General features: G+C 54.3%; 1 protein-coding gene across 4 annotated transcripts; it reads right to left on the reverse strand.

Moving 5' to 3' along the window:
• Positions 1-34,832: 34,832 nt before the first annotated feature.
• Positions 34,833-54,795, reverse strand: EPHB3 (EPH receptor B3). Of its 4 annotated transcripts, XM_045903225.3 has the most exons (16): positions 54,215-54,794; positions 45,784-45,848; positions 43,942-44,614; positions 41,526-41,681; positions 40,416-40,766; positions 40,122-40,246; positions 39,781-39,940; positions 39,583-39,691; positions 39,173-39,225; positions 37,948-38,070; positions 37,567-37,814; positions 36,855-37,070; positions 36,594-36,743; positions 36,308-36,501; positions 35,832-35,987; positions 34,833-35,726 (listed from the first exon to the last, which is right to left on the reverse strand). In XM_045903225.3, exons 1-16 carry the CDS (start codon positions 54,333-54,335, stop codon positions 35,618-35,620), a joined length of 3,009 nt encoding a protein of 1,002 aa, XP_045759181.1. In that variant the 5' UTR covers positions 54,336-54,794; the 3' UTR covers positions 34,833-35,617. The 4 variants fall into 4 exon arrangements, with proteins under 4 accessions (XP_045759181.1, XP_064440283.1, XP_064440304.1 ...); XM_064584213.1 differs by having other exon boundaries at positions 36,594-37,070; positions 54,215-54,795; XM_064584234.1 differs by lacking the exons at positions 39,173-39,225; positions 39,583-39,691.
• Between the last annotated feature and the right edge of the window lie 15,307 nt (positions 54,796-70,102).

Genomic DNA, 70,102 nt, shown 5'->3' on the forward strand with positions numbered 1-70,102 from the left:
AAGAAGATTTAGACAAACATAAGAGAACAGAGCATTCCAGAATCAGAGCTAAGACGGCCAATCAGGTGAAACCATCTGGCTGGATGGTCAGTGAGTGTGAACAGAGAAAGGCACATGTTAATGACTAAAGGCTTGGCTAGGCTGGGTGGCATCTCCAGGCTGGAGCAAGGCTGGGAGGCCAGAAGGTCATGGACCTAGTATCTTCTAGACCCATCTAGTTCCCCACAGTGTCCTAAGGTTAAGCTTCGCTTTCCACATGCAGCCCTCACCACCAGTTGCCATGGCACCAAAACACACGGAGAAGCTGTGGGAAGTCAGCTGGGAGGGGCAGGAAGGGGCTGCTCTCCTCACGCCTTCTGCCTGTCGCCCCACTCCAGACATCATTGTGGACACATGCAGCACCTGCGCGTGAGCTGTGTTTCCTTCGGTGAGTGCCTCAGCCTCTCTGAACTTGGGCTGTATAGCTTCCAGGTATGCACAAATTCTCCTGGTCGTGGGGTGGTCCGTTTTGCTCCCAGCGGAAACCATTAACACCTTCCCACACTGAGGAAGAGAGAAGAGGAACGGCCCAGCACATGCCAGGTGCTTTCTGTAGACGTTGCCAGGTTGAGTTTTAGGGGTTTAAAAAAACCAGAGCACGTTAGTGCAGGTCCTCTAAGAAGCCAGGCCCTGAGGTGGGATTAGGTATATGCAAGAGATTTATTTGTGGAAATATCTATAAAAGAAAAAGAGAAGCATGGAACTGTCAAACCGTGCCATGGGTCTGATGTCTGTGAGGGAGAGAGGGAAGGACGGACGGTCAGATGGACAGTCTCAGGCTGCAGCACGGTTCTAAGGAGGATTCAGCCAAGCCAACAGGAGTCCTCGAGCTAGTCGTCCCTGGAGGAGGCCTGCATCTCTCAGGAATGGGCCCATCTTTAGTGCCCCTGCTGTGCTCAGCGATGGTGGGCGGGAGGTGGCCCATGGGAAGCGTGGCTTCCACCCAAGGCACAGCAGCTGGGGCCCTTGGTCAATTAAACTCCCTGCAGCAGAAGACCTGAGTGGGGCACTTTCATGGCTGCCCCCCAAAGCAACGTGGCACTACGCCCTTCTAGATTCTGACACGATTTAAGCCCAGGAGAGGCTGGGTGTCAAGGCAGAAAGACGAGGAGCTTGGGCAGACCTCCCTGTGGGGCTCCTCCATTTTCTAACTGCGTGACCACAGTCAGGTTTCACTCATCTGACTTTCAACTTGCCTACAAAATAGGGCAACAAAACCTTTTTTGGTGGGTTGCTAAGAAGATAACCTAGGGCCTTAAACCCTCTCTCCCCAGCTCTACTGTGGGAAAACTAGACGTAACTAAGTGAATGAGAGCCTAGGTCAGAGGCCCAGAAGAGGAAGCTTCTTCCTTTTTCCTAAGGGAGGGTCAAGAGGTCGAAAGACTGAGAAACAAGGATAGAAAGGAAAGCCTCCCTGAGGCTCACGCAAGGTACACATAGAGGTGGTACCGTCACTGGAGGGGGAAAGTACAAATTGTTCTTCACCATCTGGATACTAAGTGCTTCATAATCTCATAAAACTGCATAGGTTCTAGCCCCGCATCAGGCTCCCTGCCACCCTCTGCCCCTACCCCTGCACACACACACACTCTCTTTCTCAAAAAAAAAAAAAAAATATATATATATATAGGTTCTATAATATTTCAAACTTTTATCTCAAAACAAAAAGTTCATTCACAAGATGTATCAGTTAAGAATGCCTTCAGCTGCAAATATCAAAAGATCCAACTAATTGTGTCTTAAGCAACCAAGTCATTTAATTACCTCACACAACAAGAAGTCGGGGATATCGGGTTTGTTTAGTTCCTCCATAATGCCACAGTGCTGAATCCATGTCTCTGTGCTTCTCTTGACCTTTGTCTCATGGTTGCAAGATGGATGTCACAGCTCCAAACATCATGCCCTCACGAAATAGTGTCCCAAACAAGAGGAAAGGGTGAGGTATACAAAGGGCTATTTACCTCTCATTTCTTCTTTTCAGGGAGAAAAACCTTTCCCAGAAGCCCTCTAAAGACTAGTCCTTCATGTCTCATTGGTCAGAACTAGACCACGCCTCAACCAATCACTGGCAAACGTACCTCTGGGCACATGTCTGCCTGAACAAGATCAAGGTCTGTTAGCAACGAAGACCGCAAAGAATAGGTCTTGAGTAGGCAACGGGACTATCTTCCACAGGAAGAATTTCTGGAAACAGAATGAATCTTTCTATCCTTCTGAGCATAACCAAGGGGTTGCACAATTGCATAAACACATATAGTGTAATGGGAACAACGGTAACTAATGTACATGACACAGGAGTCAGGCTTAAGAAAGGAATCCATTCAATCAATGAAGGGCGGGGGTTCAGGGGTGACTAGAGTAGTGGACACAGTCCATTACAGTGGAGCTGACAGACTCTGTCCTGGGGGTGGGAACAGGTCAGAGAAACCCTCACAGAATCTATGTCTGAACAGAGCACTGCCAGATGAGTAGGCGTTCACTAGGCAAACGGACTTGGAGATGAGCAGACTCAGCCCATGAAAAGCTATGTTTGTGCAGGTGAACAAATGGTTCAGTATTCTTAAAGGTTAAAGTTAAAGAACGGGCAGTGTATAAGATGAGGCCAGATCATGCAGCGGCTGGGAATGTGGATAGTGAGGAGCCACTGAAGTTTTAAGCAGGAGACTGACTTAAATAAATATTCACTTTTTTAAAAAAAGATTTTATTTATTTATTTGAGAGAGAGAGAACACGAGCGGGGGTGGGGGTGAGGGCGGGGAGAGGGAGAAGCAGACTCCCCGCTGAGCAGGGAGCCCGAGGAGGGGATCAATCCCAGGATCCCAGGATCATGACCTGAGCTGAAGGCAGATGTTTAACCGCCTGAGCCACCCAGGTGCCCCAAAATATTCACTTTTAAGTGATCACATGACAACATGAAGGGATCTCGAGTACATTTTGCTAAGCAAAGAATACAAACTATATAATTTCATTTACATGAAGTTCTATAGAATAGTCAAAACTAATCTCTGATGAAAGCAGTCTGTGGAGTGATGGCCCAGGGGAGAGGATTTGGCTGAAATGGATCACAAGAAACTTGAAGGGATGATAGAATTTTTCTGCATCTTTATCAGAGTACTGGTTACACAGATGTCAAGTGTCAAATTGTACCCTGAAAATATGTGCATTTTATTATGTGTAAATTATACCTCAACTTTAAAAAAAGGATTGGTAAAAAGTATCCTGGTGGGTGGGTTCTAGGAGAATCTGGAAGTGGGGAACCAGTGAGAAGGCTGTGGGCACAGTCTGGGAGGAAGATCCCAGGGCCTTCACTGAGGCAGAGAGCGGGAACTGAGGAGGGACAGGGCTGAGGGCAGAAACAAGGCTGTTTGAGGCAATGGATTTGAGAGGGGCCTGGGAGGGAAAGACGTTTCCCATCTCATTATTCTGGCTTCTCACTAGGAAGAATAACATCAGTCACTGAGACAAAGACTCCAAGAGAACATAAAGGTTGAGAGTAAGGAGGAATGAGCTCAGACGTGGAAACACTGAGTTTGTGATGGTCTCCATTGTCTTCGGGCCATTGACTATGTGGATCTAGATTTCGGGGAAGAGGACGAGCCAGAGAGAGTGTGGTCCTCAGACGTATGGAACATGGGTCATCTGAAAGGACCAACCTGTGTGGGAAGAGACAGGAAGGAGAGAGCCCTGGGGAGTACCAACATCTAAATGCTAGTCAGAAGGAAAGCTTCTAGTTCAGGAAACTATGAAGGAAAGGTAAAGCACAAGAGAAGAGTTGAGGTGACAGGTGTCATCACAGGGGCCAGAGGGAGGAAGGAGGTCAAGGAGGGGAGAGTGGCCAGTTGTGTTAAATGCTTCCAAAATGTCAAATAGGCTCAGAGAGATGTGTGGATTGACCCGAGACCCACACACACGGATGAAAAGAGGCTATGTTCAAACTCCCATCTCCTGATGCTGGAACCAGGGCTTTCTATAGCCTTTGAATCTCTAGGCTCCAAAAGAACAAGGAAAATGCAGGAGAATTGGGGCACCTGGCTGGCTCAGTCAGTGGAGCATTCGACTCTTGATCCCAGGGTTGTGGGTTTGAGCCACGCATTGGGTGGGGAAATTACTTACAAATAAAATCAAAAAAAGAAAGAAAATGCAGGAGATCTACAATGGCTGGGGGTGGGGGGGGAGGGGAGGAAGGTTGTTTTGGTTTTGTTTTTTTCAGTCGGCCAGCACCATTCATCAAGCTTCCAGGTTTAAATATACAGTGGTTCACAAGCAGGGGAGTACTATGTAGCAGTTTAAAATAAGAGGGGGACCTGCATGTACTTCTGAAAGAGGCCCATTGCTGACTACATGTTTTGTTAAAGGAAATTACACACCTGGGAGGATATACATCAAAATGTCAACAAGGTTAACTCTGAATGGTGGGATTATGTGTGATTTTTGAAACTGTTTTTAAATGTTTGCTAATCTGTATTTTCCATGTTTTCTAGACATTAAAAAAAATTGAATCCAAAGGCACCTGGTGGCTCAGTCAGTTAAGTCAGGTCATGATCCCAGGGTCCTGGGACGTTGTTGTCAACCTTGTTGTTGTCGTCAGGCTCCCTGCTCAGCGGGGAGTCTGTCTGCTTCTCCCTCTGCCCCTCCCCGCCCCCACTCGTGTTCCCGCTTTCTCTCTAATAAATAAATAAAATCTTTTTAAAAAATTTAATCTAGAGTGTAGAGGATGCTTAGCTGGATCCTGGGAGAGTACAGCCCTGTCTTGTCAGGGGAGGGATTCAAGAAGGGTTCGTGGAGGTCCCACTGTCACAGCCATTACAAGAGGGAAGGGATAAGGTCCCGAGTCTCCTCTCAGGGATGCAGGGACACTGGTCGGCCAGGCTGGGTGGAGAAAGTCTTCACTGAGGAGGCGAGTTTGAAGACAATGGCAGAGGACTGGGAGCACTGGGCCCCTGGGGAGGCACGGGAAAGGGGCCTGGGCAGGGCCATCCTGACAAGATCCGCCAGATGGCGGCGAGCCGGGGAGACCACGGGCCCTCATGGAGTACAGAGGCTCTGCCCGCCCCAAATGGCCAGTCCCAGTCGTCCTCTCTGCCTCTGCGTCAACTTGTTCCGCCCGGGATGCCCTTCTGTATCCCCCTTCCTGGCGAATGCCTTCCTAACTTTAAAGACCTTGCTCTAGTGCGGTTTTCTTGGAGGAACCTCCCCCAGTACAGAAGCAGAGCACATCACGCACACGCCATTGTCTTCACGCCTGGCAATGGCCACTTCTCTGTAATTAGTCTGATTTCAGGTCTGTGTACCATACTCGGGCAGTGCACTCCTCCAGGTCGTCCTCACCCTGACTCTCGGGAAGACCCATCCACCCTGTGAGCCTGCAGCTGGCAGGGCCCCAGACAAAAACAGAAGTTCTAGAGGGAATGAGGGAGTCTGAGAATGAACAAATGGGTCCTTGCGCAGAGAGAGCCCTCCATGGTAACCAAACATTCCTGGTAAGTGCCCACACCCAAACTCGGCACCAGTGACAGCATCCAGGTGCTAGTCCCTGTCCCCTGTGCTTACCCCAGTGTGTGTCCTGGGGAGCAGGGGCCAACTAGGTGTGACACACCCTAACGCTGCTGGAGGATGGAAGAGCACATGAGAAAGGTGACCGCCACCAGAGAGAAAAGGGAAGAAAAAGCAGGAACTCAGACAAGATCCAGAAATTGGCCCCTTCTAAAAGCTTTCCGCACAAACTTTGGGAACCAAGATGAAAAGCATAAATACTGAGCTGAGGAACCAGTAGAGGCTCTCTCTAAGGAGAATTGGACATTTCCACATAAGGCAACAAAATTAGGAGAAGAGAGTGAAACTCTCCTGATGCATAAAACAGCTAAAAGAGGTCCGGAGATTACTTGCTAGTTATGCAGAAAGCTTCCCAGAGAACTAAAATGAAAATGGCCGTGCCAAAGAAAGTGGAAATCAGGCCAGGTTACGAAGGAGGGGTACATACAGAAAAATAACAAAAGGCTGTGGAGATAAAATCAGAAGAGTCGTTCAGGGAAAGAAATGAGATACAACTTGCACAAGGCAGCAAAAGAATGAGAAAAACATTTTCTAACTATAACAGGCCAACGAAAGGGGATAAGGAGATTGCTGGCTCCTTTTGAGTGGGGAGAGAAAGCCTATAAGCAAGGACACTAAAAAAGCAGAGGCCTTTATTTTTTTCTTAGCCTAAAAAGGTCAGCTGTGATCTGAAAACTGAAAGAGGCACTGCATGGGATCATGAGAAGGCAGGAAGCCAAGAGGGAATGAGGAAAGAACTTGTGTATTCACATCCACAGGCCCTGATGACTTACATGCTTAGGTACTTAAGGAATTGGCCCAAGGTGGAGTCAGATCCCTAGCTCTCACTCTGAGGGGATTTATGGAGAACTGGTGAGGAGCCTGGAGACAGAGGGAGACCCAGGCAGCCTGTCCTTGCCTATTTTTAAACCCGGGGGAGAAAGCAGATGCCTCTGGAAGTGCTGGGCCCATCAGCCGAGCTGCTATAATAGAAAACTACTGGGACACGTCGTCAAAAAATCAATCTGCAAACACTAGGTCATAAGGAATTAGGTAATAACCAGCACTGCTTTCCAAAGAACACATTCTGTCAGAGTAATCCAATTTCCTTCCAGGACAGAATGATGGGCCTGGTAAATCAGGAACAGCAAGAGACACATAATCTTCCTTAACTTAAAGAGCACGGCATTTAATTTTGTCTTCTTTGAGAAGTCTCAAAAGCAAAACTGGGGAAATGGGGTCTATAGTTGGGCCTTTCTGGGGTTGGACAAATGAAGAGGGGTTGAAGGATTAACCCAAATAGCAGTTCCTTTATATTCTATGTAGTGTAGATGGATCACACTGGGCAGCCGTAAGGGTGGACGGCAGCAGGCGACAGAAGGATTAGGGGAGGTGAAGAGTGGGGGTGCGGGGTGGTGATAATGGTGGAGATGTTTCTGGAGGTGGAGGTGGTGATGGTGGCCATGGTCATGGCAGCAGCAACCAAACCTAGACAGGACATGGTAAATCCGGGTTTCACAGCCATGCTTTTGGATATCCTTGATGGACACCCACACTAGCCTCTTCTTTCCACATCTTTGCTGAGAGAAGTTGGCACAAGACTCCAGACCATTCTGTGTTCAGCCCCATTCTGACTGCCTTACCATTATCCTGTTAGTCCTGGGACAATGAGCCCCCTCTGCCCAGATAGGATGGAAGGCTATGGACCCCCAGAGGCCTGTGCAAGGGAAGGATTTCCTCCAGCCCAAAGGGGTGGGCACAGTCTGAGAGCACCCCCTCCCCAGCCAAGGAGAGGAAAGACTCCCAGGGCCAAGTGGGGACAGGCCGTCTGTGCCCAAGAGCCCCCATTAGCTGAAGGCCCTGGGAGCCCCCCCACCCAGGAAGTTGTGCAAGTGAGGGGTCTGGGCAGGACTCCTGTGGGTTCTGACTTTCACACCTTTTTCCAATCTGAGTTCTATTATTGCAAAGACTAGGGGTTGGGAACAGTGGGCTAAAGACCTCCCTCCACTTTGGTTTCTGCCAGGATGTGGCTGTTTTGTTGAGTGGAAATAAAATTAAAATACCCCCAGGTCTGTGGGCCAGTGGGCCTCCAGAGCCCTGGAAGCCGCAGAGGGGTGGGTTGCTGGAGTCCGCTGTGGGCTTCATGGAGTGTGTGGTGTAAGAGGGGGTCGCCAGCATGGGCTGGACTTCCTGAAAACATTCTTGAGGCTGTAAACTCGGCTCCAGATTGAACACATTCTTGCCTACCTCCTTGCTGTCTGCATGGTCCCAACTGGCCATGTGACCTTGGGGAAGCCCTTGAACCAATTTGGGCCTCATGATGTTCTCGTGTACCCTAGAGAGCTGGATGAGCTAATCCCCAAGGTCCTATGGGTGGTCCCCTAAATGTACTTCACACCTTGGCTCTGTCCACAAGCCCACCCCACCCAACCCACTCAAGGCCCAGCTCAAAGCCACTGCCACTTTTTTTTTTTTTTAAGTAAGCTCTCCTCTCAATGTGGGGCTTGAACTCACGACCCCAAGATCAGGAGGCACGTGCTCTACTGGCTGAGCCAGCCAGGCGCCCCTCAAAGCCACTTCTGTCACAAAGCCCCCCTGTACCCAGAAAGCACAAGTAGGCTTTGCCTACCCTCTGCCTTGAACCATCAGACGGGAGGGTGTCAGGCTCAGTGCCTTCAGCAGCTTGTCTGGAGCTCATAGGCTTAAACCTCACTCATCTTCTATCCCTCTTGGGAACCAGGGCCTTTCTGGGGTTGGACAAATGCATACTCCACCAAGGATTAACCCAAGAAGCTGAGACCCCAAGTGACCCCAGGACTGAGACTAGAACCCAGATTTCTGGGCCCCAGCACAGTGGTAGACATGATGCCAGGGCTGAAAGGCCCCCTGCAACAGAGCTTGCGCCACCATGATCCTTGCACAGAGCCTCCCAAACTTGCATAGGAACAGACCTCTCGCAAGGAAAGGTATTCTCATAGATCCCATCTGGGAGCTCCCTGTGGCTCCCAGGCCCACGTTGGTGCAACAACTTAAGGAACTGAAATCTTCATCCATGAAAACGTTTAACCTCAGAGTCCTGTCCTTACAACTGCTAAGATATTTTAATACCAGTGGGATCCAAATTTTGAAAGTATTCAGAGAACTTAGGAATTCTGAGGATAGATATCTGCGTTTGAGACACGCTGTCCTAGCTAACAAATTAATTCACAGGAAGGTGTGAATGATTGCTATGTCCTCTTCACTATGTTGCTAGGTCCCAAGGTACTTGGCATTTTTACATGTACCCTTGGGAAGGGCAATGGGTAACTTACCATGTGGCCCAATAAGATGAAATGGCAGTCTTTGGGTCACCCAGGATGGTGGGAGGCTCTTAGAACCCTTCAAAAGCTCTGTCCAGGACACCAGTTTATGCTTTATGCAGGTTGGTCATGTATATTGGGGGTCGGTGGGAAGGGGGTAAAAAGGGGAAAGGGGAAGGGGAAAGTTTCCAGGTTCTAATTATAGGAAAAGAATGGCACCCCCAGATTCCCCTTCCAAACTGCCCCTCTGCATCCCAGTCGGCCCGGCTGATGAGGGAGGGCTTTCCCAAGCACTGCCTACAGCTCTCTGCTCATACCTGCCAAGCAAGCACGCACACACACACAGATTCTCCCTCCAAGCTGCACTCACATGTGCTCTCCTCTCTACAAAAATGACGCAAAGCCTTTCATCCCCAGAGAAGACCAGGAGCCCAGGAGATGTGCTATTGTTCTGAGATCAGCCGTGTAACCTTGGGCAAGTACCCTCTCTGACCCTCCATCTCTCCATCTATGATGAGAGATTGCAGTTAAATGGTTTCAGAGATCCTTCCAGCCCTGACCATTCATTCTGTGGTTGTGTGAGTTCTCCTCTCCTTATGTTGTAAAAGGCCCTGGGATGATGTGGAAGGGGCAGGGCTTCTGATTCATTCAGATCTAGCTCAAATTCTTTTTAGCTGCATGATCTTAGCCAAGGTATTCAGCTTTTCCGAACTTTACTTTCTCATCTTCAAATTAGGGGTAACACTTACTATTACATAGGCTTGCTGTAAGCATCAGAGGTCTGCTCTCAATTCATGGTAGTTATTATTATATTAGCTAAGGAAGGCCATAGGAAGTCATGCATGGTGATGGCTGGAAGCATGGACTCTGAAGCCCTGTGGCCTGAGTTCAAATTCCAGCTTAGCCACTTTTTAGCTGCGTGACCTTGGGTAAGCAACTTAACTCTATGCCTCTGTGTCCTCATCTATAAAATGGGGATAATAATTATACCTATCTTGTAGAACTGTTGCAAGGATCCAATTATTCAATAAATTGAAATGCTTAGAGCAATGCCTTATTACATAATAAGCACTCAAAAAAATATCAGCTATGGTATTATGAACAGGCTGTGGACAGAAGTATATATGGGTCAGGGGAGGGTACTCCCACCCGGCACCTTTGCTAAGCAGAGTCTGGAGTCCCATTCTCTTCCCATCATTCACCTCCCCAGCCTATGGCTCTCCCAGTTTTCATTTAGCACCTAGATCCTGGTGACCCTCCTCTTCCCTGCACCCTCCCTCGAACCTGGCCTCCTGTGCCCCAGGCAGCCTGTTAGTTTGTTCCTGTAACCTCTGCAGAACCAGGCTTCACCAGTGGGTATCTGGCTGCTGGCCAGGAGACCCTACATAGCCAGCCCTCACTCAGAGCTCTGAGAGTGCCTGATCCACCAGAGCATAGGAATGTGCCCAGAGAACAGAATGCTGCGCCCCCTTGCCTAGGTCCTGATAGCCTGGCATTAAGTCCTTCCTCGGAGCTGCCCTGAACCTGCTACTCATTCTTGAGCTCTTCTTCAGGTCTTCACAAATGATGCTTTCTTCAGCTAAGGGGCCTTTGGCTGAGCTGTACTGACTCAGAAAAACCAAAATGAAAACAAAAGTGTAAAACTTTTTGTCTCACTAGATCGCAAGTATGTATATACTACATGATACCTGGTGGCAGGGATGTGAAAGGATGAGTACACTCCTATTTTGATGGAGGGAGTGTAAATTGACATTGCCTCTTTGGAGGGAAGTTCAGTACTAACGATAAGAATTTAAAATGAGCATATTCTTGACCCAATGATGTCACTTCTAGGAATTTATCCTCTAGAAATACCCTTGGTTGCCCAAAGATATTCTTACAAGGATGGATGTGCACGGAAGCACTGTTTGTGACTGCAAAACTTTGGAGACAATACAAATGTCCAGAGGGAGGGGAATAAAGGAGTACTATACTTTAAAAAATTGAATAGACATATACATACATAAGCATGGAAATATTAAGAGAAAAAAATAGCATGTTGCAGAACGACATATATGGTTTGATCTCATTTAGGGAAAGAGAAAAAAAAAGTCCACCCTTTCCCCCTCCTCTCAGCTGGGTGGAGGCTTCCTGCTAAGTTCAGGCTGGCTCAGGACAGGCTGCACTGGGTCAAAAGCCCAGCCTCTTCCTTCCAGCCAAATGGGTCAGTGCCCAGGATGGCCACACCTGGGGAAGGAAGCACTGCTGAGACCCTGGGGTCAGGTCTCTTGCCCAGCGGAGCACTGGAAGCAGCCTCCATTCTGAGGCAGACAGCCCTGGGTTCAAATCATGCCTTCAACCGTCACCAGCTGAGCGACTTCGGGCAAGGTTCCTCACCACTCTGAGCCTACATTTCCCCATCAGTAAAATGGGATGATAACACCTGCTGCGCTCTGTGACGAGCACTAAATGAGACAATGTATAGAAAGGTGCAAGACCGTGGCAGGAACGGCCAGGCCCTCTCCCATCCCCACAAATGTTTCCTTTACGTTGCTTTCAAATTCCTGTAATCCAGCCTCAGCTGCAACTCTGCTCATCAGCCCTTCCATCATCCCTACCCTCCTCCTGACATTGGGTGTCCGTAGCAGACTCTTCCCAGGTTCACTTACTCCTCACTCAGTGACAACACTGAGTCCTCCCCCAACACTGAGCTGAGTAAGCTCCATGAGGAGTGTTCCCTCCAGGTCAAAATGTCCTCTCCTTCCCCCACCCCAGTGTGTCTCCCGTTCCTTCCTACCTGTGCCCTAGCTCTCAGCCCTCAGCCTTGCTCAGGACACGACCCCATCAGTCATCTCCCCTTCCATTCAGCATCTTTAACCCAGCCCTCCCTGCCACCCCAACCTTATGATTAAGCTCAGGTGCGTGCCACCATTGAACACCCACTTCTCTACCCTGCTCCCCACCCCAGCTCCCTCTTCTTTTACCACCAAGCCACCTCCCTCTGATCCTCCTGCCATCTATCTGGGCACCTCTGCTCAGCCTCCCTCCCCCAGCCCCCTTCACTTTGACCTCTGGGCAACGGTGGAGACAGGCACAGGCCCTTGGAAACGTGCTCCTGTCTTCTGCAACTCGGACGCTCTGCATCGGCCAGGATTCTTCCTTCTGATACACACCTCCTCCTCACCCCTCCTGCAACCCATCTCCCCTCTATCCTCCGAGAGCAACCTGAGGGCCAGACTTCCACCTCTTTGCTGAATGAGCTTGGGAAAAGACGTGCCCTGCGTTCCTTGTTTTTCAGAGGTCCCCAACTAACTTCCCCAAAGCCACACAGCTGGTGAGCAGCAGAGCCGAGTACTCTTTTATCTTGGAATCAAGCGCTTCCGGAAGTTTCCGGCTCGTCGGAACTTCTTCCCTTCTTTTCTACCCCCTTTCTCGGCCCTAGAGAAGCGCAGCCAGGTGCATATTAGCATAAAGACGTCCCTAATTAGTCTCCCATTTCCGCCCGCGTGAGTCAACCCCGCCGCCTGGGTCCCAGCCTCTGGCCCCAGCACCCCTTCCCAGCCTCTCCGGAGCCCAGGAGTCTCCGAGCACCTGCCCTGGGACGGGACTGGCCGCGGGCGCTGAGGCCCGGCCCCTGCCCCACCCCGGCCTGCCCGGCCCGGGACTCCCACCTCCGGCCCGTCGCCCCCGGCTGCCGGGAGCACGCGGCGCGCACGGCCCGAGCGTGGGAGGGGTTGGATGACCTTGGCAAGAGGCAGCGAAGCCCTCAAAGGCCCCGGCCCTCGCGGCCGCTCCGGCGCGGGGGCTCCGGTTTCTGCTGCCACCGTCTCTGTTTCTCGTCCCGCCAGGGTCCGGGGGGAGGGGTGCTGGGAGGAGCCCGGCCCGACCCCCGGCAGCAGCGCTCGGCCGCCGGAGACGAGATCTGATGAGAATGTCTTCCTGCAAATTAAGCCTTCTCGGGACTCTCCATCCGGTGCCGGCAGCTAGCCCGGCGCGCGGGGAGCCAGTCCCGGGGGCGGCGGAGGGGCCGGCGCTCCGCACCCCACCCTCGGCCCCCGCCTCCTCCCGCCTGCACTCGGGGTCGGAGGGTGGAGCCCACCTACCCCAGCTCCCAGAAAGTGGGGCAGCTGTGCCTCTCTCCTCGAGCACCCTGTCCCTCTTGTACCCGTTACCCGTGCGGAGAAACCCTCCTGGGCTCTGAAGGGGAGACCCCTGGGTTCCAGTCCCGGTTCTGCCCGCAGGTAGCCGCGGTACTTGAACAATTGCGTCTCCGTTTCCCCAGGTGTAAATCAGGGGCCGTAGTACCCTCTGCGTTGGCTTCTCGTGAGGATTCATGATCCGCAGGCCAGGAAGCCGCCGCAGTCCCAGTAGAGTGAGCCTAGGGTCCTACCCAGCTTCAACCCCTGAACTCTGGGACCTCCTCCCACCTCCATTGTTTGCAAATGTTTGCTCTCCGCGGGTTTCTGCGAAAGGGACTCTGCGAGGGGTCGCTTGTAGAGGGAGTGGAAGAGTAGAGGAGTCTGCAAGGGTCGTGAGACTTTCAGGTGTATTTGGAAGAAAAGAGGTAGGATTTTGGAACACAGAACTATCCTAGAAAAATACTAGACTCCAAGATTTTCTCCAGGAAAACAAAAAGGGATACTGAGAGAACTTCCCCTTTCTCTGGGGCTGCCGTCTTACGGGCAATAAATCTCATTATTGTTAATAGCTACTGTCATCCCCATTTTACAGAGAGGGAACTGAGGCTCAAGTGATTTCTCGAGATTACAGAGGTGTTTAAACAACGGAGTTCCAAGCTGAACACAGCTCCGCATTCCAAACCCTGTGCTCTTTGCTCCTCTATAATGTCTTTGGACATGACTATTTTGTGCTATTTATAGTTTCTGCATTTATCACTTTTTTTCTAAGTATTGGTGAATTAAAAAAAAAGACTCCGGCCTGTTTTAACTGTGCTGAAAGAAGACAAAAGGGAAAGTGTGTGTCTGCATTGCATCTGGGCTCAAGATACCAGGCAGGGTGCTGGGGTAGGGTGGAGTGGAGTGGGCAGAGTGGCAGGGAAGTAGAGATCTCAGGAGCTGGAGTGGCAGGACATCTAGAGAAGCCCCTGGGATCCCCTCTGGCTCTAACCATGAAGAGTTGGTGACTCAAACACAGCTCTCCCACACTTCCCACACTGGGGATCCAGGTCAGTTGGCAAGTGTCCAGCCCCAGGCCTGCCCAGCCCTGCAGTGGGAAGGATGCTTGGCCCAGAGGTGGCCCAGCACTACGCTTGCTCCCCTTGGGGATATCTGCCTGGCAGCGAGGGCGGGCGGGATGCACCTCTGGGAGGACAGACAGAGAGGCATTCAGGGGTAGAGACAGGGAGAGACAAAGGTGGGGAGGAAGCACTGGTATGAGAGGGAGAGGCAGGAACCCAGAGGAGGAACAAGGGAGCTATTCAGAGTTAGAGAGGGGAGGCCGCTGGGGAGAGAAAAGACAGACAGACAGACGGGCAAAGGGGTGGTGGGCAAGAAAGGGAGGAGACAAAGAGCAGAGGGGGAGAGTGAAGGAGTGACAAAGATGGGCAGAAAGGAGACAAAAGAGAGGAGAGAAAGGGAGAAGGAGAGGAGAGAGGGAGAGGCAACAAAAAGAGGAGAGGAGAGGAGAAAGGAAGGAGGGCCCGAGGGGGGTAAGAAGGAGTGGGAGAGGAGACGTGGGCGGGGGGCGGTGAGGCCACGGGAAGCGCCGGGAGAGGGAGAGGGAGACAGTGAGCTCGATGCGGAGGGCTGCGGGGCCGGTGGGTGGGACCGTGTGCTAAGCCTTTTCTTTCTCTTTTTGGGGTGGGCGGCGGATCTCCGCCGAGATAACCCAGCCAAGCCCCCTGCCCCGCGTCCCAGCGAGAGGCCGCAGCTGTATAAATACCGGGGGTGGGGGAGCGGGGCTGCTGCCCAGGGGTCAGCGACACCGGAGAAGGCTTTGCTGTCATTAGCTAATTGAGCCCCAGATGTTAAGAAAAGGTTACGTCCTCCTCCGGAGAGTTTTTCTTTTTACACACTTTGCACAGATTCCCCGGCCAAAATGGCCGGGAGGCGCCGGGTCCCCCCGCCACCCCCGCCACCCCCGCCGCAGCCCCGCCCCGCCCCCAGCCCCTCCCCTCGCCCCGCCCCCCGGGGCCCCGGCCCCCTACCCCACCCCCATCCCCCACCCCCGGCTCCCCGAAGCCGCCAGCCGCCGCTGCTGCCCTTGTAATCCAAGTGGCCTGCCCGGAGGCGCGGCGGGGACCACCGGCGGCGGAGCCAGCCCCCAGCCCCGGCCGCCGACTGGGAGGTCAGCCCGGAGGGAGGGCGGCTGGGAGCGGGGGACCCCGGGGAGAGGAGCTCTCAGACTCTTAATCCCCCTGAAGGTTGCAGATCAAAGACGCTGGTACCGAGGCAAAGGCGGTGCGGCTGGGGGCGGGGGCCTGGCTCGGGCCTCAGCCTTCCCCCTGCTCTGCGGGCTGGGGCTCCCCCGCCAAGGACCCCAGGCTGCCAGCTCAGGGGGAGGAGGCTCCGGCTGCGAGCGGAGGACCGCAGGCCTGCGGGAAAGTTGCCCAAGCGCCCCCACAGGGCCTTCATGGAACTTGCCCCTCCCCGGAGGCCGAGGAAGGGTGTTTGTCCGAACCACTCCCAGGGAACGAATTATTATTCGTTCATAGATTATTATTAGTAGTTCATAGATGAGGAAACAGGCTTCTAAAAGGTTAAAGTCGCTTGCCCAAGGACACACACTGCTAGAAAGTGGCAGAACTGGGATTCCCCAGGGCTCAAAATCCTGCCCTGCTCTTTCCCCTCGCTACTCTCCTCCAACCCCTCTCCCATTCCCTCTCCTTTCCAATTCTCTTCCTCTATCCTCCCAGGCTCCTTCAGCCCACAAGAAGGGATCCACCCACCTGTGGCCCTGGCAAGTGGGGTGGGGGTGGGCGTGGGGGAACAGCGGGGTGCCAAGGGCGTGGCCAGTGTGGCAACCGCTACTGGCTAAATGTGCGGGATGGGGCTGGGCAAGCATGTGCCTGGGTTGAATCTGAGCTGAAAGAATGTTCATGTTGCCCCTGCCCCAGAGGTGGGGCTCCCTGCTCAGAATAGAACCAAGCAAGTCCGAGCTGGAAGGGGCCTTCAAGATGATCTGATCCAACCCTCTTGTTTGACAAATGAAGCTGAGCCCCAGAGCAGTGTGGCATCCTCCCCAAGGTGACAGAGCTAGTTGGTGGCCGAGCAGGAATGAGCCCAGGCCTTCGTTGGGTGCCCACTTAGTGGTCCGCACTGGACGAGCCCCGCACACGTGATCGTGTTTAACCCTGCAGCGACAGGGCAAGGTGGAGATTAGCATCTCCATTCTAGAGGCTTGGAGGCTTGGAGAAGCTGTGTATGTCGGAGGTCTCCCAGTGAGAAAGTGGTAGAGCTGGCTTTGAACTCAGATCTTCCTAACATCTTCCCTCTCTGTGCCCCCTGAATATTGGGGCTAAGAGTGGAGTTTGAGGGATGGAGAATGTGTCACGTGTTCAACAGCTCTAGAGACATGAGGTGATGAGGTGACAGGGACATAGGCTGGGAAAAGTCCCATCCTCAGTTTTAGTCTAGACCAGCTCTCCATGCCCTCCCTAAAGTGGCCCATATATTGAGGTCCTTCTCAAACTCCCTTCTTAGAGGGTCAGTGGGAGGGGAAAACAAGGTGGTTAGTGGTCCTTCTCGGTTGTGAGGGTCTGGAGATGCAAGAGAGGCCTGAGTCCACGGGCTCCCTCTGATTGCCTTCCTGAGGCTCAGCTCAGAAGGGGAACAGGCACTAAGGCTTAGGGGCCCAAACCCAGCCACACCTGGCTTCAGGGGGGCAGTCCCACCCCAGCTCCAGAGACAGACTCCAAAAGCTTCATCTCTATACCTCGTCCCCTTCTTGGCCTCCTTCCATGGTCCTGACCTATCTTTTCTTAGCTTCCTACTGATTCTGTTACACTCATCATCCACAAAGGTGTTCAACAAAAATCTGTCAAGTACATGCTATGTGGCAACATTGTGCCAGGCCCTGGGGATCCACCAGAAAGCAGACTGCCCCTTTGGAGCTTGCGGTCCAGCAGGAAGACAGATTTAACTAAAGAGATGTAAATAAATTTATCATTACAAATTGGTGTTGTGGGGGCGCCTGGGTGGCTCAGTCGTTAAGCATCTGCCTTCAGCTCAGGTCATGGTCCCAGGGTCCTGGGATCGAGCCCCTCATCGGGCTCCTTGTTCTGCGGGGAGCCTGCTTCTCCCTCTCCCACTCCCCCGGCTTGTGTTCCCTCTCTCGCTGTGTCTCTCTCTGTCAAATAAATAAATAAAATCTTAAAAAAAAACCAAATTGGTTACAGCAATAAGAAGTTTGTATGTATGGTATGATCATTAAGACAATAGAGGCTAAAATTATCACTAATAATTACCCAAACAGGCAGGCTGAGGCAACTGCCCACTTGCAATCATGCCTTCACACCACCTTTAATTCTATAGTAGGTCTCCAGTCCTTCCCCAATGGTGACCGCCCAGCCTGTCCCAGAGGGTCCACTGATGATGTGGGTGGGAGTGGGGTGATTAGATGGTGGCCCCAATGCCAACAGTCCCCTCTGCTAGCCAGCTCAGGATTGGGGAGGGCCCAATCCAGAGGTGGAGAGGAGGCTGGGAGTGAGGGTGTTTGCCCGGGTAGCAAGTCAGGGCTGAGGCTTGTGACTGGGAATACTGGGGGAGAAGGGACAGTGTGCCTCACTGATGAGTGTGAGAGCCTCTGGCATGGCCCCAGGGAAAAATCCCTGCTGCTCTGCTGGTCCTCCCATACACACTCACACTTAGACACGTGCGCTGTCCCTGACTCTTTAGGGAAGGGCAGGACCAGACTGCAAAAAGCACAGTAGAGCTGGACAGGTCTGGTCTTGAGGTCAGACAGCCTTGCCCTCAAATCCCACGTCAGCCAGTTTCTGACCGGGTGACCTCAGGCAAGGCTCTTGGTATCCCTGAGCCTCCTGTCCCCTCTCTGTTTTTTGAGTGAGCCTCTGCCATGGAGGGCTGTGAGGATTTGATGAACTCAGGTACGGAGAAGCACTGAATACAGTACCCAGCCCAAAGTTCACGATTAATAAAGGACGGCTGTCACTTTGATTATATAACCCGATAATTAATACATAACGGTAATAAAAGAAACCTCCCTCATGCCCTCAGGGCTCCCACCTGGTTTCCTGAGCCTCTCTGGGAGGTCACTCACAGTTGGCCTCCTGTGAGAAGGAGTTTGACTAGTCTGTGAAAATTGTCCCAGCAACCCCAGAACCTCTTGAGGTCCAGGCAAGACACACAGTAGGTATTCAGAACTGACTGGGGTAGGTGGGGCGAGGTGGGAAAGAAAAGCCTGGAAACCCCCATGTGTGCTGCTGGGGTGGGCACAGCACCTCCCGCCTTTGCAGCTCAGGCTCTCTGACCACGGGGCCGGCTGGCCCACCCTCGTGGGGAGCTCTCCATGCTACACTGTCCCAGCTCTCCACACTTCAGAGGCTGGAGGGACTGGAGAGGTCTGGCCTATCAAGCCTTCCCAGCCTGCCGGGGAAGTCATAGCCACAGCCAGTGCGCGGGTTCAGCCTCTGCAGGGCACCGAGGGCACCTGGAACCCATTAGGCCTGGCCAGGCCCTTGTGTCCTCTTGGCACAAATAGAGTGAAGAATTTTTTTGACTACTTCAAATTGTGCAGATTTTAGGGCCCGAGAATTGGAAGTCCCCCATTCCCTGATGGACAAACAGACGAAAAGACAGAGGGTTGAGGCAGCAGGGAGAGAGTCCGGTCTCGTCCTGACCCTTGTGACCATCTCTGCTTAGCTGGGCCTCTGATACTGGTCATCACGCCATGCTGCGTGGAGCGCATGCTGTCGCCTCATGCACCTTATCTTCTCAGCAACCGTGCAGGCTAGAAATGAGAATCCCTGACTTCTAGGTGAGGAGGGCCAGTGACTTGCCCAAGGCCACTGGGCTAGTAAGTGGCGGGTCTAGATTCTCTACCAGGTTTGTCTGACATCAAGGCCAGCAGAAGTCTTTCCAGGGACCACCAAGACTGCAGGGGGGTGGGGTAGGACTCCGGGTCCCTGTCAGGAACACGAGGCTCCCAGAGACCCTCACCCCAGTCAGAGGACAGGAGTCTGAACCTCTGTGCTGGGCTCCCTCTCCCAAGTTACCAGCTCCTGACCTCAACTGCCCCAGGGAGTTGTGCCCCCCAGGTCAGGGTTGGGTTGACCTTGGCAGGAGGGAGAGTCTGTGGGCCCTGGGCAGCTGCCAAGACCTCATGAAATGAAAGGGAACCTTGTCCTGTCCCACACAGGGCCCATTCTCTGAGCACTCTTGGGCCAGCCTGGCCCCCATGGACCAAGACCTGATCCCTCTGTGCCAGCTATTCATAGACTCACGGAAGAGCATCCGTCGCCAGGGGCAGGGCCCTTAGAAGTCCCCAAGCCCAGCCCCATGAAGATTACAGTTATGGAAACTGAGGCCCAGGGAAGGGAGGGACTCCCTCAAGGCCAAACAGTGAGTTAATGGCAGAACAAAGACTTAAACCCCATCTTTTGCTTCCTAGGCCTGAGCCTTTTCTCCACGACCCAAGGCCTCACCCCAAATAGGCAACCTTGCCTTACCTCCCTCCCTCATGGAGACATCCACAGCTGGCTCCCTGACCTCCTCTTCACTCCCCCAGGAGGACCGGCAATAAATACTCGCTGGATTCTCCATTTTCAATCATCTCAGCTACCCAACCTAGAGGGGGCTGCCCTGTGAGGTAATGAGTGCCCCATCCCTGGGATTGGTCAAGCAGACTGGATGATCACCTGCCAGGGAGGTTGCAGAGTGAGGAACTTGTTGTCTGAGAAATGATCTCTCTGGACAGTCCCAGTGGACCTGGCTGATCTCCTCACAGCCTTGGGGTGACCCAAGTGACGATGAGGCCTCATAACAGCAGGGGGCCCAGGGGGCTGGCCTCTAGTAGAGGAGACAGATTTGTGAAGGTACTCTAAACTTGACAAGGAGACCCAGCAGCCATCCCCTCTCCTCTCCTCCAGCTTCTCACACTTCCTTCACCATGGGGAGCCCACACCTCAGACAACAGTAGTCTGGTCCCCACCAGAGCCACCCAGCAAATTCCAGGCCCTCTTCGGCCTCTGAGTCCACTGTCCTCTTCTTCTTGGGACACAGTCCCTTGACGTTGCATCAGGGTATGAAATTCCAGAGGAAAGCAAGGCCTCCTGGGAAAGGGGAATCCCAGCTAGAGGTTTCAAGGGGGATCAGACCAGCCCCCTCCCAACTCACCCCAAGCTGTGCCCTTGGCATGGCCCAGCCCAGTGGGTCTGTTCAGACTCCAGAGTAGAGACCTGAAGTAGCCTATATAATGCCTGTCCACTCCCTAACAAACCACATCTGCCCTCCAGAGATTCCTGAGGCCTAGGAAAGGACGTGATTCTGGGAGTGGACCAGGGGAGCTTAGTGCAGAATTTGGGTTAGTCAAAGATAGTTTCTTGGGAAATAATAATATAATGTAGCTGCAAAGAGAACATTTTCTAGGGGTGTCTGGGTGGCTCAGTTGGTTAAGCGTCTGCCTTCGGCTCAGGTCATGATCCCAGAATCAGGCTCCCTGCTCTGTGAGGAGCCTGCTTCTCCCTCTGCCTCTGCCCCTCCCCCTGCTTGTGCTCTCTATTTCTGCCAAAAAAATAAATAAAATCTTAAAAAAAAAAAAAGTCAACACTTTTTGCTGGTTGAAATATCTAGATGTATCATCATGGGGATCTGGTTGAAAGGGGTTGAGGCCCAGGTCCAGCAGGGGATGCTGAGGGGCTCTGACAGAAGCCACAGGAATCCGGATGGGGATGCAGTGGGAGGCAGGAATGGGACATTGTGAGGAGGACCCAGAGGCGAAGGCCGAGAAAAGGCCATACTAGACGCCTGCAGGAAGAGGCCCATGGCTGGCAGGACTAGGCCGTTAGGGCAGGGTGGCCGATCTTCTGGTGCACATGGCTGGCCACACTGTGCTGGCTGCATCCTCCTTCGACAGCCCAGACCTTTGGTGATGGCCCACAAGGCACGAGCCCAGAGTTCAGGTGTCCCTATCAGGGCGGTGGCCAAGTGGGACTACAGCTCAGGAAAACAGCAGCCATGGCAGGACGGATGAGTGGGAGCAGAGTGGTGGCAAATACGGAGGGGGTGGGTCTGTGAGGGCTTCTGTGTTTGGGAGCTGGGGCCACTTGATCATTATGAATACTTGAGTAATAAAGGAGAGAAGCGGTCCTTTGGAAGCCTGAGAGACTTGCAAATACCCAAGAGGCAGACACAAAATCAACAGCCTTTGACTGAGAATCTGCCCTGCCAGGCACTTAACATACATTATCTCCTTCACTCTCATCACAGTCTGGCCAGGGAGGCATGATTATGCCCATTTGACAGATGCAGAAACTGAGGATAGGAGAGCTTATGTGCCCACCCAAGGCCAAAGGTAATAAAGGGCAGAGCCCAGACACCTAACCACCGTCCTGCCAGCTCTAGAGCGACATTCCTTCCTCCGCCAAGCACTGAGAAAGGCTGTAGTGTGGTGTCAGGGGACTGGACCAAGCCCACACCCTCATACCCCTGAAGTGACTGAGGCCTAGAGAAGTGAAACAACGCGTCTCAAGTCACAGGGCTTCTCGGGAGTTGAACCAGGCCAGAATTCAGGGCAATAAAAGTGCTCTGAATTGCTGAGCAGAGCCTTCCACCCCACCCCACCCCCCCGCCCACTGCCCCCATCAATCTGTCACAGACACCCTAGTTCAGCTCCTGGAGTTGTGAAGTTGTTTTCTCGGACCCCTCCCCCTGCCACACACACACACCTGTTGTTTTGGGGGGCTTGAGGCAGGGCTCTCTGGGCAGGATGCTGCCCCTCATTTCAGCCTCCCCTCCTGCACAGCCCATCGGATGGTCTGTGCCCCCCTCCGCTGCTGCAGCCCCCAAGGGACCCCGGGTCTCTGGTTTTTGTCAGGCCTGAGAGCTGGTGGGATTGATTTATGAGAGGAGCCCCTACCCCCACCTCACCCTGAGCCCTTGGTCCTCCTCCCCCTTCACCTCCTCTTCCTCTTCCAACTCCTCCTCCCCTGACTGACTGCCTGCTCAGTTTTCCACAGAGTCAGGATTTCCCTGGGGCTGGGGGCTCTAAGCCAAGAACAACACAAGACCGGTTCCCCCACCTCCCCTGCCCCTCCTCTCCCCCTCCAGCTCACTCACCCGCCACAGTGGCCCCTCAGTCGAGAGGAGGCGTTGAGAGTAGAGGTCCAGGCCCAGCCTGATCCCTAAGGAGGGGCCAGAAGCCGAGGTCCCTCCCATCCTGAGCCTTGATTGCACCCCCTTCCCTCCCTCAGAAGTGTCTTTCTTCTAGGGCCCCCACTGGAGAGTGCACAGACCAGAACTTGCAAACCCACACTGGGGTGAGGGGAGGACAGGGAGAATTCTGAGAGCTCGGTGAGGTGGGTGGGGGTGTCCAGAGTAGTGAACAAGACTTGAGACCCACACTCTAAGGGGGTAGGTTGGTGAAGACCCTTCGGAATCCCTAGTGAGGGTAAGCAGAGAGGACTCTGGGAGGGAGAAGGGCAGAGAGGCCTCTGAGACCCCCACGCTGGAGGTGGGTGGGAACAGGTTTTCCCATTGGCTAGTGGGCTCAGGGAGAAGTGGGAAAGGGGGTCCCAATCAGTCTCCAGTTCCCTCTCCATGGAGAGGGACTTGAGTCACAAAGGAGGAGGTGGGCACAGAAGGTAGGACAAAGACAGACTCTTGCATGATGGCGGGACAGTGTTGGAGGAGCAGCAAGCCAGACAGACCCCAGGGCTGGGGTCAGAGCAGGGAAGGATCCGGGCAGAAGAAGGGTGGGAAGGGGGGTCATGGCTTGTGTCTGAGTCCTGCTTCCGGCTGGCTCTGAGACTTGATTTTGGCCCTTGAGGAGGTATAGAGATATGGAGGTATGGGGGTGGGGTGACTGAGGGACCCTGTTTCCTCCCTAAGAAGGGGCCCAGACACCCAGACCACGACAGGCAGACACAAAGCTTCTCCTGAGAACAGAGCTTGGCGAACCTCTGCCCGCAGCTAGCCCTGGACGAGGAGCCTACTGTCCTGTGCTTTGCCACTCCCTCTCTCAGCCCCAGGCACCTCCCCCTCCCCCCATCAGACTAGGCCTTCATCCCTCTCCAGGCTGCGTGAACCCGGGTGACCCCTCCAAGTTTGCCCCTTTCACACAGCAGCTCCTTTGATGAGTCTCTGAAGGCTTCGGTTTTCCTCTGCTGCGAGCCCCTGTCTGGCCCCGCAGTGAACCACCCCCTGGCTCACCCTCCCCTCATTTCCGACCCATGGCTATCCCTAGCTCTGCCTGGGAAGGAGAGGCATTCCCCAGGCTGCCCAGGGCACCCCCCGCCCCCAGACACCTCCTTAGTTAGGACAAGGAATGAAAATCCATTTTGTAAGTCACACCTCAAAGGCTCAGCAATGGACTCCTTCCCACCTTGCCCTCTGTTGAGTGCATCCTTGCATCCTGGGCTTAGCACAACACAGGGGACTTAAGAGGGAAATAGAAAATTTTCAGTGAGGACTTGGTAAGATGGGGAGTCCCAGGGGCCTCTCTGCTTCAGAGGTAGGGCAGGAACAGGGACAGGGGAGGGGCATCGCTGGGTTAGAGCTGGGCAGCCCTAGAGTGTCTCTGAGCGACTGGACAGCTTCCCCCCAGGACAGGCCAGAAGGGCAGTGGGGGCACCTGACTTCTCCCTCCTATGTCTCGGCAGCCAGCCCAGGGGACGGCAGGGGGTCGGTTGCTCCCTCTACCCATCACAGCCTAGTCTCTTGGGAACACACAACGGGAGTCCTGTCCAGCCCCTCCCCCTCAGCCTGGGCCCAACATCCTCCACTCCCCTTGTTACCCCCTTCCCCCAGGCCAAATCTGGCCAATTTGTTCTGAGACTGGGTTCTGGTTTCATAGCCTCATTTGAATGATTTCCAACCAGAATTCCTTCCTCCTCCTTTACAAAGCTCTGCCCTCCCATCCCCCAGCCTCCCTGCTGCCCGAGCTGCTGCCTCAGCCAAGGTTGGTGCGGAAAGAGAAGGGAGGCCCCCCATCTGAAATGACACAGGCCATCCCCACTTCCCCTGTGGGCACTCCGGGCCCCCACACAGCTTTCAAGCCCAAACAGGAGGCCCCACAGGCTGGCCGCTCCAAGCTCTGTCTCAGGCCTGAGAATGTGGGAGCTCAGGCTCTGCTGGCTGTCTCCTCTGGGGCCTCAGTCACCCTACCTGTGCCAGGAGCAGATGATGTTCTAGATCGGAGCCCAGAGCTCAGCCCTGCCTGCAATAGAGTTTAGTTGCCAAAAGAGAGTGAATGCCATCCTACTAACCCTCCCTGCCTGCCCCTGAACATATTCTCCAGCCCCCAAGAACAGGAAAAGCTCTGTTTCAGATACCAGAGAAAGGGTGTCAAGAGGAAGCTGCCCCTTATGCACAGCCAGACTTGTGAAAAAAAAAAAATTACAGGCAGCCCCCAGGGTGCTGTTCCATTCTTCTTTCACTTCTTACCAACAGAGAGATCAGGTGGAGATTCTATCCCCTGACCTCCTTCTGGAGGCTCTGTTCTGACCCAGAGTCAGAGCCCCTTGGGGTAGGAGGTCTCCTCCTCCAGGCCCTCTGCCAGGAAGGTAGGCAGAAGAAAATGTCTCCCTTTGTTTACCAAAGAGGGGTAGGAGGCCCAGAGATATTTAGCAAATTGTCTAAGATCACTCAGCAGGACGTGAGCGGCAGCCCCCTGGCCCGCAGGCTGCCACGTCCACCACCCTGCGCTGCCACGTCCACCACCCCGCGCTGCCACGTCTGGGTCAGCCTGGAGGGCACCCCTCATCCCTCCTCCTTCTCGGGGGCAGCTGAGCAACCATCTGCAAACCCCTCCCCCGGGAGGTGATCCTGGAGATGGGTCCAACAATCTGTTCTGCAGTTCAGGTGTGTCATTTCCTGAGCCCTCAGGTGGGGGCTGAGCTTGGGTATGGTCCCGTTGGCACCTGTTCAGCATTTTCATTTCATGCACGCAGAACGGGGCTCCTGGCACGGAGCCGCACGTGGAGCCAGGAGCCCTGGTGCCGAGTCAAACAGAACAGCACCCCGCTCCTCCCCGTGCCCCTACAGCCTCTCACCTCCTCTTCTAGGACCCTGTGGGTTTCCTGTCATCAAGGTCCCCTCTCTAAGGTACAGACCACTCTTATCAAGTCTCAGGCAGCCTGGGCTCAACAAAGGCTCTGTTACTAGGCATGTGACCTTGGATATGCTCTTTCTCTGGGCCTCGGTTTCCTTATCTGTAAAATGGGGCAATGCTGTCTTCCTTACAACCTCATAGGGTTGCTATGGGGATGAAACTACATAAAAAGTCGAATACAAGACCTACTCATTCCCTTCTCCTCCCTTCATATATCCTGTGCTGAAGCCTAGTACAAGCCCAGTTTAGGAGGCAAAAGTATCTCCAGCAGAGTCAAAAGTCCAGCTATTCAATATCACAGACATCTCTGAAACCCAAGGCAAGAGTCCCAGCCTCTGTTCTTCCATCTGAAAACATAAACACAGTAGAGCTAAAATGAGACAAGAGAAGTGAAATAAAGCAGTGGGAAGGGAAGGGTACAAATACAAGTTTCTGGCTTCCTTTAATCCCCATGCCCCACACCGAGATCTAGCTGTGGGAGAAGGCCCTTTCCTGGGTTGGGGAGGAACCCTCTCCCCCTCTTTCCTCCCAGGGCCATTCTAGGGTCTCCATGACTCATCCTCCACAACAAGCAGCTCTTTTTTGTTAAGCACCGAGCTGGGTGCCCTGCCTGCTGGCGCCTGGCCCAGAAAAGGAGGGTCAGGAGCTCTGGGGAGGGTCTACCCTCTTCAGGGGTTCCAAGATGAGCTCCCACTCCCACCTGCACCCTGACACTATTTCTTTCTCCTCAGGCCTTGGAAATTTCCAAGCTTGTGGGGACAGGAAAGAGGACACGGCTTCTCAAGGAGTTTCCCATGAGGCTATGCTGGTACCCAGAAGCCATGCGGACCCTAGACCCATGATGTAATCATCCCCCCAAACGCACACTTATTCCTAAACAGACACAGAACAGAGGTTCCTGAGTTTATCTTTCCAGAAAACAAAATGAAATCTACATACTTTATTACCTCTTGAAAGCATTTTATTAATGGCCTACTATGTGCCACACACTCTCTTTGCATCATCTTGTTTCATCTTCTCAGTGGTCATGGGAGGTGGATGTTATTAGTTCATTTTGCAGATAAGGAGACTCAGAAAGGCTAAGTGAATTGTCCAGGGTCACACAGTTCCCACGTAATAGAGCTGAGGACTTAAAATTGGATGCCTTCAGAAGTGGATACTGTCTTCAGACTCAGCAAGGTCTTATTCCCTCCAGTCTGCCTGAATGCTCCTTCTTCCAAAAACCCCTTCTCTGCCTGAGAATAGATATAGCTGGCCTGCCAGCCCCACAGAACACACCTCCCCCTGACACTGTGCCCCTAACACTTTCTGCGATGCCTGTTAATTTCCCACTCTAATCACAACCTTCCAACCCTGGCATCTTGCTTGGGTCCTGGGGCTCCAGGGTTAGGCCTATTAAAGACACACCAGGGGATAGAGGGAGAAGCCCTACAATCACCACTTGCCTTTTCTCTGGCTGGTCGTTTCCCTGGACATCAAGACAGAAGAGCAGGAAAAGAAACAGGATGGCTGGAATCCATTCCAGAATGTCTCTGTACTTGGGGGTGACAGTAGATAGGTGAGGACCAGGCTTTGGTGCCTGGTTAGGGATTAGGGGAGTGGTGGGTAGGGCAGGACAGATTCTATATACCAATGTGGAAGAAATGGTCAGGAGAAGGCATAGATGTATCTAAGGGAAAAGGTAGGGGCCATAATTTGTGCATTTCTTATTCTCTTTTATAGCCCTAAATAGAGGAGTTCTTTCCTCTATCCATTCGACCACCTAAACATCCACTCATCCATCCAACCATCCATTCATCTAATCATTCAGCCATCTAATCATCGAGTTGTCTTCCATTCATTCATCCTTTCATCCATATATCCATTGTCTATCCATTCATTGATCCTACCATTCATCCATCTTTCCATTCACCTTCATTTATCTACTCATCCATCTATCACCCCATTCATCTAGTTATCCATCTTCTCATCTATGCTTGTGTATCCATTAGTCTTTCCATCTCTCTTTTCATCCTTCTATCTACTCGTCCATTCACCTATTCTTCCATCTATCCATGTATTCATCCATGCATTTTCGCACCCATACACCTGCTTGCATATCCTTTCATCCAGCCACCCATCCATCCACATATCCATTCATCTATCCATTCACCTACCCATCACTCATTCACCCAACTATTCTTCATTTGTATAAACATTCACTTATCTATTCATCTTTCCATCTATCCTTCCATTTACTTTCTCATCTACCCATTCATTCACCCATCCATTCATCCATTTGCCCATATATACATATGTATGTACATACACATTTTACTCCACCCATCAATACATTCATCTATTAGCTTATTTATATGGAATTAAATTAAATAATCTAATAAAGTTCTCAGCACAGTGCCCAACACAGTAAACATTCAATAATGGTAATCATAGTAGACGTTCTTATTTTAAGATTTTATTTGAGAAGCAGAATAGTGTGGGAGTAGAAGGCATCAGCTCTGAAGCTAGACTACCTGGATTCAAATCTTGGCTCTGTCACTTACTGGTTCTGTGACCTTGGGCAAGTTACTTAACTTCTCTTAACCAAGCTTTCCCGTCTGTAAAATGGAAATGATAAGAGTACATTTCAACTGAGAACTGGAAATGGAGAGCTGTCCTAAGGAGTAAATGAATTACTAAATGTAAAACACTCAGAATGGTGCCCCCCACACAGTAAGCCCTCAACACATAACTATTACTATCCTTTCATTCCCCCAGGCATTACTGAGCCCCTATCTTGTGCCAGACCCAGGCCCATCTTCCTGGGGAACATGCATCATAAAGATGTGGTAGTCCTTCAAGGAGCACACAGCAAGGCAGAGAAGGCCAACAGGAACATTTACAATGTAGTGTGATGAGAACTCTCAGAGAGGCATGAAGGATGCCCATAGGAGCAGTGAGGGGGCATTCCCCACACACCCACCTCGGCCTGGTCTCTTCACTCTATAGCTCTCGTAGGCCATCTCACCCACTCTCTGAACGTCATCCCTGGCCTCCATGCCCAGACCTCATTCCTGAGCTCCAGATCCACATATACAGTGGCTTACTGGGCATCTCTCCTTGAAAGCTTCAAACCAAACCCATTGTTCGCCTTCACACTGTCTTCTTTCTGTACTTTCTGAATTATAAATGGTGCCGAAGTACACCTAAATGCCCAGTGTTTAGAATCACCCAGGCTCAGACTTCTGCCTCTCCCCTCCCACATCCTGGCAGTCACTAAGCATGTTGCTTCTTACCTCTGCAAGATCCCTTACACCTGCCTCCTCCTTGTCATCTCTACAGCACCTCCTCCTCACCCCATCTCCACGTAGGGCCTTATTACCCTTCACCTACACTGTGGCCTCCTCCCCTGCCTTCCTGCTGCCGTCTCTGTGTCCTCCCGTGCATCCCACACCTGTCTCACCTCACTTCCCAAGACACTGTTCTCATGATGTCACTCAAAATCCAACAGTGACGCCTGGAATATTTCTATGTCACCCTGTCACTTGTCTTTCTCTTCCACTGGACTGCAGGCTTCTTGAGGGCAGCTCACTTATCTCCATTGCCTGAGGCTCAGTGCCTGGCAAAGAGGAAATCTCAACAGGTGTTTGTTGAGAGGATGTGTTATTTTAGTAAAGTAGGAGGTGAGAATGGAAGAAGGTGCAACTGGGGGCTCTCGAGTAGTATAGAAAAGTGCACCAGCTGCTATCAGAGAATTTTGTTAAAAATTAGCAAAACAAGAAAAGGATGGGTCACAGAGGTCACGGTGGCAATGTCTGGGAGTGAGAATAGCCCAAGTTGGGTAGGGAGAGAAGTGTACCCCAGAAGGCCCCCAGGTGGGGAGGAAAAGGGGTCTGGGGACCAGAGATTTCAAAACTGGGCAGACAGGAGGAAGTGGTGGGAGCATGGGGCCTCAGACTTCCAATCTTGGAGATGGCTAGATGATAACAAGGGTCCATGTGTAGCTCAATGTGATGTTGGAGGCCAATTGGGAATGAACATCACTGGAGGGGGTGCCTGGCTGGCTCAGTCAGCAGAGCATGCCACCCTTGATCTTGGGTTGTGAGTTCAAGACCTATGTTGGGCATGGAGCCTACTTTAAAAAAGGAAGAAGAAGAAGAAGAAAGAAGAAAGAAGAAGAAGAAGAAGAAGAAGAAGAAGAAGAAGAAGAAGAAGAAGAAGAAGAAGAAGAAGAAGGAAGGAGAAGGAGAAGGAGAAGGAGAAGGAGAAGGAGAAGGAGGAGAAGGAGAAGGAGAAGAAGGAGAAGGAGAAGAAGAAGAAGAAAAGAAGAAGAAGAAGACGACAAAGATCATTGGAGGTGAGAAGTCAAGCTAGAGTTGAGAAGAAGCTGGTGGGCTGGGTATCAAGTCCCAGAAGAAGCCTGACTATGAACGTGAGGCTCAGGAAAAACGAAGGAGGTGAAGATGGGTCAAAGGGAGCCTAAGGGAAGATTCAGCAGTGGAGGTGCCTTCAAAGGTAAGCAGAGAGGAAACTGGGGGAACAGTACAGGGGAGCAGTACAGGCAGGAGGGGCAGGGTGTGTGGGAGGCCGTGGTGTCTGGGGAAAGCCAGTTTCTGTACCCCTCACATTCCTGCAGACACACCCTTGCCTGGTCCCTCCAGGCCAGTACCACCTCTCTCACCTGCCCCACGTTCAGTGCCCAGAGAAGGGACAGGGGTTCAGGAGAATTGTTTCCTGCCTCTCCTTCTCCCTGTCATGGCAGGACAAAGTGGGGAACAGGGTCTTCCCCAGCCCCCAGTAGTCAGGGTCAAGGCAGCCACCTATGGGCTGATGTCACAGCAGGCCTTCAGCCAGATCCCGAGTCTGTTTTCATTCCTACTCCATGAGACAGGAATAACTAATGAGAAACAGAGAGGGGCAGGGAGGAACAGTGGAGGGACAGAGCTGCTTGCCTGTCAAACCTGTGCCCCCACCCCGAAGCTGGAACCCTATGTATTCCTGGACTGTGCTCCTGACAAATGCCTTTAGTGCCTGGGGCCCGGCTCTCCTCTCTCTTCTTCCCTCTCTGAAAAAGGAAAGCTTAGGTAGCCCTTGCCCGTGTGTGCAGAGCCCCCTCCTTGGTGGGCAGAGTGTCATTTTGAAGTGGCCCAGGAAGGGCCTGGGTGTGCCATCCAGATGCAGTGCTCCGAGGTTCCCCTAGGGCCTCTCCCAAGGTATCCTGATGCAGTGGGAAGAGCACAGAACAGTAGACAGCTTAGGTCCAATTCAGATCTTGGCTTTGCCATTGACTGGCTCTGTGACCTCAGGCAAGCCATGTAATCTTTCTGAGTTCTTCTGTAGAAACAGGGATAGAATGCATCGTGTACTCAGAAATGCTTGTGGACAAATATGCCTTGCAGCAGGGAAGAGGTAGAGCAGAGGGCTACAGAAGGAGTGGAGTCCTAGAATACTGGTTCTAGGTGCCCAAGACTGGCCCTCTGGGCTTTGAGAAGCCGCCGGCTTAGCTGGGGATGAATTACGAGGAGGGGAAGGCTTAGTCAACATTGTATGTCCCTGACCCTCCTCCTTCCTCATCCTCTGAGTTAGGACAGCCTCTGTGCCCCTAGACTGCCCTACTCGTACAAGCCCCAGGATTTTTGCATATGTTTCCTTCTCCTTCCTGCTAACTGCTAACAGCCCCCAAGGCTTAACTTAGGTCATCTTTTCAAGCAGCCTTCTTTGACAGAATTTCCAGCCTGAGTCCCTTCTTTGCAGTGCCTGGTGCTTACCTCACTGTAGAACGTACCATACCACATTGCATCGGCTGATTTATATATCAGTGATCCCCTCTGAGCTGTGGGTACCTCCAAAGAGTAGGAGCTGTAGCTGGTTCACCTCCATATCCTCAACTCCATATACTGGGCCTGGCATATAACTGAATAAATGAATGAGGGAGGGAGGGAGTGAATGAAGATATACTCAGGGTCAGATACTGAAAGGTTAAGGGGAGTTGGTTGGTAATGGGGGCCCTGGCTCCCCCTCCTGGGAACCAGATAACTGGTTAGAGGACCCTCAGCCTTGCCCAAGACTATGTCAGGTCTCTAGAGCTGTGATTTGGTCCCACACCCATTAATATTTACATTGACTTGTAATTTTATTCCTTTCTTTGTACGATTATTTGAATAGCATCCATGTCCCTATTAGACTGAGCTCTTTGAAGCAGTGGCTGTCTCTGTTTTTGCTCATCACCAACTCCTAGTGCCCAGCACAACACCTGGTACATAGTAGATATCCGGCAAATATTTGAAGAATGAATGAATATTGGAGAGAAGGAGCCCTCCACCCCAAGCCAGATCCGGGATCAGTGTGCTAAGGGGAGAAATGCAGAAACCACGTTCCCTTCACAACTTGCATTCTCTACCCCTTAATAAGGTTCTGTACCCTCACTGCCTTCAAACCACCCAGGCCCCAGCAGCCCTATCCCAGGAAGTGGGCCAGGGCCTGGGCTAAGCCTGCAGCAAAATGTCTAGCACCCTGTGAGTAGAAAGGGGTTAGTGGATTTCCCCAAGTGCCTTGGTTTATTCGGTTCCTGCTATGGATGCATCAAGCACTATTCAGCATTTTCCTATATTTTATTTAAACTTCTAATTTTAACTTTTAAACTACTAATAAAAATATTAGCTGATATTTTTTAGTACATCCTATGATCTTGGCACACCCTTTACATTTATTCACTGACTGAATGTTTGTAACCATCTCATGAAGTTGGACGGATTACTATACCTTTTTACAGATGAGGGCACTGAAGCACAGAGAAGTCAATCTGCCCAAGGTCACAGACTAGGAAGCTGGGCTTTGACTCTAAGTCTGCAGCCCTTCCCACTCACTACCCCACAGTCACCCCAGCTTTCCAGGTTCTAATTCACGGTCTGGCCACGCAGGTTTAGATCTAGGGGCTGCTGTGCAGGTCCCTCTCCCTGGGGCCACCCTGGAGGAGGGGGATACTGTCAAGGGCTGAGTACAGCCTAGAGCACCTTACTTTCCCTACCTGTCCGTACTCTGAGGTTAGGCACAGCGAGGGGCATGAAATGGGTCATTTGGGCTGCAACTACCCCTCTGAGGCAGATGGGATAAGGGAGGTTCGCCAGAGCTGCCCCTCCCCCAGCCTCAATACCTCCCCCCGCCGCCCTACTGGCTTCCCTCTTCAAGCACTAACTTGGAAGATCTAATTTTCTGCCCCCAGGAGTGTGTAATTAAGACTGGGCAGAGTAAGACCTCACTACCTCTCATTCCTTATCTGCTGCCAGAAAAGCCAGACAGACCCCTCGTGAGTACCCTCATTCTTTCTCTGCACTAACCACTCCCCACCCCTCCTTGCACTCCTGCTCTGAGGTCTTGAGGACTCATCCCAACTCCACCCCCCCCACCCCCCCTCCCACCCCCACCCCCCACCCCCCGGCCCCGTGAGACACAGGCTGGCTGGGTTAGGCCACACAGGTTGGCGGGGTTAGGCCGCCCAGGTAGGAATGCACCAAAGCAGGTGCCTTCAAGAGGGGGGTGGCTTTAGCGCTTCTGGTCTTTGCATCCCTTCTCCCACCCCTTCTCGGTCCTGGAAGCTCTAGCCTGTCTAGGTTGGATGGCTGAGGACGTGTGAATCTGTGAACCTGAATAAAGGCGGTGACTTGGGGACCTGCTGTGGGTATGGCTTGGGTAAGTGCAGCGTGGCCCTGTCTGCTCATTCAGGGGTTAAGTGAAAGGAGAGAGGTGTGTATGCAGGGGAGTACAAATCTGAACACACTTGGAGGGAGGTGTGTGCGGTGGGCTGCACAGGGCACATCCAACACAATACCTTACCTACCCCGGATTTCTGGATTCAAGACCTCCCTCGGAATCTTCCGCCTGGGGCGCACACACCAAGTGCCGCCTCTGTGCCGCTCCTGGCCCCCACTCCGCCCCCCGCGCTCCACGTCCACCAGCCCGCCCTCCTCGCGGACCCAGTAGGGGGCGATACCTTACCTCTGCGGGCGGAGCCCCCGTCCCAGACCCCCGCTAAGACTGTTAAAGTGACGGGTAGGGCGCTGAGGGGGGCAGTCCAGGACACATGGGCCGCCGGCCCTCTCTCACCTCGGAGCCTCAGGAGCAGGAAGTGGACACTTGAGCAGGCGCTGGGGGCGCCCCTCCTCTTTATCTGAACCCTCAGCCCGGGAATGCGGCGCGGGGTGTGCAGGACGCCACTCAGCCCCGCGTCCCCTCCCCTGGCCGCCCGCGACACCTCGCGCCGTTGACAGCTCCGGCGCCTGGGCCCAAGGCGACCTCGGACCCCCCCCCCACACACACACACCCCCACCCCCTTCTCAGCAGTCCCCAGCCGGGGCCGGAGGGCTCGGCGTTGGAGCTCCGTGCCCACCTCCCTCCCGAACTCCCCCCCCCCCCGCCACCGCCCCGCCGCGGGCCGAGCCTGGCAGGGCGCCCCTCCCCCGGGCCAGCGGCTGCAGCGCGGCGCTCGGCTCCGTGGGGGGAATACTAAGGAGCGGGCGCGGCGGGAGCAGCGGAGCGCGGGAGCGCGCAGCCGCAGGGCAGGGGAGCGGGCCGGCAGTCCGCCCAGCGCGCCGTCCGCTCCCCTGGCCCCGCTCCCGGCTCGCAGGCCGCCGCCCAGGCGCCCCGGCGCTGCACGAAGCCGCAGCCTCCGCGCTCCGCCGCACAGGCCTGCTGCTCTGCGCCTGAAGCAGCTGCCCCGCGCCTCCGGGCCTGCGGCTGCCCAACCCCGCGCTACCTGCCCCACCGAGAGCTCTGCCCTGCCAGACGTCTGGGAGATGTGCGGGCCCGCGAGGCGTGAACCCCGAGATCTACGAGGCTTTGCCCACGCCCCTCCCCCTCCCGGGTCTGGTCGAGACCCTCTAATTTAGGGTTTGCGGGTACCTTGGAAACATGTTCCACGCCCAGAAAAGGTTTACTGCCTGGAGGGTCCCTCCTGACACTGGGGAAAAGGACTGCATTTGCCACTCCCCCCCCAATCTGGCCTCTTTCTGTATCCAAGGGGCCTCTGAGCGCCCCCCACAATTTCTCCTTTGACATTTCCAATAGCTGTTTTCCTAATCCTCTTCCTGGTTCTTGTTATTTATCCTCTGAACCTTTCAAGTATGCAGGCAGTCTCTGGGTGGGAATCCCAGCCCCAGGCCTCACTTACTGGCTCAGCGACTTCAGGCAAGTTACTTAACCTCTCCCTTTCCTCCTCTGTAAAAAAGAGATAAAAATACTTCCGTCCCTGGCTGGTTGTTGTGAGATTAAATAAGATCCATGTATAAATGGAGCGTTTTCGCCCAGTGCCTGGAGTGTAGTAAGCGCTCAGTAAAGAGTAGCTGCACTTCTGGGCTGATGTTTGCTGAAAGGAGCTAGCCTCCGTATATGAACACCAGTGTAGACTCTTGCCCTCTGTGTCCCAAGGTCACTTGGCCCCTACACCTTCAGCTCCCTCAGAGACAATGGGTGTGAAAGGACTCTGTAAAACACCAGCTGACTGGGAAGTGTCGGTCCTGACCCCAGGAACACCTGGGCCTTAGCAGGAAGGCACTCCGGGGCAGTTTGCTCTCCTGTTACTGCCCACTTCCCAGAGGTTCAATGCAATAAGGCTGAAGCACAAGATGCAATAAGTTAGATGCAGTAAGTCTGGTCTCCAAAAGACTCCAGGGAATTCTGAAGAGGGCCGGCACTGAGTGACTGTGAATCTGAGGGCATGAGGGAATCCCACCTCGGGAGGTGCAAAGAGAAGGGGCAAGAGAATCATCTTATTGCCTTTATTCCGCTGACGGCCCAGCTCGCCCCACTGCAGGGCACAGGGCCAAGCTTTTACACACTCACCCATGCTCTCTGTGCAGGCCAGTGCATGCACAGACACACACGCGCGCGCACACACAGCCACACGAACACACTCACATACACATCCAAACTCTGGCTCTGAGAGTCAGTCTCTGGGGGGCAAGGGGCTACTCCTCAGCCTGCCCCTGCCTGCCCTTTTATGACAGCACCAAGGGTGGGGGTGGGGCAGGGCCCTCAGCCCCCAGAACAAGTCCCTGTGCAAACTGGAGGTGCCAGCTGGCTTCAGGATGGGGTGTCACATTTCCCCATTCCCGGAGTCCCCTCCTCCAGTTCCTGAGGGAGGGACTACTCTGCCTACCTGGGGGGGCCAGACCCCTGCCAGGGCTGGGCCCTATAGAACCCAGGCTTATCCTCCACCTGACCCTGCCAGGACCTCCAGCACTGAAGAACAGCGAAGTCTGAGGTGGTGGGGATCCCCCACTGGAGAGCAGGAAGGCCTGGGCCCTGAGGGGCTTGGGGAGGGGTCATCACCCCCTCTCCTAATCCATCTTCAATATGAAGAGGTTTGGGGCACACTTCCTGGGGAGGGAGCACAGGCCTGGAGGAGAAGTCCCAGTTGGGGCCTTCCCCAAACTTCCATCTTCTGGGCCACAGCCTAAGGCCAGGCATCCAAAAGTCCAAAAGTCCAGCCGGCTGGTCAGAGTCCCTGCACAGTCCTTGGGGGGTACCCACCCAGTGGGAGTCAGGTGTCAGACCTGCACGGGCAGTGTCTGGTTCATCTGTAGCCGCATGTCCTGGATACTGCTAAGGATCTTCTTCTGATGGCCAGCCAAGGTGACCCCAATCCGGAGCAGGTCTCTGCAGATGGACCAAGGGCAGGGTCAGTCCCTCCCCTCCTGCCCACCACTCTGGGCCCTGTTCGGGGCCCCCTGCCCTGCCCCTCCAAATCTGAGGCACACTCACTCTGCAGTCATCTGAGCCACCAGGTCAAAGGTTGCAAACCCCGCGCTGACAAAGCTCTCCTTGTACCGCCCCATCTTGATGGCATCTAGCCAGTCACCAACTGTCGTGAAGGTTGTGTAATCCGGGACCGTGCGGTCCAGGAGGGGCTGTGACATGCTGTGGGGAGAAGAGAGAGACTTGGGTGAATCCTAATGGCAAGGGAAGCAGGGGTGGGGCTGCTGGCCCAAGAGCAGAGTGGGAACATGGGGCGCCCGGATGGCTCAGTCGGTTAAGCGTCCGACTCTTGATTTTGGCTCAGGTCATGATCCCTGGGTAGTGAGGTCGAGCCCTATGTCGGGCTCTGCGATCAGCAGGGAGTCCGCTTGGGATTCTCTCTCTCCTTCTCCCTCTTCCCCTCCCCCCGCTCATGTGCCCCCCCCTCCAATAAATACATAAATCTTCAGAAGCAGAGTGGGAACAGAGGCAGAGATACTGACCCAGACTGGGCACTGGCGATGACCTTGAGGCTGGCAGCATTGCGGATGAGCTTATCCAGGGTGTTGACAATCTGGGAGAATTTGGGCCTGAGGTTCCGGTCCCGCACCCAGCAGTCCAGCATGAGCTGGTGCAGTGCTGTGGGGCAGTCCATGGGTGGGGGCAGCCGGTAATCCTGCTCTACGGCATTGATGACCTGAAGAGAGAACAGGGAAACCTGGAGTGAGCCACCACTTCGCTCCCCAGCTGACTCCCACCCACCTGGCCACTCTGGCTGGCCCCACTCACATCCTGGTTGCTCATGTCCCAGTAGGGTCGCTCTCCATAGCTCATGACCTCCCACATGACGATTCCATAGCTCCAGACATCACTAGCAGAGGTGAACTTCCGATAGGCTATGGCCTCTGGGGCAGTCCAGCGGATGGGGATCTTCCCGCCCTGGTGGGGGGGGCACACGCCCTTCACCCTATGACTCGGGGCTGGTCCCCAGCCCCGAGCCCCTGCCTGGTTGGCCCCGCCCCCGGTGTCCCTCCCAGCTGCTTCCTGTACCAGGGAGCTGGTGTAGGTAGGATCAGAGGGATCATCCTCCAGGAAGCGGGAGAGGCCGAAGTCTGAGACTTTGCAGACCAGGTTGCTATTGACAAGAATGTTGCGGGCAGCCAGGTCTCGGTGCACGTAGTTCATCTCGGATAGGTATTTCATGCCAGCAGCAATGCCCCGCAACATGCCCACCAGCTGGATGACCGTGAACTGTCCGTCGTTGAGCTGGAGGCAACGAGCAGGCTCAGGTGGACCCATCACCTCCCTACTAGCCCAGGGCCCACCCGAGACCTTCATGCCCGCCCCCCTGTGCCTCCACCTACCCTCTCTAAGGCCTTGGAGACCATGCCTCACCTATCCCTGTGACTATGTGCAGAGTGCATTGAAAGTAAGCGGCCCACTGTGTGGCGGGTATCTGTATACAACATCCCAACGGACCCCGGTGAGGATCCAAATAGCTCTCACAGCTTTCATTTTATAACTAAGGCAGCTCAGACTCAGAGAGGTTACGTAAAGCCTGAGGTCACACAGGCAGAGTCGGGATGGGAACTTGGGTCTCTCTGGCTCTGAGGACCTGGCTGTTTCCCTGCACCAGGCCACCTCAGTAAATATTTGTAGACTTGGAGAGGGTTGGGTGTGTCTGACCTTGTGGGAGGGGGTGGTTTGCCCAACACAGCTCTCTGGGGCAGGGCAGGGAGAGGGGCTGGGGGCTGGCTCTTACCCGGAGGAAGGAGTCCAGGGCACAGTTCTCCATGAACTCGGTGAGAATCATGACTGGCCGACTTTTAGTGACCACGCCCTCTAGTCGGATTATGTTGGGGTGGTCAAACTGACCCATGATGGAGGCCTCACTGAGGAAGTCCCGCCGCTGCCTCTCTGTGTAGCCCACCTTCAGCGTCTTGATGGCCACGAACACCTCCCTGCGGCCTGGCTGTTTCAGCCGACCCCGGCACACTTCCCCAAATTCCCCTGCAGGGCAGAGGGCACAGGTAGGAAGGGGCTTCTGGGATTGGCCTTGTATCCAGTGCATGCTGGCCCCTCCCTGGGGTAACACCCCCCACCCCCGACACCTCTCCTCTCCACTGTACACTAGGGGACTCACCAGCTCCAATCACCTCCTCAATCTTGACACAGGAGACATCGATTTCCTTGGCAAACTCTCGCACAGCCTCATTAGGGTCCTCATACGTAAAAGGGTCAATATAAACCTTCATTCCGGGAGCAACTAGAGGAAGAAAAGGCAGGCATGAGGGAGGCCAGATCTCTGGCCTGCGGTGGCGGTCAGTGAGGGAACTCCTCAGGCTGCGCCCTCAGGCCCAGCATACTGCCCTACTGCCCCTCCTCCCCAAACCCTGATGGGAGCACATTTCACACCCTCCCTCCTAAGTCTTTCCTCCCCGCTGGAGTCCCAACCCGCCCCTTCTCCACCCCCTCACCATTCCCTCCATAAGAACTAGTGGCCATAAAAGCTAGACACCTAGGATTCTTATTCTTCTTTCTGAAGAAGAATGAGAGATGACCATCTCTCATCATGTCAAAACATCTCTCAGATTCATCCCTCTCCTCATTCCCTCATTGCCCCTGACCTTATCCAGGCCTTCAACACTCAGACTATTGCAATAGTCTCCCAGCTGGGCTCTCTGCCTCTGGACTTTTCCCACCAATCTATCCTGCATACCTGTCTCCCTAAAACAATACTCACATTGTATTACTCCCCAGCTTGAGAGCCTTTCGGATTACCTATGGTGGAGTCAAGTCCAAACTCCTCTGCCTGCCTTTCACGACCCTCCAAGGACTGGCCACAACTACCCAGCCTCGCTCCCCAGCAGCTGTCAAACCAGTCTTCTCACTGCCCCCACAGTCGGGCACTCTCCCCACCCCACCCACTACCTTCCAGAGGCTTCTCTAGCCAGGAATACTCTCCCCCACCTCCCTAAACCCTGTTCAACCCTCCTGGCTCAGCTCAGCCCAAGGCCACCTCCTCCAGGAAGGCTTCCTTTTTTCTGAACTCTTACTGCCCTTTGTAACAGGAACACCCAGCTTATCACTAAACTGTCCTCTCATTTTTTCCTGTGTTTACGTATCTTGTCTTTCTCCTAGGATTAGCTGCCTTTGAGGAAAGGGGTTACTTCTCATGCATCTCTGGGGCTAGCAGGAGGGAGGTAGGGGCTCAGGAAATGGCACTTGAGTGGAAGCAGGAGGGGCTATCCGGGATAGGAGTACAGGGATGAAATCCCAGGCAGGGGAAAAGGGTATCTCCAAGCCCTGCAGGGACCACAGGAACTTTGCCCGGGGGCGGCAGGATCAGGATGAAAAGACAAACTCACCATACTGCTGCAGCTTCTCGGTATACTCGGAGTCAGAGCCGCGCCGCTGCTTCCTGGAGGGGGCAGGGCAGGGGTGCGGCCTGAGACAAGCCCGACAGCTCCCTCTGTCCAGGGGACCCTCGGGCTCCCAAGAGGGGCAGGGTGCACAGGGGATGGCCTGCTGCCTGGCCCCACAGGTAGGGGTAACAGCAGCTACTGGGTCTCTGGGCAAGGGACTCAGTGGACTCAGTCCCCGAGGGGATCTGCCAGGGGATGGGCAGGGGATGGCATGAGCACAGCGGTGTGGACTAGAGACGGCCTTGGCAGCGAGGAGAGTCTGGGCCTACCAAGGGCCTCTGTGGCATGTGGGCTCTAGGGTGCTCCAGGGAAGCTCTCACCAGCCCGAGGGAGCAAGCCGGGCCTGGGAATACCTGAGGCAGACAACAGCGATGACCACGACAGCCACCACGAAGACAAGCCCAGCCGTGGCAGAACCCACGATGAGGGGAAGCTGCTCCTGGAGCTGCTGGGCACCGGAGCCTGGAGACCGGGAGGGGACTGGGTAAGTGGAGGGACAGAAAGTGAGGAGGGACGGAGGTGAGCAGGAACAGGGGCCGTGGGGTACGTACCTCTCTCGCTTGTGGTCTCAAACTCAGCCGGACGGCTGTACTGCCCGTAGCCGGCTACGGTGCGGGCACGGACCTGGACCACGTAGCGGGCGTCAGGCCGCAACCCGCCCAGCTGCACCGAGTTCTTCTGGCTGGTCACCGTGGAGGCGATGCCCTCACTCTGCAACACCGCGAGAAATGAGGCGCCTCAGTGGCCCTGAGGCCCATCGCCCCTGCCGCCCCCCAGGGCCCACCTGTGGCTGCCTCAGTACCCAGGAGGTACTTGCTCCCAGGGGCCCCTGACGCTATCTGGGGGTCATCTTCTCACCCCAAGGCCTCCGCCTGCCCCCCAAGGCTCTGACCTTCTCAAAGTACTTCATCTCATAGTCCAGGATGACTCCATTGGGCCGCTCTGGGGGTGCCCAGGACAGGGTCAGGCTGCTGCCGGAGCTGCTGTGCAGATGTAGTGTAGGCACTTCGGACGGGGCTAAGGGAAGATGGGCGCGGGGCTCACAACGGGCTTCTCGGCCCTGGCATCCTTCCCAAGGACCCGGCGCCCAGGGGACCCTTGGTGGTCCATCAGCAGGCCCTGGGCAACCTAAGCTCCGTGTGGGAGAAAATGACCCAGGCCCTACCCTCCCGTGCCCCCTCCTCACCAGCCTGGTTGGTGGTGATATTCACAGCCGCGTAGCGGGGGGGCAGCGGGCTCTTGCCCGAGACACCGTTGACGGCCTGCACCTCAAAGGTGTAGCGCGTGTGGGCCAGCAGATGGCTGATGTGGACCCGGCGCTCTGTCAGGCCCAGCTGCCGAGGCACAAACTCCACATTGTCATCACAGCGAGAGCAGGCTGAGGCGCCCCCAGCCCCAGGGCCCCCGTGGCACTTCTTGCAGATGACGTTGTATAGGAGGTCGTCCCGGCCACCCAGGTCCCGGGGCTCGCTCCACTCGAGGATCAGTGAGGTCTCATTCACATTGGAGATCACACCCCGGGGGGGAGATGGCACCGCTGTAGGGAAGGTGGAGGGAGAGGGCAGTAAGCTAGGGCTCCAGCACCACCCTTCCACCCAGGGTTCCTGCGTACCGCAAGCAGCTTCCTACCGCCTTGCTTTTGACTCTGCGTTAATAAGCAGAATAGCTTTCCTACAATTCTCCACTGGGAAGATGCTAGTTAGCCTTTAAGGCTCAACCTGAGATGTCACCACCTCTTGGAAGCCTTCCTTGATTCTTCTCCTTCCTGTCCTCTGCACCCCCATAGCACAATTCCTGGGCATCCTTCCAGCCCGGCACTTAGCACATTATATGGTCATTATCTGTTTTCATATGTGTTTCTCCTACCGGGTGGCAAGCTCCTTTAGGACTTACTGACTGAATCTTATTCTCCTCCACATAGCTGGCACCTGGCACAATGCCTGGCACCAAAGGCCAGAGCAGGGAGGAAGCAGGGCACTAGGCTGCCCCAAGGACGTGACGCCCCCTCTATGGTTGGGGTTGGGCCAGGAGAACAGCAGTTCTACACAGAGGGAGGAGTGAGGGGCTAGAGGCCCAATGGCTCCGGATGCCTGGCTAGGAGCTGGTGGGTGCTTCCTGAGTGTTGGTGGAAAGGCTGAGGCGGCTGGCCTAGATTCCGGCTCAGGGCCAGTCACTTCTCAGCTGTGCCATGTTGCGCACAACATCGCACCTCCCCAAGCCTCAGTTTCCCTATCTGGAAAGCGGCCGTTCATAGCGGCCGTCTCGGGCCCCCGAGCGGGGCCATGAGTTCACTTACTGGTACAGGCACTGTCTGCGGAGTCCGAGTCCGCACGGTAGAAGTTACTGTAGCAGGTGCAGATGCTGGCAGCTGGCGAGGCGGTGCGGCTGTGGGGCGGGCAGGGGAGGCAGGGCCCCTCTCCCTGCTTCGCCTTGTAACTCCCAGGGGTACAGGCTGCGTGGGAGAAGAGGATGGGCATGCTCTTCAGATCGGTGAGACTCTGGCCCTCCCACAGCCCTGGTCTTGGCCCCTCCAGCTCCTAGACTGTGGGGGCTATGCTGGGATTGCCTAACTCCGGTACAGCTACAAAAGGCCCTTTTGCCCCATGGAAACCCCACGTCAGCGGATTCCTCCCCGCCCCGGCCCCCCACCCCTACCCCAGGGCCTCACGGGCGAAGACGTCAGCCCCATCACCTGGGCAGCCTGGGCTTGTTGAGGCACGGAAGGGAGAGAGAAGGAAGAGGAGGGGTGGGGAAGAGACCACTGGCAGGTTGGCAGCACCCTCTACTCTGCCAGGATGCTCCCGCCCCCTCCCTGAAAGTGGAGGAAAATCACTGCTAGGACCCTCATGGCCACCCCGGGAACAGCCAGAGGTGGGGCCTTGGTCCCAGGACCAGCCTCTCTCCCCACCCACCAGGAGCAGGGCAGCAGCTCCTTCCTGCCCTTGGGCAGGGGTGGGGGCTGAAGAGGGCTGAGAAAAGGAGAAAAAGACAGCAGGCAGGAAGGCTGGGGTCACCAGGAGTTCAGAGGCCTCAAAGCATCCACAAGGGGCACCCCAGGCCCCAAAGCGAGCCCAGAGCTGGGTGCCTGAACATCCCTTCTCCTCAGTTTCCTCTCTTGTCATCTACACTGGGGCCCCTGGTCCTGGGCTGTGGGGTTCTGCCTGTCTATGACAGCCATAGAATTTATTATTCAAACTGGAATATTTGGAGAGCGAAAGGGGCCGCTAGTAATAATCATGTGATAATGAGCATAAGCCAGGACTGCCCCAGACATGTGAAAGCATATGGTCACTCTATCCATATATGACTGCCCCTGGGGAGGTCATCCAGAGTGTGGAATGCCCAGAGTTGGGGCTATGCTTTTCTCTGGGATTTAATCTCCCCCTCACGAAGGTGATATTCCACCCAAGCTCTTTTGAGCCAGTGGGGGAGGGGGCAGAGGCCAGGCCAGGCTGGTTGCTATGGGAACCAGCATGCATTTCCTGCCAGGGACCTGTAGAGTGTTAGCCCCTCTTCAGGCTGTCAGGCTCATCACCCCCACCCCCTTTCTCCACTTAGGAAGAGGAAGTCTGGGGCAGGTTCCCATAAAGTGGAGAGGGGCCGGGCAAGGCACTATTCACCTTGCCATGCCAACACCCAACACAGGGCCTCCCAGCCAGGTGGGGCAGCCAGTCCCCCTCACACCTCGCGCTGTGCTAAGAGCCAGCCCCCACCCTTCAGAGTTACAGGCTGCAAGTGCCGGGGCAGAAGGGATAGAAGGCAAGGCCCTTAGCATCTTGCCCTGCATGGTAGAGCACTGGACAAGGCTGTAGCCCCAACTCCCACATTCCCAGCTATGACACTTTGAGTAGTTGTTCTCGGAGACTCCGTTTCCTTACTGGCAAACGGAGGCTCAAATGAGAACCCTTCGTGAATGGGTTTTAGAGCCGAAAGTCTAGTACACTGTAAGGTCTTAGGAGTCTCGGCAAGCCACCACGGACAAGCCTCCTGAACCTCCTCCTATATGAAATAAGGACAAGAGAATCCCTGTCCCCACACATCCCCTGGCTCCCGAGAGAGTCATGGCTGACATTTAGGTGGTGATGGTGTTGCCATGTGCCAGGCACTTTTCCAAGAGCTTCACATGCATCGACTCACTTAAGCCCACTACAAGCCCATAGAGGAAGCCCCACGATTGTCCCCGTCTAGCACACGAGGAAACCGAGGTTCCAAGAGTTAAGTAACGTGCCCAAGGTCCCGCCAGTGCTAAGTGACAGAGTTAGGACTCAGACTTCAGGGACTGGGCCCCCGACCACTGTGCTGTAAACACTGCCTCTCGAGGAGCAGATGAGACTTGAAGGTAAAAGGGCCAAGCGTGAGTGCCCACAGCCCCTGTCCCCACAGCTCGGAGGCCCAGCTAGTACTTCCGGGGTGGGGTGTCCACTTGGGGCCAAACAAAGCAGGCATCTCAGCCGGCTTCCTGCCTCTCTGCCCAGGGGCCTCCTTACCAAGGATTCTCCATGTTTTTCTCTTCCTGTCTCTTTAGTTTCTTTTTTATCTCACGATTCTGGTGCGTCTCCTCATTGTCTCTCCTCTCCCTCCTCGCAGCACGTTCTGGGCACTCGATACCCCTCTTTCTTTCCCTCCCTCCGACTCAGACCCAAAGCCAGAGCTCATTGACTGGCAGGTAGGAGTCCTCCCCAGCCCCCGGCCCCAGGCCAGCCCCCACTCACGGCGGCACTGGGACTCCTTGGCAGCTGGCTCGTGGCCGGTTGCACAGGTGCAGGCTCCCACGGGCACCATCCACTCCCCATCGCCGTTGCAGTAGAGCTTGAGTGGTACGGACACCTCCACAGCATTAGCGATGCAGGTGCCAGGGGCAATGACGAGAGAGGTGGGCTCGGCCCCAGTGAGGGTCTCGGGGAAAAGGGCGAAGCCTGCGGTGGTGGACGCACACTTCTTGTAGAAGGCCCGCACAGAGATGAGCGACATGCAGGCACCCTGGTCCTGGAAGGCCAAGTAGAAACCGGCCTTGGAGAGCGGCCCAAAGCTTCGCACCTTGGTGTTCACGCGGCCAGCATCAAGCCGCGAGAAGCTCTCATCGGGTGCGATGGTGTCCACCTTCACGTAGGGGTTCTCCATCCAGAAGGGGGAGGAGGCCGAGGCTACATCACTGTCAGCCTCGTAGTAGAAGAGGTTGAAGGTCTCTTTGCAGGAGCCAGGGATGTTGGGGATGCTGTTGCAGTCACGCACGGTAAACTTGAGCTCCACGTAGACGCGCTGCACCTCTCGCCGCCAGATGAAGCCCGTGCGAAGCCAGTTGTTCTGGCTTGACTCCCGCACGTTACACACCTGGTACGTGCGGATGGGGTTCATGGCCTCATCGTAGCCACTCACCTCTTCCCACTGTGCATGGGCCAAGTGAAAAAGACAGAATGAGCGCCAGCATGTTCCAGGTGCTTACCACGCGCCCAGATCCGTGTTTACTTCCCGGGGATGCTTCTGTGGTGTACTGGCTGGGCATGCAGACTACATGGGTTCAAATCCCAGTCCTTGCTGTGTGACTATGGGTCAAGCCACTTAACCTCCCTGTACCACCGTTTCCCCGTCTGTAACATGGCGAGAATAAAGCCATATAAGGGATAAATGAGCTTAAGTGAATAAAAAACTTAAAGCATTCGGTAAGTATTATGGGACTATTAGCTATAATATTTGTTATCTTTGTGCCTCAGTTTCACTGTCTATAAATGGGGCTGACTGGATGTAAATGACATGGTAGGGAATCAAATCAGTTTAATATATACAATGGGCCTGTAACAATGTCCCATACAGAGCACGCATTCAATAAACACTGGCTGTCACTATCACGTTTAACCTTCACTACAACCCCATGAGAAGGTACATCTGTTGTCTTGCCCCCACTCTACAGAAGAGGAAGCCAAGACTCTCAAAGGTAGAGACTTGCCCAACGTCACACAGTCAGGTCTGGTGAATGAGGGCCTGGAGCGCCATCCCACCCCAGTGTTCCAGAGCTCAGTGGAGTTGTGAAGGCCATCTAGGGAGGTTAATTAGAATATGTTAGAAATGTCAGAACTACAGGAATTTAACTGTTTAGAAATGGAAGCCCAGAAAAGTAAGCTGCCTTGCTAAAAGTCACATAGCAAGTTAGAGATCTGGAGCCAAGGTTTCCTGGTCCCCAAGACAGTGCCCTACCCAGGGACCCAGGAAGGAGGGAGATGGTTGGAGAAGATAGGCAAAGAGCTCTCAGGCAGGAGAAGGATGGTGACAGGCTGAAGGCAGGCTGAGGGGTGGGCAGAGGGAGAGTGGGACAAAGATAGTGTGTGGGGGGGAGGAGGACACAGACAGGCTGAAGGCTGAAAGGGTGAGAATTACCCATAGGCAAAGAAGGAAGGTGACAGGTGCAGGGGATGGGAATGACGCAGAAGGTGAAACTGATAGGCAGGGGGCAGAGGCAGCCCTTCTCAAGCCCCGGGGAGGCGAGGGGGATGGACGCTGGTGGTGGAAGTGGCCTACTTGACAACCAGCACTCAGGGGAGATGGTGGGGAGGGCTTACCCCACTTTCTGGATGAGATGTCCATGCCAACTCCGATGTCACCCATTTTGTGTCCATGAGGGTTTCTGGGGAGCAAGAGAAGAACAAAGGTCAGAAGCCATGCTCATGATGGGGAGAAAGAGGTCGTCCAAGAAAGGCCAGGACACCAGAGAATGATTCCCACCAGGCACCAGCCCATCCCACCCCACCCCGCCCCCAAGTGCTCGAAGCTCTCAGCCACCCTGCCCTGGAGAAGAGCCTGCAGCCATCCCCGGAAACGCTATAGCCCCAAAGACGTGAGCCATCAGGTCGGCCAGCCAGAGGTGGGTGTGTCCTACTGACAGAGGTAAAAGCCAGGCCCAGTTCACACACCTACAGGCTCGGCTGATCTCCACACAAGAGGCTGACTTTATCCTGGAGCAAAGGACCGTGTCCTTCAGACCCTGCTGCCCAGGCCCCCCCTGACTCCATTCCCAACACAAAGGCCCGGCACCACACATGCCCAGGGGAATGGGAGGGAAGCTACAGGGCAGAGCCTGCTCCCACCCAGCCTCCCACTCAAACACCTCTGCGGGATGGGCACGAATACTCTTTGAGGCTGGGCTGAGGGCCACCAAGACAAGCTAGCTCAGTTCTTTCCACAGTCCTTCGATAAGGACTGTTGGTGTACCCCTTTTACAGGTGAGAAAACTGAGGCCCAGATAAAGTAAATATATGGCCTAAGGTAAAACTGCTAGGACTTGGGGTGAAGGGTTGAAAGGTAGCAGACTCCATAACTAACCCCTTAACCAGAGCACTCTAACTACAGTGTGAAGGGAAGAAGAAAGCAAGCCGAGAAAGCTCCTGTATATCCTATAAGTCCCAATCCAGCTGTCACCTCCTCCAGGAAGCCTTCCCTGAACCACCAAATTAGGGTTAGATTCCTTCCTCTGTGCATCCAGGGCCAGGGGCTTTGTCATAGCACCAATCCTGTTCCAAGCTTCAGTTTCTTATCTGTTTCCCCTTGCTCAGCCATAGGAGGGGCCCATTAACGTTTCTGACATAAACTCACTCCCCTAGGAATCAGGTTCTGGGTTCTGACTGAACAATTCTGCTCTCTGAGAGGAGAGAGACGCCAACTCCCTTCTTAGAGCCTGGGAGACAAGGCAGCAGCAGTTCTCCCCTCTGCCCTGAGCTGGAAGAGGGCAGGTTGGGGCTGCCCAGGAGGAGAAAGACCCAAACCCCACAGGTTCCAGGCTTATGGCCTTCACTGGTTTCCTGCAGTCTGGGTCTGAGCTGAGGATGGTGGGTGAGGCAGCTGTGGCCCCAGAGCCTCATGTAAGGCAAAGGGGGAGTGAAGCTCCCTCTTCTTCTATTAGGGGTGGCTGGTCCCTGGAGGACCTGGCTGCAGGGTGAGCCATCCCAGCCTCATCGGTCGGTGGCCCGACAGGCCTCTCTGGCAGACAGACAGACAGACAGACACAGACATTTGGCAGGGGGCTAGGAGGCAAGGAGAGATGGGCAGAAGCAGGGGCCCAGAGACAGGCAGGGAGAGAGGTGGTGGAGCAGGGGCCTCGCCAAGGCGGATGGTGGGTGGCTCCGAGCTGGAAGGACATGTAGAGCCGGCTGGCTAGGACCAGCCAGTGGGGTGGTCAGCTGAGGACTACAGAAGACGGTGAGCTGGAGAGACAAGGAGGCCCAAGGAGACAGAGACAGAGAGGGAGGTTTCCAAGTAGCCTCTTCCCCAGCCAGCAGCCCAGAGTATTCCTGTCCCTGGAGCCAGTCGAGCCCAGCGCACCCCCTCCCCCCCAAACCAGCCAGCCAGCCAGCCAGCCAGTCCGCCTGCTTGTCTGCCCGCTGCCCGCCACCCGCCCGCCCCGAGCAGGCAGGGGCTCCCACCGCTCCCTCGAGCTGCCTCCCTCCTCCCTCTCCCTCACTTCCTTCTGCTCAGCCTGTGCCAAACCCATCTGGAACTGTTTAAACCCAAATATTCAGCCCCCTCCCCCCTCCAGCCAGATTCCTCCACAGTTTAAAACAAGCCCTGTGCTGGCTCTGAGAGGACTGAGGGGAGGGAGGGGACGGTGGGGACCAGGAGGGGAGGGGGTAGGCAGGGCTGGAGGGAGGCTCTTCATTTCTGTTTAATTTCTGGGGAGCGGGAGAGGGAGGGGGCGGGGATCGGCCCTTGGCCATCGCTCAGCCTTGGCCATCGCTCAATCTCGGCACATTTTTCCCATTAATGAGGAGAGGACTTGGATTTTGAGTCATGTGTGCCCGAGGAAGGGCTCCGGTCATCCTGGTGGGGAGGGGGCTTGCTCTCTGGGGAAGGGGAGGGGTCTGCTCCCTTCAGCAAGAGGGAGACCCTGAGGTGCCTGTGTCCCAGCCTCAGGAAGGGCATGGAGGGGGTCTCAGCATCCATCTGTCTGTGGCATGGGGAGGGACAGACCCAACCCGACAGAGCCCACCTTCCTCTGCTACGTGAGTGCCGCACGCGCGTGCACGTACGCAAGCTGGGGTGAAGATTATGAGGTACAGGAGTAAGGACAAAAGAGGACTGAGCGAGCAGTTTCCAAGCGCCCCAGCTGCCAATTGCACCCCCATCCTCCTTTGCCCCCCATGTGGCTGCTGGAGGGAGACCAGAAGGCAGACAGCCACTCTGTGCTACAGGGCTCTGCCAGGCCGGAAACCCCACCGACCCCTCCAAAGCGAGCAGGGAAGTGGACAGCAGGCCTGGGGGCTTTCTGGAACTGGGGCTTCAATGCTCAGAAGTGAACCAGCACCCCTTTCAGGTTTCCAAAGGGCCACAGAGCACGGCCACGTGGCGGCAGCTGTGTGGCTCTTGCCTGTGCACAAATACACACCCGCACAAGCATTCCCCAGTTCTCAGTGGCTGGGCTCATTCTCTGCCACTGGGGCCAAAGATTGACAAGTCAACACATATGGTGGACAAAAACACACAAAGCCACAGCCGCCCGCAAACACACACACACACACACACACACACACGGCTTCATACACAGCCACGGTCGGTCTTTTTCAGACACACAGATGCATATGGTACAAACAGATTAGTCTCCCTTAGACATTCACGTACAGTGAAGCTTCCCTACACACGGATTTGGTTTGTCTTAGGCAAACACTCACTCTTAGAGTCTTCATGTGTGCAGATTTCCAGAGACCTCGGCGTTCACGGAGGGCACACACACCAGACAGTACATTCTCCTTACACACCCAACTGCCCACGACTGCCGGCCCCAAGGCACAGTCTTGAGTGTAGCCAAGTGCAAACCCAAACACCAGGTTCTCCGTACAGACTCGACGACGTGCTCTTACGCAGTCACGCACGGCGGGCATCAGCTGCATACACTGATGTGCGTGTGTGCTCAAACATGCCACAGGAGCACGCGGTGCTAATGCCCACGTCTACGTTTGGATAAAGCCTCAGAGGGGCATCCTCCACGCACATGCAACACACGCACACACACACATTGCAAGCATGTTCTTTCTATGAGCGGAGTGTTCAGGTGGGGTGGATGGAGGAAGGGCTAGGAGAAGGCAGTGTCTGCTAAGAAAGCAGAGGGACTGGGCCAGTCTTGGCCAGAGGTGCAGGGAAGGAGCAAACCCCAGACCTGCCTCCCGTGGCCCTGGCCGAGGCCGGAGCGGTCACTGGTCACGAGACTGGGGGTGGGGCAAGAGCCTGAAGATGATTCTGGGTGTGGCTGGGTGTAGCCTCCCCAGGTACTTCCTGGCCAGCACGATGGCACTGTCCTCAGCACTGAGCCCTTGGAGAGGGGTGGCATCATGAAGAGACTTAGCCCCAGGAGCTTTGGGCAACACTTCCACACATACATTGGGCAGCAAGAGGAGAATATCGTGGGCACCCAGCCTGTGTCTGAGGGCCTCACTGGGCAGCCCTGGTGCAGCTGGGAGCCAGCCACCAACCCTGGTGAAGGGCCAAGTACATACAACTTTATGGAACTGCCAGACCCCACAGCACCCCAGGTCCCAAGTCACACAGAGCACACTGCTCTATGTCAGTGAGACCCAGGGAATCAAAAAACCCCAGAGACAAAAGCAAGAAGCCCAAGCTCCGGATGAGGGACTTGAAGGCGGTGGGGAAGGTCATGCTCCTGGGCTGGGCCAGCGGAGTGTGCAGGGGCAGGTGGACTGAGGGGCAGAATCCGGACAAGAAGGCGCATAGCCCTGCCTGCAAAGAGAGGGAGAAAAACCCCACGCCGGCCCTGAGTTGGTCTCCCTCCTCCTTGATGGGGTCCCGACCTCGGCCAACCAACCCAAGGCCTCTGTCCCATCTTCTCCCATCTTGCCCCTACCCTGTGTGTCAGTGGGTATACATGTGTGTACCAAGCTGCACACTCAGGGTGGTCAGCCCGAGGAGGAAGGGGGCCTGCGGGAGGGTTGCTATGGGACCTAGAAGAGACTAACTCACCCCCCCAGCTACCTCTCCCTTTCTCCGCCCATGGCCCCTTGGCCCTCCATTCTAGGATGGAGGGGAGGGGAACATCTCAAAACAGAGAACACATTTTGTTTTCCATTCCTCCCTTTAGATCGTGGGGATTTTTAATTAAATAAACCTGAGAGGGAGAAGGGAGGAGAAAGCACAGAGCAAGGAGCCCAGATGCCTCAGTGTTCATCCATGCCCCCACCCTAGCCCTGGCCTTGCCAGCCAGCCAGGATGGATGGACAGCTAGCCCTTCAGTGAGGCCTCTGAGCCCTTCCCTGGGATCCCAGCCACAGTGGCTCTGGCCAGGGGTCTGGGGGCAGAAGGCAATAGGAGATCTGGGGCCAGGGCAGCCCTTGGGGCAGGGGGCCTCTCCCACCCCATCAGGTGCCCAGCTGTACCCAGTCTCCCTCCCCCCCCCCCCACCTCCCCAGCTGCCCAATCCCGACAAACCAGTTTGACTCAGCACAACAGGCAGGGCTACAATTTTCAAACTATGCAGGCCTGGTGATTCAGCCTCTTCATGCTGTTTAATTAGTGTAAGGCCGGGTGGCGGAGGCCTTGCCCACGGCAGCTTAGGCTTTAGCTCCCCACCGCTGAGGCCACAGAGCGGGAGGTAGCAGCTCTGGCTAAAGGGAAGGCAGCGACGAGCAAACTGGTTCCCCCAAATACCTGCCACCGTCCTTCAGCGGCAGCTCTGAGGTGCCAGCTCGTGACAAACAGGGATGGGGTGGGGGCGCCAGAGGCAACTCTAGGAGTGAGCCAGCCCAGAAATCCCAGGCCTGGCGTCCCCTCTCAGCGAGCACCTCCTCAGGGGCCACTGCTGCTTCCTCGGCGGGGCGGGCGAGAGGGACTCACACACCGCCTCCTTCCCTCGCACACCAGGGGCACTGCGGCCGTCCCCACCTCCTGCACCTGGCAACCGGTTCTCTTTCCTCACAAGGGTAGGCTCTCTGCAGACCTCCCCGTCCCATCTAAGGGGTGAGGCCCCTACGGCCCAGACTTCCTTCCTCATCCCACGCTTGTTCCTGGTCTGCTCACCTTCCGGTTCGTGGTCCTGAAGGGGAGAAGGATCTTGGCTCGGGGGCCTGGGAGACACTACTCAAAAGGAGGGTCAGCAACGAAGTGGCCCCGTTTTCTTATGACTAAGGGTAAATCTGAGGGTAAAATCAGTGTGTGTTTGCAGGGAGAGGTAAGCAGTCAGAGGGCAAGGTGAGAGGAGTTTCCTCAACCAAGGAGGACGAGCAAGGACCTTGGCTCCATCCTCATGGAAAACTGATGAGGTCCTTGGATGCAGTCTTGGTGGACCCCAAGTATGTAGGGAGGTAGAGCAACCAGGTGCTAGACAGCACCTAACCAGGGGATCCATGACGAAACAGTACACACAACTCAGGACTCTGGGCCTAGATATAATGGCCCCCGGATACAGACAGCCAAAAGGCTCCCCTAGGCCCAGGGCAAACCAAATCCTGGCAAAGCCAAATGGAAGGTTGGAGCAAGGAGCCTGGATCCCCTGCCTGTAAAGCTTGGGAGTGGGGAGGGTCCCAGCTAGCCCTGCCAGGTGGCCATAGCCCAGAACCACCAAGTCTTCCCACCTCACCCTTCAAGCTCCAGACAGGGCTGGGGGATGGGCAGGACACAGACAGCTGCCCTTGACCTCGCTCTCATCCCATCCCATCCCATCCCTCCCAGAGCTGAAGGGAGATGGAAGTGGGGAGACAATTTTCTCTTCAGACCAACCTTCCCCCGTCACACCGCCCCCCTCACCCCTTCCTCTAACCTCCCTCCAGCAGGTAAGGCACACACCAGTTTCACTTCTGTCCCTCCTCAGAGAGCAGACCCTAGGATAACGATAATAGCAGTTAATCCCTGAATAATAATGGCTGTGTGCTAAGCACCCCACACACATTAAGGACGCAATCTTCCCTACAACTCTAGGATAGTGGGTGTTATCACTGGCCCATCTCACAACGAGGGAGAACTGAGTGGGTAGGCGTACTTCTGTGTGGGGATCTGCACCCCAAAGCATCTCTCTTTTTCCTTTCATTCTCCCGCACACAAACTGAAAACCCTAAGGTCTGAGGTATGGCAAAAGTAAAGGAACTGGTAAAAGCCACACATGGAAGGCACTGCTACTTCCTTGGGGCATCCCACACTGGCCTGGCCTGCCAGCCACCACCTGCCCAGTCGGGGAGTAGCCCCAGACACAGCCGAGGGGGGGAAGGAGGGACAAGGTTGGGGCCCTGCTGCCCTCTCTTTCTTGTGCTGCTACTGCTCATGGGCCCTCTGTCTCCTGGTCAGCCCCTCAGCGTTCCGGCCTGGAGGCCTGGAGACCTGGATGCCAGCTCCCAGCTACGGCCTGCCACTGAGGTTCTAGCAGATTGTGAGGGGTGAAGAGGAGGAAGAAAGGGAGGAAGGAGTGAGCCTCTTCGGGTAGCCCTTGCTCACCTGACCCAAACCACACCCCCCCGCCCCCTGGCAGCACCAGCACCCACCACACCTGACAACAAGGGCCCCGCGCCTAGCACACACACAGCGCCCCATAAGCGACTGTGCTAGCGTTGCCCCCCCGGCCTAAGACACAGAGACACAGACCTGGTAACTCCAACAGGCTCCCAGGCTCACACCCTTGAGGCAATCAACAACAAAGCCCCACACTGGTTTCTCACGCCTCAGATCCTATCACACACATGTGGGCGCGACCTCAGTGTGTCTGCTTGGATTTGCGTGTGTCCCCCCGTGTGAATCGGTCTGTCCAGGGCTGGTGGGCTCAGAGGTAAAAGGGGGTGCGGGTTCATAGGAACATTTTTTCCACAGAGAAAACTGGAAAGCACCAGAAGATGCCTTTCTTTCAGAACTGTGCTCTTTCTTCCTTCCAACCTTTAAGTTTACCAGTTGTGAACATACAAACAAACCAAGTTACGCAGAATTCATATTTTTGTTTCTGTACGAAGAAAGTGACTAGTTGGCTGTGAAAGACTCCGAAAATAAAAACGGTCTATATTCCAATTTCCCCCAAATTTCTGTGGTGTCCTGCCCTCCACATTAAGGAAGGTTTTTCTTCTCTCATTTAATGGCTTCAAAGTTTTTGGAAGCTCTGTGTGTGTGCGTCTATTGTTCGTGACCAGTGTCAGCGCCTCTGTGTCCCGCAGGCTCGTGTCAAGTGGCCACATGTGTGTGAGCTCTCCCACCAGGGCCAACAGCATCCTGTTCCCCCAAGTACAGTCGCTTGCAAGTTGGAGCTAACCCACCCCCGCCAGCACCGTCTGGGTCGGCTTCACACAACCTACTGAGAAACTCGGGCTTTCCCCACCGGCAAATGGGGCAAACCCCAGAACTTCGGGGGTTCAACGGAGACCCGAGCACTCGGATGTCCTGCTAGAAGGCGGAGGTGAGGCGCAGAGCAGCGCGCACTGCCCGTGCACGCAGCACCTCGTGGGTAACTGGCGCTCCGTAAACCATAAACAATAACAGGCCCCCGCCTCTCCACCCCGCAGCCATCCCCTGACAAAGCGGGGTGCACGCACTCACACCTCTCACAGTCAACTCCAACGGCTTCCTGACCAACGCCGCCCCCCAACCTGGGAGTCCCGCTTCGCCCCCACCCGCCACAGCCCCGCGGCAGCCTCAGAGGCCCCCGCCTCGCCCGGTGGGTCGCCCACACTCCCTCGCCTCCCCGGGCCGCTGGGGGCCCCGCTCCTCTGCGGTGAGTGCGGGGTTCTCCCCCAAGAGCTCACAGCGCTGCCGTGACTTTCGGGGACGCTCAACCCGAGTCCAGCTGCCCGAGAGCCACGATCCGCGTACGGCCCGCCTCGGAGCCAGCTGGAGCCTGCGAGGCGGCTCCGGGGGCGTCCTCCCCACCCCATCCTCCGGCCCCCGGAGCGGCGGCGCGGGTGACGGAGCCTCCTCCGACGTGCGCCCAGCTGGCATCTGACCCACCCCGCGGGTCCCCCCCGGCCTACGCTCGGGTGACCCCGGGCACCGTAAGCCTTGGACGCGCCCCCCGACGCCGCTCACCTTCCAGCGCCCGGCAGCCGGTGGACAGCAGCAGCGGCAGCAGCAGCAGCGGAGGGAGCAGAGGCAGGAGCCCCGGCGGCGGCGGCGGCGGCGGCGGCGGCGGCGGGCGGGCTCGGGCCATGGCCGGGGCGGGCTCCGGGAGCCGAGCCGGGCCGCGCCGGGCCGCGCCGGCGGCGCTGCGGGCACCCGGGGAAGGGTCCGCTCCTCGGGCTCCGAGGAACGTTCGCGTACGGTCCCAGGAGATCCGGGCAAGGAAAGGGTGCGATCCAGGCGGGCGGCTCCGGGACCGAGGCGGCGGCCCGAGCCCGGCGATGCTGGGGGATGCAGGCAGGTCGGACCCGCGGGAATCTGGACGGACCGGTCCAGGAGGATCCCGGGCGCTGGAGAGCTCGGAGCCGAGAGCTCCGGGAGGCGGGCCGGAGCGGAAGGGTGCAAGTGGTGGTAGTTCGGGGGCACAGTTATCTGGCGGTCCGCCGCGGGCCCGACTCGGATCCGGGGCTCCGGGTGCGCGCGCCGTCCGGGGTCCGAGCAGGGATCTTGCTGCGCCGCTCACCTACTCACTTCTGCTGTCCCCACCGCCGGCGCTGCCGTTCTGGGCGAGAGGGGCGGGACCGGCCTCCTGCCTGTCAGCGCCGTGGCCCCGCCCCTAGCCGCGGGCCGCCCACTCACAGACCGCCAGGCGCACTGGTTCGGCCTCGGGAGCTCTCTGCTGGAGTCCAGTTGGCGGCGCCTCCATCAGGCCCACCTTCAGGGTCTCCGGAGCCTGGAGTGGGCGGGGCCAAGGAAAAGATGAATTAGATTGGGCGGAGCGATACTGTCAATCAAACGTAAACCCCGCCTCCTGTTTCCAATTGGCCACTAGTAACCGAACCCGAGTGTGAAGGGATGCCAGTCACATACAACAAGCTGAGGGCGCCCCCCAGTGGTCTACACGCGCCCAGGGACGCCCCCACGTGGCTGTCTTTTCTCCAGGCACCTCCAGACCCTGAACTGAGTTTAGGCACTATCAAGGGGGCGCCCATCCGCAACACATCCTGCGACCAGGGCCTTCTGCTCTTTTATTTATTCATTCATTCACTCATTCAGCCGTTCTTTGAGCATAGACTCTATTGCTGCCGGTGCTACGGCAATAGACAGAGGCCTGCGTTCTCTTGGAGCTAGTTTAGTGATGGAGGCAGGCATGAAGTCATCACGGCAGAGCATAATAGGTATTATCATGGAGGAAAGACAGAGTTGCCAGAGCACATGTGAGGGGAATAGCTACATCTGGCCCTGAGTAAATGACATTTCAGTTGAAATATGAAAGATGAGTAGTAGGTGAAAGATATGTGTTTGGAGACGGGGTTGGGTGGGGTGGCTGTTTCGGACACAGCAAACACACTCTGTGTGAAGTCCCAGTGGCAAGAGAAACTGATATTCACTAGAAGAATCTGAACGAAGTTCAGAATATCTTGAGTGTAGAGTTAGATAGAGACAGAAAGGAGGCTTAGAAGTAGATGTAGGGGGCCAAGAGGAATTGTTTTTAGACTCATAAGGCCTTCCTGAGAGCTGGAGCTTGAAGCAAAAGCTTTGCCTTATCTGATTAGCATGGCTGCCCTGGGAAGTAAGGGTAGAAATAGGGAGATGGAGAGGAAGCTGTGCAGTGGTCAGGTAGAGGAAGATGGTGGCTTGGACCAGGGTGGAGACTGTGGGGATGGAGAAAAGTGGGCAGGTCTAAGATGTTTTAGGAGGTAGAATTCATGAGATTTGTGACTGAGTAGTTGAGACATATGTGGCGGATGGAGCCATGAAGGAGGAACACCCCCCCCCCCCTCAGGTTTCTGGAGGGCAATGAACTTCTACCCCATTTGCTCAACAAATCTTTACAACGGGCAATAAACACTGAAAAAATAGGTCTTGTTTATTAAGCAGAAGGTGTATTATAACCTCATTTTACAAACAAAATTGACATCTAGAAAGGCTTGGTGACTTGCCCCAAGGCATAGTGCAAATAAGTGACAGGGGTGGGATTTGAATCTAGGACCATATAGCTTTTAGACTCCCTAATTCCACTTCATCAGAGACCTTAGGATCACCTACGTGCTTTTTAAAAACTCAGAATCCTGAGCCACCCATTCCACCTTGGGCGTTGGGACTCAGAATCTCTGGGGTATGGGGCCCAGGATTCTGCATTATATTTTATTTTATTTTATTTTTATTTTTTTTAAGATTTTATTTATTCGACAGAGAGAGACACAGTGAGAGAGGGAACACAAGCAGGGGGAGTGGGAGAGGGAGAAGCAGACTTCCCACAGAGCAGGGAGCCCGATGTGGGGCTCGATCCCAGGACCCTGGGATCATGACCTGAGCCGAAGGCAGACCCTTAACAACTGAGCCACCCAGGCGCCCAGGATTCTGCATTTTAAATAAGCATTCCAGGTGCTGCTGATGCATGCTGACATCTGAGAATGACTATCACCATGCAGCCTCTCAGTGTCCTAGCTGGAGAAACATCTTTCCATGAGCCCTCTCAGGGCCTTCCCCAGCTACCCTGAGATTCCTGGGGGGACAATGTAAAAGAGGAGACTCTAGGTGGCCTCAGAAACAAGATGGTCATAGTTAATCCTCTGGATCATGAAGTACCTCAGTTCCAGTCCTAGAAGCTCCATGAGAGCAAATGAAGTCATGATCTGGTGCTTGACGACATTGCTCTGAAAGCGGTCCATCCTCCCAGCCAGAGACAGGGGTATGTGTGGGTCCACAGAGCTGAGGTAAGGGGTGGCCATGAGACAGAGGCCCGAATTCCACCTCAGCCTCCCAGGCACTTCTACCTCCAGATCTGTTCTCAAGCCCTAGAGACCTCTACCAACATCATTCAAGGCTCTAGACCACAGACGGGATCTTGGAGCTCATCTTGTGCAACCCTCCCATTGTAGAGCTAGAAAACCTGAGGCCCAGAGAGGACTGTTTGCCCTACAGTCCCCTCTGCCCTTGGGTGCTGATTGGCATTGGGCAGGGTAGTATTTTGGCAGGTGGCCTGATAGCAACACCTCTTAGCCGAAGCCCTGCTCGTTGTAAGGCGGATCTGTGAGGCCGGCAGTCCTGTTTGCTCAGCAGCTGTGCCAGGCTAGGCCTCGCCCTGGACAAACACAGCCTGCCCAGCGGCAGGCACCAAGCTGCTTTGTTCTGGCGCCTGATAGCAGGGCTAGCAGGTAACAGAGGGCCCGTCCTCACCGGATGTTGGCACCATGGTTCCCACGGGAATGCTTCCTGATCAAAAGGCCGACAGGCTGAAGGGCACCCAGGTATTGGCTTCAACAGCCTGGGGCAGGAAGGTGACCACCTGGCAACAGAGGGAGAAGAGCAGGGGGCAGGTGGAGGCATGGGGACCGAAAGCCAGGCCAGATCAGGAAAGCTGAGCCACCTCCATCTCTTTGGGGCTAGGCGGGCAGAAGGTCCTAACCTATCCTTCCAGGCTGAGAAGGTGCCAAGGAACCCAAGAAGCAGCCTCTGAACTTTGATTTGGAATGAAGGGAAAATGTTCAGAGGGAGGTCAAGGTCCCTCTCTCTGAGCCCATCATCCTTTACCCATTTGAAACTAGGAGGAAGCTTAAGGTAGAAGCCAGAGCTTGCTGAGACCTGAGTACAAATCCTGGCATGGTCATTCACCAGCTGGGTGATAAGAAGCTGAACCTTCCCGAGTCCAAGTATCCACAGGAATGAAGGTGGGATGATGACCATACCTCCCTCGCAGGCCTATTGTGATACTCTGGCCACAGGGCAGGAGCACAGCAGGTGCCTGTTAAGTGGTCCCCATGATAATTAATACCCAGTCCCCGAACCTCTCTGGAAATGCTGACAACTAGAGGAATGACTATGAATTGAATCGGGGCTTAATGCCCCCTGTGGCTGTGACCAACTTCAGATTCTCTTTTAAAAAGATAATAAATAGGGACACCTGGGTGGCTCGGTCGGTTAAGCGTCTGCCTTCAGCTCAGGTCATGATCCCAGGGTCCTGGGATGGAGCCCCACATCGGGGTCCCTGCTCAGCAAGAAGCCTGCTTCTCCCTCTGCAATATATTGCAAATAAATAAATAAATAAATAAATAAATAAATAAATAAATAATCTTTTAAGAAAGAAAGATAATAAATACGTGTCCCTGGGTTTGTGGGTTGGGGATTGTTGCAAGAAAGTTGAAACTGGGAAAAGAGAGCTTGGGGGCAGTAAATGATGGTGGGATGGATCTGATGAGTGCTTTTTGGGCTCCGATCAAGGACCAGGGTGGGGGCAAGGAGACCAGTGAGGAGACTGCAGGCAAGAGTTGATGATGACTGAGCTGGTGGTAGCACAGTGGTCTGAACAGCAGCGTGGGTGGTCATTTACAGGAAGAGAAGTAAAGACTTGAGGAGGAGCCATTTGGTTGGCGGGGGGCAGGGTTGAGGACTGAGGGTATCATTTCGGACTGGCTACGTTTAGGAGGCTGGTTAGAGATCCACATGTGCACATCGAGCAGAGAGCTGGCTTCACCACTCCCACCTCCACCCCCCCACCCCCGGCCTTGCCATCTACACAGCCTCAACTCTGGTCTCTCTCTGTTCCTTGGAGGCATGACCTCAGGGCCTTGGCACTGGCTGTTCCTTCTGCCTGGATGCTCTTTTTCCAGTTCTTACAGAGCTGCTGTCTCTCAGAATTTAGGTCTCCGCTTAGAGGTGACCCCCTAGCCCACTTTGATTCCCTCCCTCGTCCTCCACGCCATCACTGTCTAGCCCATTGCACTGTTTCATTTCCTTATACTACTGAGCACTGATTGAGATTATACTATTTTGTCATTTGTTTATACGTGTACTGTCTGTCTCCCCTTCTAGAATGTAAGCTTTCTAAGAACAATGAATCCCCAGTGTAAGGCCCAGTGCTCTGCATGAAGTGGCCTCTCAGTAACAATTTACTGACCAAGTCAGGAAGTACGGCCAATAGGGGGTATTCATGCTGCCACTTCTTCTTCCCAAGACTTTGGCGGACATCACTCACTGATTCTGAACCTTTTCTTCAGCATGGTGCTACAGACAGCCCTAATCAGGGCTGGCACCTGAAGTCAAACCTACCTGCCATCCCTGTGGTGGACAAAGGTCCCCTTTTTGCTACCAGCGCGACTTCGTGTGAGTCTTTTTTTTTTTTTTTAGAGATTTATTTATTTTTAGAGAGAGAGAGAGAGCACAAGTGGGAGGGCGAGGGGGAGAGAGAGAATCCCAAGCAGACTCAGTGCTGAGCCAGGAGCCCAATGCGGGGCTCGATCTCACAACTCTGAGATCATGACCTGAGCCAAAACCAAGAGTCGGATGCTTAACCAGCTGCTCCACCAGGCGCCTCTGTGTGTCTTTTAAAGTTCCTTGGACCTCAGTTTCCTTATCGGATGTCTCCTCCAAGATGTAAAGTTGTCTTCCCACCATTCCTTGATGGGCAGGACCTCCAGGCGGGAGCCTGCTGCCATGCAGATGCGCCAGATCCCCCAGACAGGGCGCTCCGTTCCCATCTTTTCCCTGAGTCACTCTGAGCTTCCCTCCCACTCTGTTCCCCTCCACTTTCTCACCAGCCCCAGAAGACGGGGCTAGAAGGGACCGTTGATACCTGACCCAACAAAACCCTCCTTTTCAGGTGAGGAAACAGATCAGAGAGGGATTGTGCACGGAGCCAGGAACCCAACAAAGACTAGCTGTCCACACCCAGTGCTTTGGCAGCAGCAGTCCCTTCCCTGGATCGCTGGCGGGGCCAGGGCACTTGCTGTCAGCACCTCCTCGTCGTGATGGGGAGCCGGGGGCTCTGCTTCCTTGTACCCGGGCACTGTCCCAAGCCCCAGGAGGCGCGCACCCTGGCTTCCCTCCAGGCCCTGGCAGTCGACGGGAGAAGGATGCCCTGTGGATTCCTGGCTCCTTCCCCCACTTCCGAGCTGCCCGTTCAAAAGAGGGGAGAAAGGTGCAGGCCTCTTCCTCCACGGTTGCTTTTGGAAATTGCCTCAAGTTGTTTGGACCCAGGCGAGGCTCTTAGGTGTTTCAAAGCCAATGAATGGCCAGTTGGCAGCTTCTCGCCTTCATCCTCTTCCGATCCAACCTGGATCATCCCCTCCACTCTCTTGAAGTTACTCCACAGTCTGTCTGACAAGAGCTCCGTTCTGGCTTCCTTTGAGGAAGGGTGGGGGAAGAAATGGATGAGTATTGACTAAACCTCTCTGTGATCTTAAGTGGAGGTGTTTTAAATGTCTCCCAGAGAGGGGGACGCTCCAGTTCCTTTGAGCCTGCCTGTGCGGAGCCCTGGGTTGCAAACTGTCTTTTCTTGGGGGAGCAGCCGTACTCCCTTTTCTAGGAGCTATTTGGGGAAACTCTAACGTTTGCAGGAACCAAGAGCCAGCTCCCTGCTCAGGAGGACAGTGAGGACCCAGAGGGATCCAGAAGTGCTAATTAAGGACCAATATCCATAGACATCTGGGGAAAGTTTAAAAAAAAATGGAAAAGGCTGGGGCTTTCAGGTTTAACGAGGAAGGAGGGACTATCGGGGACTCAGGGAAATTTGGGGAGACAGATTTTGACGTGATATTGACATTTCAGCCCACTTAGTGAACAGTTACTGTGTGCTGTGGGGCACAGACAGGCACCGGCCCACCCTGCCCAGGAGAGGGGTCACAGACACCTTCCCGAGGTGGCAGACACTGAGCGGAGCCCAGGCTGAGGCCCCAAGAATAAGAGGAGGCATCCAGGGGAGGATGACAGAGGGAAAAGACCAGGCAGCGGGGCTCCATGGCCCCAGACACACCATGCAATCACCCGGGGAGTTTTTGAAAAAGAAGGGTGCCCCCAGAAAGACTGGTTTGGGGGCAGGGCCTGGGCCCTGATGTCAAGTGGAGCTAATGTTGGGGGGCAGGTAGGGAGATCATAAAATACGTGCTGGGGGACAGTCCAGGAGTCACTGGTGACAGTCAGCGGTAGCCACACGGTCACGTTAAGGAGTTTGGAGTTCAGGTGAGGGAGATAGGAAGTCCCTGGTGGGTTTTAAGCTTCACGCAGATGATTAAGTCGGTCCCATTTGCTTTATAAAACTATGCCATTTCGTCTAGCTTCTCCCCTTCCTTCCCCCATACTCGCCTGATATAAAAGGGTCCCTACAGAGGCCCACTCAGGACCACCGGGGTCAGCGAGACCTGCTGGGGGCTCTCCTTTCCTCTGCCAGCCCGGCCTTGGTCTCTCGGCAGTGTGGGTCTTTGTACCCACCTCAGGGGGCGAAGGGTCATCGGGATGCCCAGCCCCTTCTCCCCCCTTGTGTTCTGTCCCTAGCAGCTGCCCAGGTACTGGCTCTGGTCAGTTCATCCTGGGCTCCTTTCCCGGCCCAGCCAGAAGTGGTGTCTGATTTGCCTCAGGGTTCCAGCAGACACAGCGCAAGCGAGACATCTTCTCCTCTCTGTTTTCCAAAGCTCCCACTCTTGGGGCAGACCTCACAGCTGTTTCCTTGTTGGAATGCGTTTCGTCAGGCCTTCCCCGGTCTCTGCTGCTCCTCACGGCACCCTCGATGTGATGCCCCTCCTGCTCCCAGTTGGAAGTAGGGCGCAGGGAGAGAAAGCAGGGCTTCAGCACTTGGGTTGGAAACCTGACGCCACCTCTCAGGAGCTCTGTGACCTCGGGCAAGTCGCTCCACCCCTCTGATTCTGTTTCCTCGCTCGTAAAACAGCAACACCAACCTCATGGGACAGTTCTGAGCATTAAGTGAGAGAAGTATATAAAAGCTTGAATGGAGTACCTAATGCATAGTAGGTCTTCAATAAATGCTAGTACCATTTACTACTACTACTACTACTACTACTACTACTACTATTATTACTTGTGAGGGTGAGTAATAATTCCACCTACTACAGGGATACAACCATGAGCCAGATGGGTACGGTCCCAGCCTTCCTGGAGCTTCCCATCAAGGTGTGCAATGTTATAAAGCACACTGGGGAGCCAGCAAGGCCGTGCTCGGAAAACGCTATGGCCGCTGAAACGTTGAGACTGACTTACCCAGGTCGGAGGAGCGGGGAGAAGCGGTGGGGCCAGAAGAGGCCGAAAGAATCGCTCTGGAGTGCGGTACTGAATGAGATACCTTCCCCGCATCTTCTCACACAACTGCAGAACCCAAAGAGTATTCTCAGGTACTCCTCAATGCCGTGATCCCCGACTCGGTCCACAGACCTCTGTCGGTCTCATACTACAGTGTCCCCGGGGGACGGTACCTGTGTCTGTGGCTCTTTTCCAGGCCCTAGGCCCGTCCCCTGGCTCCTGGACATCTCCATTTGGGTGTCAAACCCAACATGCCCTCACATCCAATACATCCAAAGTTATACTCATCTCCCTTTGCCCCCAGCCCCACTGCTTCCCTCTGGGTCTGGATGTCAGTGAAGGACAGGCAGTTCCATCTACCAGGTGCCCACACACAGAAACTGGAGTGTCTGTGTAGACTGCTGTCCTTCCTTCACATATCCTCTTCATTATCAGTCATGACAGATTTTCAACTACTTAGCACTTCTTTTCCTGCTCCTGTTCTTCCGTGTCCTCACATCCATCTCAGCCACTGCCTTGGTATAAGGGAGTCCTTCCTCTCCTGCTTGTTTGGTGGCAGTTACCTAATAACTGGTCCCCAGATTTTTTTTAAAGATTTTTTAAATTTATTTATCAGAGAGAGAGAGAGCACAAGCAGGGGGAGCGGCAGGCAGAGGGAGAAGCAGACTCCCCGCTGAGCAGGGTCCACACACAGCCGTGGCAAGCCCTGGTCCTGTCCCAGTCCGTCCCAAAGCCTGGCCTGGCTCTTCATCTTTTGCTTCAATTCTGTGAACTATGCAGTGTCTTTCCAACATATTCTCTCTCTCCCTCCTTCTCTCTCTCTTCCAACCTCCTTTCTCCCTCTCTCCTTCTCTGCTTATGTTAGGCCTGTTTCTGACCCTAAATCCCAAGGTCTGCCCCATAGAGCTATAGCCAGGATGAAATGGGCCATGCCTATCAAGCGCCGTTCTAAGAATGTTAGCTTAGGGGATGATGGATGGCCACCCTTCCCAGTGGTCCTGGAACCAAAGCCGGTGTGGAGGTGAGGCTCAGTGGGGGCCATGCAGTGGACCTTGGGCATCCAGTACATGGTGAACCATGTGAGGGCAGAGACTGGATCTGATCTGCTCCCACAGACCCCCCAGGCCTACACAGTGTCTGGCATTTAACAGGTCTTCAATAAACATCTGCTTAGTGTTGATGATGTTCAGAGTCTATAGATATAACCACCTGTCATTCTTGCAGAGGGGATGGTCCTTGTATAACCTGGCTGGCCTGTGGTTTAGAGGTGCCAGAGTCTTCCCTACTATAACAGCAGTCCTGGTCTCCAGCTCAGAATTGGTCTTTTTAGGAACTGCTCAGCCTTCTGTGCTCCGGCCCTGCATGTCTGTTATTTCTGTCTCTTCAAGATCAGTTCAATCCCCCCCACTTTGGGGAACTGCTTCTCCCCCAGTCTAGCTAGGATCCCAGATTGTCTTGAACTGAATGGATGGGAGATGGGCGGGGGGAGGGGGCCCGCACGTCTAGAAAAGAAAGTGCCAGAGGGAGTCCAGCCATCCACAAGCTGTTAGCTGGAGCCGGCTGCCCAGTTCACTGGAACCCTCTGGTAGGTGTACCCCACACCATGGTCCCAGGGGTGATCAAAGGACCAGCAGGAGACCATGGAGCTGCCTTCGTTTCCCAGAGCTGAAATGTTGTGAATTGGGACTCGCTGGTTGCCAACCTCCCCGGACATGGAGATGGTCTGGACGATAGAAAATGAGACAGAGGAGAAAGGCAGAAGGGAAAAGAAGATTTGCCAGTGTCGCTGAGTTCCTCTCTCCAGTCTGCTTCGGGGACCAACCCCTTCCAGGTGAAGGGGTAGCTCGTTCCTTCATTCAACAAACTTTCACTGAGCTGCTCGCGCATGAAATCATTAAGATACCGTTACTGTCCTTGCGAGAGTAACTGTGCTGTGACAGGCAAGTGTGTGTGAATACACACACACACACACAGACACTCATTGTGGATCATGGAGGAGGTACAAAAGCAAGAGGGTACACTGTCACCTGGGCCACCGGAGGGTGGGGCAGCTCAACCCAGACCCCATGGAGGTGGTGATCCCCAGAGGAGTCTTGAATGCCACTGGTAGGAGTAATCCTCAATGGGTCTACTCTTTAAAGTGAGAGGCTAAGCTTCTGAGGCTGATCAGCTGGAGATCCTGTGTGGACTTATTTCTAAGCGGAAGCCTTTGTTGTATGAGCACACCGCAGATCTGTAGGCATTCGTTCCGGAGGCAGCAAAGTGCTGGAAGGGATCCACCGAATGTGGATGCCCGGAGCTGTCCCCCACCACAGATCTGCCATTGTGTCCAGTCATTTCCTCCGGAAGTTTCAGTGTTGGAATGCCGCCCTGACCTACCTCTTCAGGTTGATCAAATGGCCCAATTATCTAGCTAGGATCCCAGATTGTCTTGAACTGAATGGATGGGAGATGGGGGGGGCCGGCACGTCTAGAAAAGAAAGTGCCAGAGGGAGTCCAGCCATCCACAAGCTGTTAGCTGGAGCCAGCTGCCCATAAAGGATCCCTTTGTTATTCCAGGAGGTGTTGTCACAAGAGCTTGGCCACAACTCACAAAAGCACATCCAGGAACTGTTTTCGTGAGGAGGCTGGCGGGGAGCACTGTCTGGTGGCCTGGAACGGATTCTGATCTTGAGGAGACGGGGAGGGACCTGGCACCACCTGTCCCTGGAGCTGGCTGTCCTGTGGGCAGTGACCGAGAAGCGTGGCCAGGACTCCGCGGGGAGAGCAGCAGAGCCTTCTCAGGGAAGGGGTTCTGGGCTGTGGTCAGCTCCCTCTGAAAGTCTCCGAGGGCTCCTTGTTCCATCCAAAAGCAGCTGTGGCTTTTCCCCTGTTGATTTGCAACACATGGGCTCTCGGGCCCTCAGTCAAATCCACACTGATCTCAGCAGAGCATCAGAAATCAGAACAGTCTGGATAGGAAATGGATTTGAATTGCCACTCTTATAGTTAGGGTGACTCTCAAACCTGAACATTCCCAAGAGTCAAAGAGGTGCTAGTAGTGATTCTACTGGGACAACTGTCACGAACAGGCAAGCCTAGAAGCTTGGGCTCCCTCTTTACTCCCTGGAACAAAAGGTCAAGGCAAAAGGATGATGCCTTGAAGCAGATCGTTGGTGGAGATGGCCAGCGAGCCCGTCCAAATCCCCAGCGTGCCTCATGTCTCTTACTCCCTATGTCACAGCACAATGTTCTGAATTCAGAACAGCAGAGACTGCCTTAGCGACCCCCTCCAGACTTTGCTGAGGACCTCATAGCCAAGAACATAGTCTAGATGCATTCCTGTGGAACTATTCTTCCATTGTTTTTACTACAAAAGTCTCCCAAGCACAGACTAGAAGGCAGGCTTGCGCGTGTACGGGTGAGGGTACACTGCTAGAGCAGATGGGGTTTGAAGAGCGCACGCCCTCAGCCCAGTTATCCCGCTCCTGGGGGTACACCCTTGCGAGACTCTCCTGTGTGTGCAGAGAGAAAGCTGAGCAAAAATCTTTATAGCAGCGTTGTCTATAACAGTAAAAAATTGAGGGCAACCTAAGGGTCCATCAGTAGAGTCACAGATTTTTAAAAGGGATGATAAAAACAAACAATCCAATTTAAAAGTGGGTAGAAGATCTGAATAGACATTTTTGCAAAGAAGACATCCAGATGGCCACAGACACATGAAAAGGTGCTCCACATCTCTAATCATCAGGAAAATGCAAATCAAAACCATAATGAGATACCACCTCACACCTGTCAGAATGGCTAGTATCAAAAATACAGGAGATAACAAATATTGGCAAGAATGTGGAGAAGAGGGAATCATTGTGCATTTTTGATGGGAAAGTAAATGGGTGCAGCCACTCTGGAAAACAGTATGGGGGTTCCTCAAAAACACGAAAACGGAACCACCATGCCTTCCAGCAAGTCATAGCATTCTGGATAATTACCCAAAGGAAGTGAAATGATGATCTCAAAAAGATGTAGCTGCACCCCCATGTTCATGGCGTTTATAATAGCCACGACAGAGAAAGAGCCTAAGTATCCATTGACAAATAAATGGATACAGAACATGTGGTCATATATACAATGGAATATTATTCAGCCACAGAAAAGAAGGAAATCCTGCCATTTGCAACAACATGGATGGACCCTGAGGGCATTATGCTAAGTGAGGTAAGTCAGACCGGGGAAGGACAAATACTCCATGATCTCACTTCTATGTGGAATCTAAAACACAAAAAAACAAAGAAAACAAACTAATAGATTCAGAGAACAGATTGGTAATTGCCAGAGGCTGGCTTTGGGCGGGGTGGGGGGGTAGGGGGGTGAAGTGGCTTCGGGGGAGGGAGATGGGTGAAATGGGTGAAGGTGGTCAAAAGGTACAAACTTCCATTATAAGATAAATAAGCCCTAAGGATGTCATGTACAGCATCATGTCCACAGCTAATAAGACTGAATCATAGATTAGAAAGTTGCTAAAAGAGTAGATCTTAAAAGTTCTTGTCACAAGGAAAAGAAATTATAACTATGTTTGTGGTGATGGACATTAGAATCCTTGTAGTGACATGTCACAGTATATACAAATATCAAATCATTGTGTTGAAACTAAACACCTGAAACTAATACAATGATATATGTCGATTATATCTCAATTTAAAAAAATAAATTTTAAAAAGTGATGATAATACGTAAATTAGAGATATATGCATCAATGTGGATAAATGTCGAAAACAATTTTGAGAGAAAAACGCAAGTTGCAGGAGGATTTCTTTCGGGTGACACTGTCTGTGACACAGAAGGGGATTATGTGCCATTTATGAGTTTTCATATAGATGGTAAACAAACATAAAGATGCGTGAAAATGATAAGCATCAACTCCCAGAGAGTGGCTGCAGGGGAGAGGTAAGGGAATCAGAAGGAGAATACAGAAGCTTCCACTGTGTAAATTTTTTAAAGATTTTATTTATTTTATTTTAGAGAGAGAGAGAGTGCACTGGAGCAGGGGGAGGGGCAGAGGGAGAGGGAGAGACTCTTAAGCAGACTCGCAGCTGAACGGAGCCCCCCACTTGGAATCTCCAGAGCCCTTGACCTCACGGTTTCCTAGGTGACGCTGATGCCCAGCCAGGATGGAGGGCTCACTCACTCCAGTTCCTGTGTGCTCCGCCCTCCTCACTTACCCCACCAGTCCAAGCATCCTTGAGGTGCTGTAACTGCTAGCCAGCCCAGAGCCCCCACGTCCATGAACTTCTTGACAGCAGAGTACGTACCCTCCATCCTTATGGCCCCAACACACAGAACAGTCTCTGGCATGCTTTTGGAAGAGTGCCCAGAACTCTGCAAGAGAGAACTGAGTGAGGGGAGGGTTTCAGGGAAGGCAGACAGACTTGGCTTGCCCAACGTTTGGTGCCGACCCACAGAAAGAGTGCCGGTCAAGTATGGAGCGCCTCACTGGAAGACGTGTTCCTGAAGAAGCAGAGGCTGTTTCTCTTCCTAAAGAGCTACTGCCTCTGTCCAGATTCTATTTATCTCGCCACCACCAATAAAGTGGGAATTTGCTCTTCACATGTCTTATTCCTAGAGATACACAATTCTAGTGCAGGAAGGTGACAGGAGATCACTACTCCAGCCTCCAGCCAACCTGAACAGAGATGTCCCCAGGAGCAGCTCTGCTCTCTCCATGGTGGGGCTGTACCCCTCACTGGGCGGACAGCTGGCACAGCTGTGATTACTGAAAATTCCATCCTTCCCTGGGTCAAAGTTCCCGCTCTGTCACCCCTAGCGATTGGTCCTGTTCTGCCTTCTAGCGTGGCATCGTTCTTTTCTTCAACACATAGGGTCTTATAGGCCACAGGAAGGAGTTTGGGTTTTATTTCAAGTGAAGCAGGAGACAAAAAAGTATTATTAAACAAGGCATGGCAATGTGATCTGACTTCCGATTTTAAAAGAACACTCTGGGGGGCGCCTGGATGGCTCAGTTAGTTGAGCTTCTGATTTTTGATTTCGGCTCGGGTCATGATCTCAGGGTCATGGGATCTAGCCCCACATCAGGCTCTGTGCTCAGCACGGAGTCTGCTTGTCCCTCTCCCTCTGTTCCTCCCCCCAACCCACCCCCACCCACAGCCTTCGCGTGCATGCGCTCTCTCTCTCATAAATAAATTAAATCTTATTTTTAAGAAGATTTAATTAATTTATTTATTTATGAGAGAGAGCTAGCACATGTGAGTGGGGAGAGGAGGGGCAGGGGGAGAAGGAGAGAGAATCTCAAGCAGACTCCTCACTGAGCAGGGAGCCCAACGAGGGGCTCAATCTCACGACCCTGAGATCATGACCTGAGCTGAAAACGAGAGTCTGATGCCTAACCAACTGAGCCACCCAGGTGCCCCTGAATAAATAAAATCTTAAAAAAAATAAAGAATAAAAGAACATTCTGGTACTGCATGGAATCTGGAGTGTAGAGGAGTAAGAGTAGAACCCAGAGGGTAGAGTAATTGGGATAATTCAGACTGGAGATAACGTGGCTTGGGCAATGGCCTGACAGTGAGGATAGACTTGGGATGTGTTTTGGATCCAGAACCAACAAGATTTACTTATGTATTAGATGTGGGTGTAAGAGATGTATTAGATTAGCTTGGTGTAAGAGAATTGTGAACTTTATGTGTCATCTTGTTTTAGGTACCCTTTAAAAAAAATTTAACAGAATCAGGGCAACTGTTGAGTCATTTCTGCTTGAGAAGAAAAGAAGAGAGGGTTGGGGAGGAAGGGAAAGGTTGGGCTTTCCCCTACTTACCCTACTTTCCTGGGCCAAGTGGTCTCAGATCTGGTCTAGTGACATCAACCCTTCTCCCTGGCCACCCCAGCCTCGCCCACACACACCCTCAGTTCTTACTGAGCCTCCCTCTCTGCAAGGCAGAGCGACCAACAGCAATGGAGACCAAGCCTGGCTGGATTCCCGAAACAGACTTCCAAGCAGTGGAACCTCAGACCTTAAGAAGTTCAGAGAAAATCCACTAGAGGGCACTGCAGCGCTGCCCAGAAAAGACTATCCCAGGACTGCTTTTTTTCCGCATTCAATTAGCAAAGTACTGCCATATTGAGCACACATTTAGCCAAAGCCGTGGGTTAGAGACTAAGATACAGCTATCAGGGCACACGTGCTGCCCACAGTCGAGCTGAGGGAGCAGGGACGGGCTCCGAGCCGTGGAAGTGGGTGAAGTGGTGGTACCCAGGTAGGGGGCTGTCTGTCTTCTTCCTGCTTCTGGGGACTTCACTGTAGGACATATGCATACATACAACACATTAACAATGCACAAACAACACACATGCATATACACACACACCACAAAAACCGCATGCAAACACCCGGCAGTCCCGTGAGGGCTGCACAGGACCTAGGCTAGAACTCCAAGAATAATGGGGAGTGGAGAAGTGGTGAGTTTACAACTTGAGAGCACAACCCCACAGCACCCAGACAACCCACCCACCACTAGAGTCACTGTAAAAAAGCCTATTAAAATACACACATGTTAACCACATGTGACCCAAGGGTTACATGAAGTCACCGACACCCACTAACACATTAGCACAGATTCACCGAGTGCTGGGGCGGGGGGGGGGTAATCTTTTGTCGGAGGGTCACAGGGGAGAAGAATGATAGCCAGCCTTTAAGGATCGCGGATTACGTGCAGACACCATTCCAGGGGCCTACATGCTTTCTTTTCTTAATGCTCACAGCTCCACGGTACTGCGGGCACTGACGTGTTCCCAGTTTACAGAGGGGGACACCAAGGCTCAGAGAGGGGAGGTGGC

Source organism: Mirounga angustirostris, unplaced genomic scaffold (assembly GCF_029215605.1).
Source record: "Mirounga angustirostris isolate CCGP_5_RB_7025 unplaced genomic scaffold, mMirAng1.0.hap1 SCAF_1, whole genome shotgun sequence".
NCBI classification, from domain to species: domain Eukaryota; kingdom Metazoa; phylum Chordata; class Mammalia; order Carnivora; family Phocidae; genus Mirounga; species Mirounga angustirostris.

What these genes read in the sequence shown, in the direction of transcription:
- EPHB3 (XM_064584213.1), bottom strand. Translation starts at nt 54,335, where the DNA reads ATGGCCCGAGCCCGCCCGCCGCCGCCGCCGCCGCCGCCGCCGCCGCCG. An exon ending in AGATGAAGTACTTTGAGAAG is followed by an intron (nt 39,941 to 40,121) that starts GTCAGAGCCTTG and finishes GCGGTGTTGCAG; the next exon opens with AGTGAGGGCATCGCCTCCAC. An exon ending in GGGACATGAGCAACCAGGAT is followed by an intron (nt 36,502 to 36,593) that starts GTGAGTGGGGCC and finishes TTCTCTCTTCAG; the next exon opens with GTCATCAATGCCGTAGAGCA.